The 72,089-nt window shown below is 37.9% G+C and overlaps 3 protein-coding genes and 1 non-coding gene across 4 annotated transcripts; 1 reads left to right on the top strand and 3 right to left on the bottom strand.

Moving 5' to 3' along the window:
* Positions 1 to 10,009: 10,009 nt before the first annotated feature.
* LOC140165681 (uncharacterized) lies at positions 10,010 to 16,374 on the bottom strand. Its single transcript, XM_072188986.1, has 2 exons — positions 16,259 to 16,374; positions 10,010 to 12,079 (listed from the first exon to the last, which is right to left on the bottom strand). Exon 2 carries the CDS (start codon positions 12,068 to 12,070, stop codon positions 10,271 to 10,273), a length of 1,800 nt encoding a protein of 599 aa, XP_072045087.1. The 5' UTR covers positions 12,071 to 12,079; positions 16,259 to 16,374; the 3' UTR covers positions 10,010 to 10,270.
* A 26,124-nt stretch (positions 16,375 to 42,498) lies between these two features.
* On the top strand, positions 42,499 to 42,572 carry Trnat-ggu (transfer RNA threonine (anticodon GGU)). Its single transcript has one exon. It is a non-coding gene; the product is annotated as a tRNA-Thr (tRNA).
* A 668-nt stretch (positions 42,573 to 43,240) lies between these two features.
* Positions 43,241 to 55,793, bottom strand: LOC140165489 (uncharacterized). The gene is made up of 3 exons (XM_072188780.1): positions 55,624 to 55,793; positions 43,690 to 45,250; positions 43,241 to 43,321 (listed from the first exon to the last, which is right to left on the bottom strand). The coding sequence occupies exons 2-3, from the start codon at positions 45,184 to 45,186 to the stop codon at positions 43,241 to 43,243; spliced, it is 1,578 nt and encodes a 525-aa protein (XP_072044881.1). The 5' UTR covers positions 45,187 to 45,250; positions 55,624 to 55,793.
* A 1,926-nt stretch (positions 55,794 to 57,719) lies between these two features.
* Positions 57,720 to 61,014, bottom strand: LOC140165488 (uncharacterized). Its single transcript, XM_072188779.1, has 2 exons — positions 60,910 to 61,014; positions 57,720 to 58,815 (listed from the first exon to the last, which is right to left on the bottom strand). Exon 2 carries the CDS (start codon positions 58,767 to 58,769, stop codon positions 57,720 to 57,722), a length of 1,050 nt encoding a protein of 349 aa, XP_072044880.1. The 5' UTR covers positions 58,770 to 58,815; positions 60,910 to 61,014.
* Positions 61,015 to 72,089: the final 11,075 nt, after the last annotated feature.

Genomic DNA, 72,089 nt, shown 5'->3' with positions numbered 1-72,089 from the left:
TAAAAGACATTATGGAGGTAATATTGATATTTGAAGACCAAAGCAAGGAGCCAACTTAATGCTCATTTTGTGAGAGCTGATCATAGTGAGTTAAAGCTTTCTGGTTCTGAACTAGGCCTGGCATTTTCGGGTAATTTTGTACCCGGGTACCCGCTGCATTAAAAAAAAAAAAAAAATCATGTAGTGTCCCTGGACCTACACCTAAATGCCAGGATCATTCATGGTTGACCTAAAAAAAAAAAAAAAAAAAAAAATTTCAAGATATTTTGTATTTTTAATATGAAAATCGATACTTTGTATTCATGTCATACTCTATTAATGATTTCAAAATGCATTCAAATTCAATGCATTTTGAAATCATTAATAGACTATGACATGAATACAAATTAACTTTGATCATCCCAATTGATAAGGACGAGGACTATGAATAAGGATGAGGGAGGGGCCATCTCATCATGACCTCAAAAGGAAACAGTCAAAAGTAACGAGTTGCCAGTCTGATGAAACCACTATAGAGGCCCTGCATGCTTTTATCGATTGGCTCCAAACATAGGATATGAACCGGTTTCCTTCCCCGTAATCATGACGCAGTGCAGTCCATTCAATCAAATGTTGTCATCGACCTATTTGATCGTAGTACATTTGCTCTATGTGTGAGACGAACTGTCGTATGTAGATGCAATCATGCTTTTGTTGAATGCATTTGAGTAGTCTGCCATATTTACAGGATGATATATCATATGCACAACCTATAGTCTACATCTACGAATCATCGGCACTAGCTTTGAAGTTCAGCGTGTTCTGTATTATATTAGCGTTACTTGATGCGTGTACATACTTTTACGTGCGTGATCAATGTGCCGCATATGTACATGCAAGAAACTACGCTAAGCCAACGCAGCACATGCTGAACTTCAAAGCTAATGTCGGTGACTTGAGACGAGGTAGATATACAGACTATTAAGCTACTTGCGGTTCGCCATTATGCACTATGTGCGGGGAGAGCCTCGAACTGGCAGCATACATGAAAGGAAGAATTATGTAACCTTACACAGAACGTTATGACTAGTTCAATTCCCATTCATGTATGCTGCCAGTTCGAGGCTCTCCCGCACATAGTGCATAATGGCGGAACCGTGCAAGTAGCGAATAGGCTGTATCTACCTCGAGTCACCGGCACAATTGCTTTGAAGTTCAGCGTGTTCTGTGTTAGCTTAGCGTTATACTTGGTGCGTGTACATACTTTCGCGCGCGGCCAACATGCGGCTTATGTACACGCAAGAAACCACGCTACGCCAATGCAGCACCCGGGTGCAGCACACGCTGAATTTCAAAGCTAGTGCCGGTGACTTGAGGTAAATACAGACTATCTAGTGTAGTGGTGAAACATCACTAAAAATGTGAGTAATCAACAACATTTTTACTGGAATTGTTAAAGAACCATGTCAAATATAGTTCAATCCAAATGAACTTGTTCAAAGAAATGGTCATAAACTGTTTTTATATGTAAAACACACACACAGTATTAAAATCATAATGTTGGAAACAGTCTATTTTATATTGTATATTTTTACTTTTATTAAGTATGTTGTAAACTTTTTCTAATATATTACATAATACAATAATTTTAGCACCATATTGTACATTATTTTAAACAGTGCATACAAAACAAAAGATAACAGATTTTGGAAACAAAATTCAAAATTAACTGAATGTATATAATCATGATGAAATATATATACACGATCTGGTCCATGGGGGCCAAAGGAGGCATTTTCTTATGTATTTCATTGTTTTTTTACTCCACCTCAGTTTCAAATTTGCCGCCTTTTTTTAGCCCCCATGGACCAGATTGTGTCACATATTTGTATACAAAGAGTTGGATAATTTAATAATTTAAGGAGAATCATGATTCTCTGTATCACCCTGTATATACCATTACATTAGCCACGGAGGAAAAAAATGGGGAGTATTCAAGTCCTTGCCGACAGCAATATTAAATTTACGATTGTGTTGATCCTTGAACTCCATCAGTGCCTCATGCCAAATGTTACCCTGAAAACGTCAAATTCCTTATCCCAGTCTGCTAAAGTGCTATAGTGTTGTGCACAAGAAGCGATACGTTTCAAATATATTCCAGGCAAAAACATGAATACCTTAATTTTCCTCCTGAATAAAGATGCAGGGAGTACAGATTCTCCTATACTATGAATAGGCTTGCCATAGGCAAGAATTAAATTGGTTTTATTACTGCGCACATGAAGTCCCAAATTACGCCCACAAAAGCGAGCGTCAGTCACACAATATGCAGTTCATGCAAAATGCAGTTCATGTTGGTACTGTGCCCAGCTGTGTGTATGCCATTCCACCAATGTTAAGAGTCCTGCCTAGAAGCTGATCATAGTATATAATTATGTCTGTGATTACAAGCTGATTATGTTATATAATTATGCCTGTGAAAACATCTGAACAAATTTTCATTGTCTCGTTAATTTCAAAAATTTCAAAATTTGATACTCATTTTATACATGAAGTATTTCTTTGAAGTTATGAAGACTTACAATAAATTACAGGTTTAAAATATTTTGTATGGACTACTTATGTTAGAAAATAAAATACATGTATTTATATTCTAAAAACTACAATGAATAAAACTACATTAGTATTGTAAAAAACATGCAAATTTTCTTGTATTTTTTTAAAAGTGTATATACGCCCCATTCACCTATAGATGACTAGATGAGTTGACTTGTGACGTTATTGCCAGGCAGTTTGTTGGCAATGACCATTGTTCCTTGCCCGGCAGTATGTGAGCGCACAATGTTCTTTTCGGAACCCATGCTTTTAAATCCCCCATCACAATAAGGTTTAGTGGAACATAAATAAACATCTCAAAAAATGTAACTAACCCCCCTTAAATAATGACCATTATTAAAAAACGGGAATTGAATTACAAATCTGTAAAATGCGTTGGAAGCAGAATTTATTTCCGCACATTTTGACACCTCATTTGTAGCAATTGACTAAATATTGACGTCACATCGTACATTTAAATCAATGTAACCCAAGATTTGAAAGTTGCAGTAAATTAATACGTATTGATTTTGTGTTCAGTTTTATAATGGAATCAAATCTGTGTAATGATATCCGAGTGTTTTTGTATTGTATGCAAGTGCAACTTTCAAATCTGGACAGCCTCACTACATTAAATTGACCTGTGTTTTATTGGCTATCATATCAAATGAGGTGTCAAAATGTGCAGAAATAAATTCTGCTTCCAACGCATTTTACAGATTTTTGTAATACAATAGTCCCTTTTTGAATAATGGTCATTTTTTAAGTGGGTTAGTTACTTTTTTTGAGATGTTAATATGACCACTTAAACAAACGGGCACTTTCTTTTTCGATGCATTTTACTGGCCATACATAGTTACATACATCTACAATGAACATATTTGTGACCTACTACCATGAGCGTAAGTTGCATTAGTTTAAAGACATCCTGGCTGCTGCGTTGATGTTATTTGTTTCACCCGTACCTGTTCAAGCCAATAGTATGTCTGTATGTACTTTGTGAATGGGGGAATTCAAACAATGGGTCATTCGCTATAATGACATACTACACAGTGGCTTGTACAGGTAAAACTTGTATAGCCTACTTACTAAAAACAATATACCAGAGTGATAACAAAAATTACACACAGGATTACTTCAATACTCTACTCTAAAGTCTAAACACATGTCAGTAACCAAGCAGTTGTCCAACTGACACAACAGTAAAATGTACTGACACGGAACATCTTGCAGGACCACATTCACATGCGAATAATTGGAACCCAGCAAAAGAAATCTGTTGGGCTGTGAATGTGGTCCAGGAAGGTGTTCTATGTCAGTGCATTTTGCTGTTGTGTCAGTTGGACAACTGCTTGGTTACTGACATGTGTTTAGAGTAGAGTATTGAAGTTATCCTGTGTGTAATTTTTGTTCATTTTTATAAACAGGATTTTAAGATACGACCTTGTGAAAATTATAAGTTTCTTTTTGAGGCCAGTTTACATATGTAATGAGAGTGGCACATAACTTTCTAGCCATATCTCTTGGACATTTTTCTTTGCCTACTATATGCACATTGTATATTTTGTACAATGACTCGCAATATTCACAGCATTCTACATCTCGTCAATTAAAAAATTGTAATACCTGGGTTACTACAAAAACCAGCTGCCGGATACCCGATAGCCACAAAATCCAATTCAAAGAGGCCAGAATTCAATTTAAAACAAAGCTGTTGTTTAACTTGCTTACATTAAATATTTTGCTGGTATATATTTTCAATAAATATCATTGCTACATACACTGTACACACATGGAGATCAATAAAAAATAAGTACAAATTTTGCACCCCACTTTGACTTGATCACTGGTGATACACCAGTCTGTAAATTACAAAATGTACATTTAGGGAAGTACATGTATATTTGTATAATATTTAACCCAATGCTAATTTTCAAAGATATCATACCTCATTTCATGAAGTACTACTCGTTATCCTACCCTTTCTACATAAACGGTCAATACAAACACTTCCAACTACAATCGGAGGTCACAGGTTCAAGCATCTCAATATTCCACCAACAGATTGCCCTTTGAAACTCTTACACTTCCCATCATGTCTTTACTCATGTAGACAAATCACTCCACTTCTATTGACTGATTTTTCTTTATGGGTTAGCAACAACGTGTATAATAAGAGTTTGAAATTCACATTCACTTCTATAAAGAAATCTGATACAGCACGAATAAACAACTTTTACATGTAGTCAAAACTTACAGTGTACATTTGCAGCCACTCATCTACATGTATGGCTAAAAAAATAATTTACAATCTGGTGGAATTTACAAGGTGGGCTAATTGATGGCATTTCATCTTTCATAAACATTTCAAACTTAAGGTTATACGAGGTATTGTTGGTCGAAGCGGCCAAAAAAAAAAAGATTTTCATTATCTGAACCAATATATTATTGAAAAATAACACTTTGGTGTTTTGCAAAAGTTCATTCTACAAATCATATACTTTGAAAACCTGCTTAATTTATTGTTGGCTTTATGTACGTTTTACAAAAGTGTTGTTGTTTCAGCCCTCTTTACAACATAACTCAAGAACCATAGGACCTACAAAAGTATATCTGTGATATTTGAATTCTTCTACGCTCGCTATGAATTGAGCAATGCAATTTTTTGCTAAAGTTAACTACTATTAGCAAGATGCTGTGAACTACATTTTTTTGTTGCTGCTTCGAACTTCGACCAACAATACATCGTATTACCTTAAGTTAACTCAATTTCTTTGTTGACTTGGTTAATTGATGGAGGATAGGTGAACTTCAACATTAAGAACTTCATTTGAATAAACAGTACATGATCATTATTTCAAAGGATAAAATATGGGTGGGGCTAAAATACTGATCAAATCAATCAAAAGACACTGGAAATACATGTACCAACTAATCGGGACTGAGTTGGCCATATCCGGTATCGCGGAGCAAAATGCTACATGTACTCAATTTTGATTACTTTGCTACACAATTTTGGAAATGTGTAGCAATTTTATATGCTGTGTTCATTCAAATCCAGTTTTTACAATAGGTTTACATGCACTGTGCGATACATATCCCCAGGATTTACACATTCCCGTGAAAGAATCCTCAACCCAGGAAGGAAGGAGCAAGGATTCTTTTTGACACGATCTGGTCCATGGAGGCAAAGGCTGCAAATTTGACATTTATGTGCACGTTCCTGACCCAAATTCCTGTGTACTCAAATTATAGGAGAGGAATTGCATGGAATTGTGGACCTGTATACATATTTTATTGCATGGGTATTCTTAGATAGTCAGGTACCTATTGTATAACCCTAGGAAAGGGAGTGAGAGGGAGGGCAGAAATATGCCCCAAATAAGCTGATATTTCATGCTTGTTTTGGTCACCCTGTATGAGGTTGCACTGCCTCGACCTCAACAAATTAAAATACATTTGAGTCAAAATTAACAAAAATAATGAGGATACATTTTGTCAAAGACATGAATACATAATTATATAACTAGTACATCAAGCATAATTAAAAATAATACAATAATACAGAAGCACCAATATTTTACGGCAATATTTTGTCTTTTTGAGTTGGATTTTAATGATAATATTAAAGTTACCTATCACATGTACAGCCTGACTTCAATGGCAAAGTGGCACTGATGAAGATGGTCAAACATATTGCCACTAATTCTACTCTCTACTTAGACTACAATGGGCTTTTCTATTTGTGTACCACACCCGTTGGAAGATTTTGGAATTCCAACCAAAGTCCAGATCCATCCATTTTCATCCATAAAAACTTGACAACGGCACAGGGAATTTTGTCAGGGGAGGGAAGTCCAAGTTGAAGGGTGGGATCAAACATGTACATGTATAATATTATATTGCACAAAATTTATGTAGGCTCTCCAAATGTTGTAAAAAGGTGTAACTTACAAATGTTACAAAGTGCCAGTGTTTGAGATCTGCATAATCACAATGGCAAATGTTGAAGCTTGGACAGGTTTACCAATTTGTGGCTATGGATATTCCAGAGAAATAAAAACAAATTTGATTGTTTGCACTCAAAAATATGACACATCTTGGGGGGTAACCAAAATATGTTGAGTACAAGCAGAATTTATGATTTAGTTGTCCTTGGGACAACCTCCATGTTTTCCTTATTTTGGACACTGGTTGGAAGAATTATTATTCTAAGAAAGAAAGTTTCTCACAAAGGACTTGAACAAAGCATCAATTCTCTTACACAGCTATCAAATATACATACATTTTGTACAAATTGAGAACCAGAAAGCCTGACCTCAGTCACCTCACAATGATTTTCATTACTGTAGTGATTTTAAAGATTTTCTGGTTCTCAACCCTTGATATGTAGGTCCCATCAGCAATAGGTCCCATCAGCAATTTTGCCTTCCCAAATACTACCACTCTGCCACCCATGACATCATACAAATCACAGAGTGAAGCTGTTTTATTCCATTCATAAAGTTTGTTTCGGCTTTTATTAGGCAGAAATTATTCGGCTTTTGTTACTGCGCGCGTCAATAAAGTCCCAACTCACGCTCGCGTAAATTTACATAAGCGTGCGCTGGTCACGCATTACGCAACACACAACTAGCGTAAGCATCGCGTCCAACCACGTACATGCCATTCTATATCAATACACGGTGTTATGAGTCTTATTTTTTCCGCCTTATACATGTATGTACATGTAAACCGAACAAACTTTAGTAGCGGGTCACCTTAGGAAGATGTTGCAGGTGGTGAAACACAAGATTACCAAAAAAATATAATTAGCACACAATTTTGCAATCAAATCTACCTGTTCCTCCATTTGTCATCCTTTTTTCTTTTTTTTCAAGTGACTGGCAATTATTTAAGTACCTTACATCATTCAACGAGCACATATAAAGCAGCAATGGTTATTTCACAATGACTTTGAACTGGATCAAGTACAATGTTTTCCCCCATCACTGGCAAAAGACAAGAGGGGTACTTGATATTGAGGGATTGGTGCAAGAAGACCCTATCTGCAATAGCTGCCTTATAGATATTTGCCAATGTCTGCATTCTATGCAGTGTACACTTCTAAAGATATAACACATGGCAGCTATTGCAGAAAGGGCCTTCTTGTCCTTAACCCTTCATATAAATCTGCTACCACAAAATAAGCGTAAAGCCGTTGTGAATGTTGGTGTTCTTTGTTTCACATACCTGTTCAAGCCAATAGTATACGTCTGCATGTCCTTTGTGAATGGCCTGCAGGGATGCCATTTTTGAGGAGCTCAATTGAGCCGGAGCTCCTACAGCTCCCCATAACAGTATTTCAGGAGCTCAATTTATTGAGCTCCTCACTTCTTTAAAATCCTATGGTTTTAAATATTGATATTATAATTAAGCTCCTTGTCAAGCTCCTCAGTACACATAGGAGAGTGACTAAACTGAGCTCCTGCTATTTTCAGAAATGAAGGCCTGAAACCTCCAAAATGGGTTGAAAACAAAAAGTGCAGAAATGTGAAGTACCAAAAAGTAGGAAATCAGGCATCCCTGGAATAGGGGCACAATGGGCCATCACAAAAGGGCATACTACCCTGGTCCTGATTTGTACAGTTGTGCGGCAAATACAGAACTCAGTCAGCCAGGATGTCTGGAAACTAACAACAACTTGCGACTTTAACCCCATGAGAACTACCTGCCAATTGGCCAAAAAGAAGTTTTATTAATTATATACTGGCCCAATCAGCAACATCACACAAAAAAATTGGGATGAATTATTTGCATAGCTCCATTCTGATTAGTGATTAAAGTGAAAATATCATGTAATTGACCAATCAGAGGCAATGTTAGATCGGCAGGTAGTACTCAGGGGTTAAGCTCATTTCGTGGTAACACTAACAGGTCAGTCACATATATATCTAATCTGGTATTTGTCAAATGGTCAAGAAGCATACTGATATGACCTAGATTGTACTCATTACTTTATGACTACAAATGTACATGCAACATAAAATGGAGTGATTGCAGAATAGAGTGCAACTCTACTAGTCTTATACAAGACGCCCTACCCAACCCTAAACCTTAAACTCCGTAAATGAGGACTGGACTCAAGTCTAGCCTGAGGCAGAGCAGGGGGCATAAAAAACGACCACGCTCGATCCCAAACATTCAGTGTTGTTTTTCATCAAACAATAACAAAAATGTGATGCATGATTCTAGAAACGTGGTATCCCTACCTTTTTTCTGTACCAAAATCGTCAAGCAGATGTGTATTAATGTTGTTTATGCCCGCCTCTCGACCAATCACATGCTTCATTAGATAACACAAATGTAATAACTATAGATAATAAATACACAAATATTGCTTGTTTTACTTGTGAATGGTAGCTTAGAATCCATATAGCATACAAAATAATGAAGGCATGATCTTAATCTCCCACACAAGGGGTGTAGATTTCCAATGAAGTCACCCATTCAGGTTACTTAATTTGAAATTCACAAACAATCCCTGTGAACCCTAACAGTACACTATATACCAAACATCAAAAAATACACAAAGAGACTTCAAGCCCAAGTATCCCATACTAGTATCTGATTGCACAATGATCATGCAAGGACACATTACACGAAGGAATAGGTGGCTGTGCTCTATCAAATCTTCAGATCTATTCGTCTTCTTTGAAGTTCTTTCCCCTTTTCCAAAAACCACCTGGGGCATTAGGGTTAATTATATATATAATGACATGTCTATCTTCTATAGACATGATAGAGGGTGTACGGATTTCACCTGGAATAGCCCAAAGCTTCCTCCACAGACAATGTTGCAGAATATGTCTGTACTAAACAGCACCAGGCCAGATTGGGGATAAAACTTTTTAAAACCGACTAGTGACTGCTACAGGTACTGGAGTCCATTTCACTAAACTTTACAAAGCTTTTTAAGTCTCAAAATCGTTTGTAACTTACGACGAGTCGCAAGTTCCATTTCACTAAACTTACTTACAAATGGTACCCTTTGTAAGTACATGTAATAGGGATTTACTACAGGGACCCTTCATAATGTTACATCTTGTATTGGGTATTCGTAACTTTACGAACGTTTACTTGAGTTACGAAGGGTTAAAAATATAGTGAAATGGACCCCTGTACATGTAGGTCCATGTACACAGGACCAACAGCTAAATTAAAAGCCTATATATATACAAAGGACTGACGAGCATTATGAATTTTCTTACATGTAGCTATAGCCAAAATATTTAATTCTCGATCATGAGAGCCAATGATTGACCAATCACACGGTTGTTGCTAGGCAAGGTCAAGGTTCGGTCATGCAGGCCGCGCGATCGTGTTATTCTATGAAAAGTACGCTGACACAGAAGGTACATCCTCTCATGATCGAGAAATTGTTATTTTGGCTATAACTAACTGTGCACACTTCAGTACTTTTTCCAATTTTCCATGATATTCTCTGGTCACTACATTTGATGAAGATGTTGAAGGAAACTGACAGCTCTAATCCAATCAGACTGTGATCTGTCTGGCTGATGAGGAGGAGGTGGTGCAGGTTGTTGGTGAGGATGATGAGGTCTGAATGGAGCTACTGGACCTGTCATCTTGGAGTGGTCATAAAGTCTCTCCCGTGGTAGTTCTTCTATTGGTGGGTTGTTCATTAGCATTGGGTTTAGGTTCTGTGGGTGATGAGGATTTGGCATAATCTGTGGCATATGGACCTTGGGATTAGACGATGATGAAGATGATGATGGTGCTTCAATGGAAGAACTTTCTTTGCACGGTGGAAAGCAGCGCTGATATTGATGTCTCTTTCATGTTCTTTGTAACTTTGCTGCGAGTGGAAAACTGAAGAACTATCTTTGGCTTGGTGGGTAGCTACTGGCTGGGCATTAACATGAATGTCTTTATCTTGTTCTTTGTAACTTTGTTGAGAGTGGAAAACCAAAGAACTATCTTTGGCTTGGTGAGAAGCAACTGACTGAGCATTCATATCTATGTCTTTTTCATGTTCTTTGTAACTTTGCTGAGAGTGGAAAACCAAAGAACTATCTTTGGCATGGTGGGTATCTTCTGGCTGAGCACTAACAAGAATATCTTTTTCAAGTTCTTTGAAAACTTGTTGAGAATGGAACCCCACAGAACCTTCTTTGGTTTTGTGAATAGCTATTGGCTGAGCATTGATATGGATGTCTTTTTCATGATCTTTGCAGCTTTGTTGGGAGTGGAACACAATATCACAGTAGTGACATTTATGTTTCTTCTCACCTGTGTGAATGCGGATGTGTTTACGAAGATTGTCGCGTCGACTCGAACGATAATCGCAAATTTCGCACGCGAAAGGTTTGTCTCCAGTATGAATTCGTTGATGCTTTAGAAGATCGGCTTTGAAGAAGGATGAATAACCGCATGACTCGCACATGAAGTGATTATCTTTGCTTGTACTATGCATATTTCGCTCATGGATGGTTTTATTCCGTGGATTATTAAATGATCGATCACAGAAATCACATTTAAATGGTCTTGCTTGCGTGTGGGTGTTCTCGTGAAAACTCAGCGACTCTCTACTGATAGCCATATACTCGCACTTTGAGCATTTAAATTTGCGTATTTTTGGTGCCGGTCTACGGTAATAGGATTTATGCCCTTCATGGCGTCTTATGTGTTTTGTCAGGTATCGTTTACATGCAAAGGACGCTTTGCAATCAGGCCATTTGCAGCAGTATGGCTTCTCTTGCTTGTGTAATATCAAATGTCTGTCGAGAGATAAGAAGTTGCCCGCACGCTGCGCGCAAATGGGACAAACGTACGGCAAGTCTATGTTAAGTTCTCCTTCCATGTGAGTGCCGATATGTTTGACAAACTTCTGAATATGGCAAAACACCATCTTGCATTCCTTACATGTAAGAGATCTTGTTTTGGGGGCATCTTTATCCACCATTGCCAGTACTCGTTCATCTAAAGCCCGTCGCTTAGCAAATTCTGCGTCTGTAAGAACCTTTTCTTGACGAGCTTTCTTTTTCTTTTTCCCTTTACCTTTCTGTTTTTTGTTAAAAGCTGAGCCCTCTACTTTGATAGCTTTCACCACAATTGGCTTTTTATCATCAGTGCTGGCGTCAGAGTCTTCCGATACGTTGACACATTCAAAAGGGATATCAATGCTATCATCGTCAGCCCCAGAATCCAAATCTTCAAAATGGACAGGTTTGATGGTCCCAGTTTTTAATCGGGTTCTTGTCTTTTCTACTTTTACTTGTATGTCACCTGTAGACTTCTCTTGTTTGCATTTCTTTCTCCTTGCTTTGATTGGCTCCTTTTTGATACTAATACCTTTACGATCAAGTTCAGTCTGACAAAGTCCACAGTGATGTGCTCTCGGCTTGGTTTTAACTGTGATGAGCTTCTCCAACTGACCTTTGACCTCCCTCACACGGAGCGCACCACATGGATCACAGAAGTTGAGAACTCCCATTGTGTGAGTCTGTGTAGGAAAAGAATATGATTGAAGTTTGTTTTCATATTTTTAAAAGCACTTATTTCGTTCAGGTGGTCGATTGGAATATCTAGAATGTACATATTTGACTTCTGGGACCCTAAAAAAGGTGGTGCTGTCACATTTTGCTAAATCATTTTGTCTACTTATTCCTATATTTTTGCTAAAATTCATCATGAACAAATGGTTTTGGTCTTATTTTGAAGATAAATTATTAATCTAATGAATTAATAACAAATACAATTAAACAAATGTATTAATTAATTACAACAGCTTACTTAAGTTAATTAGTCAGGGGTGGTGCCGGAAGTTGAGGAGCCGGAAGCGGAGGAGCTCTGCGTAATTCCAATGGGAAGTTGATGTTCATTAATAAAATTTATGCACTTTGTTGCCTAGTAGAAGTAAAAATGCATTTTGCATAATGTTAATCTTATTTTTTAACTTTCTATTTAACTATAATTGCCTAGTTAATCTTAATGAACTTAGTAATTAAGGATTTAACAAGCTTTTAATTAATGCAGTGGAATGTGGGTCATACAATACAATGGGCTGTAATTTTGCATGCATGCATATGAAATAAATTTCAATATTGTTTTATCTTTGAAATATGAAATAAATCTTCTAAAATGAGATTATTACAGTCAAAGGATTTAATCTGATGACTTATTGATCTCTGGTTATTGTTAAATAGTTTATTGATGTAGGCTAATTGTACATGTATTGTACATGTACCTTTGTTACTAATTATTCACTGAATATTGATTTTTGGAACACCCTATATAGGAATTGGATATTTAAATTGGATATTATAGCAAGTCTGTAAACTATTTTGAATATATCTTCCAAATTTAATGGCACTTAGGGAAATTTTACATAAATTAAAAAAATTAATTTACAACTTTTTTTCACACCCTGTATAACACAATGGGCTTAACAAATATAGTACAAACTATACATTTAATGAAAGGACTAACTGTGTACATTCCAAATATCAAGTTCATTTTCCAATTTAATATACTATGTAGAAATATTGGGCGGTAAAGAAATTTAATTTTTTCGGTATTTTTCAATGGAATCACCCTGTATATTTTTTGGTACACCCTGTATATCCATTCAAACTTTACAGATTTGCAATCATGACAATATATGCTTTCTAAAAATGTATACTTTTACTAGTTTGGGTGAAAACTTTTTGAAATATAATCAAAAATAAAAAAAAAGGAGTTGATTTTTGACAAATTGCAAGATGTGACACAATTGGGTCCCACCTCAAAAAACATGACCATATGTATATATATATACATTCATAATTTTTAACATGAAATAAAAAATTGTAACAACAAATTTCCTTAAATGTTCGCTGAAAACAGCTTTTGTATGTACCGTACTTTTATTTGGAATTTTAAACCATACATTGTAGCTTTTCAAATGAAACGCAAATCAAATTAAATTTCTTGCACATGTTATTTTGAACAACTATTGGAGTAAAAGGTGAGCATGTGTGTGTAATTATAATAAGCTCTTTAAATGAAAAAACAAACAAAAAGTTTGATTCCAGTTGCTGTGATTGGTGGAAATATGTAAGGTGAAACAAATACAACCAATAAAGGAGACACTTTTTATACGCTCTCATTAATTTGAGGTCACATCTATATGGGATGGTCGGGTTGTAAACATTGAAATCATTTGTGATCGTACAATAAATTGACAGTGAAGAAAACTTATATTTTCTATAATTTATATTCTTGGATTATTAAGGGGTACTACACCCCTGCCCAATTTTGTGCCTATTTTTCTCAAACATTATAACGCATTGGGGACAAGATATGTATATTATACTTTATAGGGGCAAGGACTACAACTACTGCACTTGAAATTTTATTTCAGCACAGACAACAGTTGTGGGGTTACAGTCAAAACTGAGGGAAAACCAATATTTGATCAATAACTACCGTAAGGCCCTTCGCACTTGATTATTAGTTTCCTGTTGAAGATTTTGAAAAAGGGACGAGGTGACTTTTAATTATTAATTACAGCCCTCGAATTAAGGATCTGAAGGGGCACAGCAACTTTTTTAGGGCAAGTTGATAATTGCCTTGGATTGTCACTGAAAAGACAAGGCAGCACAGCAGTTTGTAATATTTCAAGAGGGCATCATGGCAACTGTTGAAAATTTGAGAAGGGCACCAAGGCAATTTCTCAAAAGTGAAGAAAACACACACAAACAGTCTGATAGATGATTTTATAATGAAGAGGCAGGGCTGGGGCACCGACGGCAACTTCATTAGAGGGCACGGCAAGTGACTGCCTTGGGTAAAGACATATTTTGATGGCATTGCGGCAGTGGGGTTGGGCACCCACGGCAAAATGCCATGGGTGCCGTGGGTTAATTCGAGGGCTGATTAATTATCTTTTATTTTCTTTATTTACTTTGAACTATTACAAGCAACTGTTGACTCCTTTTGACTAGAGCTGGCATTTAATTATTTCACAACAATATTTGATTTTATAAATAAGTGAAGGTGGGGCTGTACTCTTTGTTTATTCATCATTATTGTTGATATTATTAAAGTCAGAAAATGGCAAGTAGAAGTAGTTGAAAGTTATTTTTAAAGGAGAAAATTAGAAATAAAAATAAAATAATTATTTTGAGATTTTCATTTTTGGACGCGGGCGGTAAACAGGAAACTAATAATCAAGTGCGAAGGGCCTCAGTACAGTAGTTGTAGTCCTTGCCCCTATAATATACAGTCAACCCAGGACTAGGCAATCGGGGGCCTTATCTTACAACCAAACTCGACCAGGACCTACGCACCGCACCCGACGTCAAGACCTTCAAGACCAAGCTAGAAACTATCAACATCAAGATGCTGACTTCAAAGGCCCACTTCAATATTTAACGCGACTTTGCACATGACCCCCCAATGTGTCGACAACCAGAGATGGTGATTGTATGCGTGGCCTTAACAGATACAGTCTACAGACACATATCTTATTTGTCACCAATGTGCTTTAATTTTTGAGAAAAATGCAAAAAAAATAGGCACAAAATTGGCCAGGGGTGTTGTACCACCTTAATGAGATAATCACATTTTCGTTGCAGTAAAGAATGGTAAAATATGTACACAAAGTGCGATCAGACTTGAAAGCTTGCGCGAACAAATTTCGGTTCTCCCAAGTTTTAGGTATGCTAGGTGAATTCAAATTTGCCATCAAACTGCATCATTTTATATATCAAATGAAAGCCCTTGAGGCTTGAGTAAACAAAGCCAAAACTGAAAACCTTTTTTTCATAGCACTTTCCGTAGCAAAGTTACATCTTGTCAAAGATTGACTTTCATCAAAAAGATTCAGCTAGCAAAATTCCCCAAAGCGGCATTTCGGGGTGTTTCTAGATTTTCACATTATTTTGTTTATTGTGTTTCTCATTATGATAGCAGCTTTTTTTAATGGAACTGCTATCAAAATCCCTCTAAAATTCCATGTGCGATTGTCTTATCACCATAAAAAATCATATATTTGGGTCAAGTGAAGTACCCCGTATAGAAAACATATTTATGTAGGTTTCCTTCTTGCCAGTTGTTTTAAATTTCTATGTAAATATGCATTGACATTGTCGGCGAATTTGGCTGACTAGCAATGTGTTAACTAAGGTTTGCCTGGCATACCTACAAGTTTGTAATCCAGCACGAACCTTTACGCGAAACGGTTCTCTACATCATAAATATGCAGCATCGAATGCATAACTATCGTACATGTAGCTCGTTCACGTAGCTGTTCCGTTGTCCCACTGGCCTACTACACCATAGGTAAACATAGATTAAGATTGCATGGCATTGGCGATCGGAGTGTTATCATCAGAGCACCTCGGACATTGTACGTGCAAATTCAAAGATAGAGTTCTCAAGTTAATTAGGAAGTGGTCCTTTATCAAGCTCAGCGGACCTCTTGCCTCCCATACAACATTTTTTCAAAATATCAAGAGCTATCTCATCAAGATCCACTGAACAAAAATTACTAGGCTTTTCATGCTAGTTTTATAGTGTTGAGAGCTTATTAAAAATTTAATCGAAGTCGGAAAAGTCCCTTTTTAGACTTTATTATTTCTGCTTTTGTATAAATCAAATACACCAATTAGCTCATAATAAGTAACATTTACACACTTACCTCCTGTATAACAGCTTTAAATTCTCTCTATTTTGCCGTTTTATTGTTCAATTTATCAATTTTTGACAGCGAAATCCCAACATTCCAAAGATTAATTTACCACTAAATGGTCGACGGGCTGTCTGTACGAGGTCACGACCTGTCACGACTCTGTGGACTTTTACATTTCTATACGAAGGGGGAAATTATAAAGCCGAGCCAAGGGAGAAAGAGGGGCTAGGGGAAAATACCAAAACGAAAAAGAACGGGAAAAGGGACAAGGGCGCCCCGATTTAAATTTCAGGAAGGGGAAATTAAATATTTTTAAATATTTAAAAATGGGAAATAATACATATGCCATATACATGTTCATGTAATAGTATTAGGCCTATAAGGGAACGTTCGTAAATACTTTGGTAGGGGGCTGGAAAATTTTGATTTCGGTATGTCAAAACTTTTTGACCCCCCTCTGTCTGTATGTTAAACTTTTAGAACCCCCCCTCTTTATGGACTGAAAACTTTTTGACCCCCCCTTTGTATACACCCAAACTTTTACCCCCCACACACATAATGAAGGTATACTAGTAGGCCTACTTAAAATACTCCGCTCTTGTTTCCACTATAGGTAATGCTTTATTTTGGATTAAACTTATACAGTTTCAACCTTGTTACAAATTCAAGCAAACTGATCCGCAATAAATTTATCATTTATCAGTGTCTCTTACAGGCCTTATGTCTATAATAGGCCTAAATAGTCAGGACATCATAAAATATTAATAAATTGCTTAAATAATGTCTCAAAAGTTATTGCACGGATGTATCAGGGGTGTATCCAGCTTTCTTGTTGTGGGGGGGGCAAATAAAATTTTGGGGCACAGACGAAAAACAATTGCAGTTGCTTTACATACATAGGCCTATATACCGGAGCTTTAAGGGGCTGTGCAATAATTATGAGCCCTGGGGGAGGGTAAAATTGGGGGGGGGGCAAGAAATTTTGGCGAGACGAAAGGGGGGGCAAGCAATTTTGGCAAGCCGAGAGGGGCGGCAAGCGATTTTTGGCACGCATTCACGGGGCGCCTTTTTAATAAAATGCTTTAAAAAGGCTTAGGAAAACGGTACGGAAACGCTTAAATATGCAAATTTTCCTGCTTGCTGCGCTCGCAACATACATCTAGACCATTTAAAGTTTGGAATTTGGGATTTCAAAGATTTGGCGTGTTCAAGGGGGGCAAAGAATTTTTGGCGGGCCGAGAGGGGGGGCAAGCAATATTTGGCGGGCCAAGAGGGGGGGGGCAAGCGATTTTTGGCGAGCCGTTCGGAAATTTTACCCCCCCGGGGGGGCTGATAATTATTGCACAGCCCCTAAAAATGCTTAACTGGATGTGCGCGCAAAATTTTTGTATTTTACTCTATTTATGCCTATGATCGAGATGAAAAGGGCACAAATTTTGTATTTAACTTTTTAGACCCCCCTTTATGGGTGTCAAAACTTTCTTGACCCCCCCCCCTTTTACCATGTCAAAAACTTTTTGACCCCCCCCTTTTTGGAAGGTCAAAACTTTTTTGACCCCCCTACAAATTTTCCAGCCCCCCACCAAGGTATTTATGAACGTTCCCTAAGGCGTAGGCCTCCATGATCCGGGGGGGGGGGGGGCACATCAAAAGGTATGTTGACGTTGGCGTACTCACGCCGCGGTCTTAAGCTTCGGCACCCGGTAAAATGGGGACTTTTGGAGCTGCGAACAGTCATAATTGACTTTCTGGTTGAATATCGCCTGAAAAAAGAAACAGAACAAGGCGGTTCTCGAACCACGAGTCTCGCCTGCTTTCGCAACCGCCTGCTTTTGTGATTACTTTTGGTAGAGGTAAATGAATTTGGCGGTTATCGGCTAGGCACGATTATCTGGCTGATGGTGACTGTGCCCACCAAGTTTCATACCCATGAAACAGTTTTTACTAATTTGACCCCTGGTGACCCTGAAATGACCTTCCAAAACTTTGGCTCTAAATGTTGACTGTATCCAATAAGTTTCATACCCACACGACAGTTTTTACTAATTTGACCTCAGATGACCCCTGGTGGCCTCGAAATGATCTTCCAAAAATTTGGCTTTAAATGTTGACTGTACCCACCAAGTTTCATGTCCATCGACAGTTTTACTAATTTGACCTCAGATGACCCCTGGTGACCTCGAAATGACCTTCCAAAAATTTGGCTTTAAATGTTGACTGTACCCACCAAGTTTCATGCACATCCGATAGTTTTTACTAATTTGACCTCAGATGACCCCTGGTGACCCTGAAATGACCTTCCAAAAATTTGGCTTTAAATGTTGACTGTACCCACCAAGTTTCATGCCCATCCGACAGTTTTTACTAATTTGACCTCAGATGACCCCTGGTGACCTTGAAATGACCTGCAAAAAATTTGGCTTGAAATGTTGACTGTACCTACCAAGTTTCATGCCCATACGACAGGTTTTACTAATTTGACCTCAGATGACCTCTAGAGGTCCTCAGTGACCTTGACCCACTAACCAATACAAACTGGTTTTGTCTCGGGTCAAGATGCACCCACCCACCAAGTTTGAGAAACGTGCGACTCCTAGTCTCCGAGAAAATAGGCGAAAACCAAAACTTTAATCAAATTTGTCACACACGCACACACACACCCCCACGCACCCACATACATACGGAAAAGTGATTATATAGTCTCCTGCCTTATCAGGCGAGACAAAAATGAGTACGGTAATTTTGGAGTCTTTTAGAGCTGAATCGAAATGATCAAAATCAGGGCTTCGGAGCTCTATATATTTTGGTCAAATATAGGGCGGGGGGCAGTGGCGTAACTAGGGGGTGGGGGTGCTAGGGGGAACGTGCCAAATCGGCCTCACAAAAATACACCATTCCCACACCCCCACGTCTAAGATATTCTGGGGGGGGGGGGGGGGCGGTACCAACCCTAGTTACACCGTCATCAAGTTGTGTTGAGTCGGCCCTAGGTCAGGTAGAGCAAATATTTTGTTGTGATGTATTTTATTGTCCTTTTGGATATAAGCCTATTCTAATTTATGTTCACAAAAAGTGGAAAAAGTTTTCTTGAATTGGAGGGGGGTGTAGGCTTATTTTGCCCTCGTTATTTTTTATAAACTCAGTGTTTTTAAAGTTCAACTTAAAAGTTTAACTTTTGTAACGTTTTTCACAAAATAATTTGCTTTTTTCCAAATTGTAGACCTAGGCATATAGTGTATATTTTGCTGTTATTTTTGCATGATGGATAAATAAAAATTGATTGAAAAATTATGATTGAACATGTTGAATTCGAGTTACGAAAATGAGGCTTACGGTAGACAGAATTGTTTCTAGAGAGGAGGTGGCGCGACAATTCCATAAAGTGGATCTTTTCCCTACATCAGTGGTCCTTTTCCCTACATAAAATTCGCTTAAATGCAAAAAGTGGTTTTAAACTCACTTTATTTAACTAATTTGAACAGCAAAAAAGAACGCTTTAACATAAAGTAAGTGGTCCCAGCCCAAGTTTCAATCTTTGACCTTTTTGCTAATACCTTCGCAGGTATATAGGTCAAAATATTATTTTCTGAATCCTTGTGACTTGAGGAAGATTTTGGTCGATAGCAATAGACTGCAAATGAGGGCAATGATTTAATTTTGAAGTCCAGGGACTGCCTTTTGAGGAGAGCAAGAGCAATCGCTCTCTACTGCTCTCCTTAAATCTGATAAAGGAGAGTGATTTTAGCTTGCCTTAGTTGATCATATTCTCTCCTTATATTCTATAAATGCTCTAAACAGCTCTCCTTGGGGGCTCGAAGAGCTATTTAATGCTCTCCTGCAAATTCCAAAAGACAGTCCCGGAATGTCTACTTTTTATGCAAGCACTGCATCGCACCCTCTCATATTAGTGTCCGAGTAAACAAGTTTGATTAAACACAACATTGGCAACACACAATCACACATGTAGTAGACGGAAGGCACTTTTGAACCGTTTTGTTATCTTTTTAACACATCTTACACAAAATTGACTATAAAACAGCACTTTCTTTGATGTAGAACTTTACAAAAGTCCACTTTATTGTTCACGAAAATGCAATTCTTAAGAAGATGCTCTTTATCAGCCCAGCAAACACAAAACGTTTACAGAAAATGTTAAAATGTCCGTTTATATAAAAAGGCTATAAAACGTTTTATAACATTCAAAAACATAATTTGTAAAATATGTAATTTAAACCATATTGTAATGTTTGCTGAGGTCACCCTCAAGTTTTGTCAACATTCTTTCTTTTTTTTTGGGGGTATAGAGAATTTAAGGGGGGAAAAATAAAAAAGTGATAATTTTCATAATTTTGGTTTTTAGGGGGAGGGGTACTGGGAGTAAAGAGTTGGGGGTCCCCCATGGCACCACCACTGATTTTTCATGATTTTACTGTATTCATATATATACCCTGCAAAATCATGTCTTAAACAGGCGTGGACCCAGAAAGGTAATTTGCTGGTGGTGCTGGAAAAGTAGGAAAGGAAATGGCCACGCGGAAATAGCCCCAGGTGGTAATTTTTGTGTGGGGGTGTACAGGGGGAGGGAGAGCCGAGGCCTCGAGGGGTTGCTCCTCAGAATACAAATCTATTTTCATGGAAATGTTACAATATGGCTGTAAGTTGTGACAAAATATATTCATTAAATATTTCCAAATAAGATTTTGACCTTTTAAAAATGTTGTGGTGGTATTTTTCATTTTATGAACTTTATATATTTACCCAAAATGTAGATGTTACAAACCCTCAGGTTTTATAAGAAACGTTAAGGGGTGGGGTATGAACGTTTGGACAGTATTTATTGTGGGACATTAGAGCACATCAGACATATCGAATTGCATTCTGAATACGAAGAATGTCCTGATGATATCAAATAATTTTGATTTTTGAAATTCGCAATGTAATACACATTTTATGGCAAATGATTAAAAATTGATATTTTTGATATTTAACAGTACTCGAAGTAAACTTTATAAATCTGATGATTTATACTTAAAGTGTATGTAGGTGGGATGAAAAGCCGACGATCAATTGAAAATGTTGACATTTCGTATTGAAGATATGGATTTTCACTGTTTGTTTGAAGACACCTGTATAATCAGTGGTACAACATCGATTTGCGAAGTAGAGATAATTGTATTCAATTCTGTCCACATTCACAAAGGGCATACCGCAGCCAATACAAACCCGTTTCTTCAAGCAACAAACATCCACTCAACAGTAGGAACGTCTCAAAACTCCCAACTTAACACTCATTTTGTATGTCCCACATATGCTCCAAAATGATATCAAATTACAATTTTTAAACGCTAGTAGTCATTTGCGATTAGTCACATGAAAAGTGTGGTCTCATTCATCAGGGAATAGAAAACAATTTGTGCTGCAGTCACTATGGACCACAATAGGCTCATCCCAAATGGCATACTCCAATAACCTCAAAATACAATCATAGTGCAAAATTTGACCTCCTTGTTGCCATGTATGAGTTTTTGAAGCCAAATTTTCAAAGGTCATTCAATTAATGTACAAATGTATTGGGGTTAAAGAACTGTGCTCTTGATAGATGAGCATGTTGTAGATCCTAGTGAGTACGCACCCAGATTCCTGTGCTCTTAATACAATATAGCTTTACATTGATCTCATTTTGTTGACATACATTGACTTCTGGACACAAACATGTTTGAGAATAGATTGGTATAGGGAAATGCTCGATTTTTGAGAGGAAAATGTCGAGGGTGCACAAACAGAAGGCCTTAATACAAAAAGTGCCTTTTTGAGAAAAATGAGTAAAATAATATTTTTGCATTGAGATGTGACCAAGTATTATTGTGCTATAGATGCAATAGGAAGTTGAATTCAGTTAAGGCTTATGATTTTAAGAATCTGTGGGTATTACAGATTATTTTGGTACCAAAATCTCAACATGGCCAAAAGTGAGTTAAGGCCTTCTGTTTGTCAACCCTCGATGTGTACGCGTGCGCCTGTTTTTGAAAATTTGCAATTTGCACATTTTTTACCAAAATGCATAATTTTTCTCCCCCAAAAGTTTGAATTATGCAAGTATTCATTATGGATTCTTTGACTTTAGTGAAAACTTCAGGTTTTTGGAAAATTAGTACTTGGGAAAATGGTTATTTTGGGAAAATTTTAAAATTCGCGGTTGGACCTAAAATGCACAATATACCCAAAATGCGCACATTTTGGCGTTTTTTGCGCATTAATACTAGGTGATCTATTTTTTAGGATGCATTTCGATTAATGGTGATCAAGACTTAGTTGACCTTTTTATTAAACATGGCAGCTACATTTTACTCAGCTTAATTTTAAGATCACCTAGTATTAATTGGTATATTCACAGTAAAAAATAAATCTGAATAGCTAAATAACTTGGTTCAAAATTGCTTTTTGACATTGGCAATTTGGTCCACTTTTAGTGACAGAGTTTTTTTTCTAAAAATGTTAACATTTAGTGACAGAAATCATATTTTACCTTGAAAATTAAGCATAGTGATTTTGATTTCATTAAAATGTATGTATTTTCTTTATTAGAAAAGAGTAAACCTATTCAGTATCGAAGTTACGTAATGTTGCTATGTCAACGAGATCACGCGCTTGAGTAATGAACCACGATCGAAACAATCACCACACAAAGTATGGCACTCGAAGGCATACCAAAATAGCGTGATCCGGTAACCAAGAGAATTACGTAACCACTTCGATGGTGAATTAGTATGCCTGCCCTATTAGTCCAGTCAATCTAAACAAATTAGTGGTGTCACTCACCACTAATTCAGTAATTGCAACAGAATTTTTTTCACTTTTATACATTTTAGAGATGTCCCCTGAACAACATCATACCAAAAATATACTAAAATATACTTGGTGGAAAGGTAGTTTTTGGTGGGAAAAGGTCATACAGGGGTCAAATTTCAAAATTGCTTTAATCTTTTTAAAACTTGCTATACCAAAGCATTCTTCTAGTCTTAAGGATCTACCAAAAAAACGTTGACAACGAAAAGAAAGCAGCAAGTTTAAAAAGCCCCACCTCGGCTCACTTTTTGAAACTTGGTCCCATTTGTAAAACGTACTGATTTCCTGGGACTGATTTAAACTTTATCATAATATTATCAACATTTCCAGATGTGTTATGTATCTTTAATGTGCCGATGCGATATTAATTTGTAAGATCAGAAAGGTTATCATAATCTTGCTCTTGCATGGTAAGCCAACATCCTATAGGGCCTATATGTTTTGTTTTATAATATTAAGTGATTAATGATTGAATTAAATGAATAACAAGTAGGCATATAGTGCCAGTCATGCTATTATTAAAACGTTATAACTTGTTGGAAACGCTGTATTTTGTTTTAAAAAATAAAATAAAAACGCCGATTTTGCTGTTGATGTTCAAAATGGGACCAAGTTTCAAAAAGTGAGCCGAGGTGGGGCTTTTTAAACTTGCTGCTTTCTTTACGTTGTCAACGTTTTTTTGGTAGATTTTCTTTCTTTTTATGAATGAAGCCGAGTAGCTCCAAGCTTGAAAAGTCATCCGGTTACGAAGTACTCCATAAGACGAATAAAGCGAAAAATAGAAGTTTGAATAATATTATCCTTGATTTATGACAATAAAAAATACGAGTATTATGTAGCTAGACCTATAACTAAAATGTACGTGGTTCTTTGTAGCCCTGGGGCAATCTAGTTGGATATTCAAATTTCGCCGTTTGTGGTTCTTTGTAGCCCTGCAGGCAATCTAGTTGGATATCTCTATTGAGCGGCGGTTGTTGGCGGTCTTTCGCGGTTCGTGGTGTTTCTTTATTCATCAAGCCCTGTCCTCTATCGGGGCTAATTTATTGTTTAAGCTTGTTGGATATCCATATTTCGCGGTGTGTGGTTCTTTGTAGCCCTGCGGGGCAATCTAGTTGGAAATCCGAATTTCGCCGTTTGTGGTTCTTTGTAGCCCTGCAGGCAATATAGTTGGATATCTCTATTGAGCGGCGGTTTTTGGAGGTCTTTCGCGGTTCGTGGTTATAATTTTCCTTATCCTTCAAGCCTATCGAGGGCTAATTTATAGTTAAAACTTGTTGGACATCCATATTTCGCGGTGTGTGGTTATTTAAAGCCCTGCGGGGCAATCTAGTTGGATATCCCGATTTCGCGGTGTGTGATTCTTTATAGCCCTGCGGGGCAATCTAGTTGGATATTTCTATTGAGCGGCAGATGTTGGCGGTTTTTCGCGGTTTGTGGTTTTAATTTGTAGGATATCCATATTTCAAGATTTGTGGTTCCTGAGTCCTGCGGGGTAATCTAGCTGGATATCCAAATATTGCGGTTTGTGGTTCTTTGTAGCCCTGCGGGGCAATCTAGTTGGATATCCCTATTGAGCGGCGGTTGTCGGCGGTATTTTGAGATTTGTGGTTTGAATTTTCCCTTTAATTTCGGGCCGCCCCCTCCTCTACATCCCGAGGATGCTTTTCAATAATTTAAATTATACGGTGTCAAAATTACTATTACTTGGTATGATAATTGATCTTACCATGTTGACTTATATTGTTTGTTAAGGCAACTTTCGCGGTTCGTGGTTATAATTTCCCTTATCCTTCAAGCCTTGCCATCTCTCGAGGGCTAATTTATAGTTAAAACTTGTTGGACATCCATATTTCGCGGCGTGTGGTTCTTTATAGCCCTGCGGGGCTATCTAGTTGGATATCCAAATTTCGCGGTTTGTGGTTCTTTATAGCCCTGTGGGGCAATCTAGTTGGATATCCAAATTTCGCGGTTTGTGGTTCTTTGTAGCCCTGCAGGGCAATATAGTTGGATATTTCTATCGAGCGGCAGTTGTTCGCGGTGTGTGGTTCTTTAAAGCCCTACGGGGCAATCTAGTTGGATATCCAAATTTCGCGGTTTGTGGTTCTTTATAGCCCCGTGGGGCAATCTAGTTGGATATCCAAATTTCGCGGTTTGTGGTTCTTTGTAGTCCTGCGGGGCAATAGAGTTGGATATTTCTATTGAGCGGCAGTTGTTGGCGGTTTTTCGTAGGATATCCATATTTCAAGATTTGTGGTTCCTGTGTCCTGCGGGGCAATCTAGCTGGATATCCAAAGTTCGCGGTTTGTGGTTCTTTGTATCCCTGCGGATATCCCTATTGAGCGGCGGTTGACGGCGGTCTTTTGAAATTTAATTTTCCCTTTAATTTCGGGCCGCCTCCTGCTCTACATCCCGAGGATGCTTTTCAATAATACGGTGTCCAAAATTACTATTCCTTGGTATGATAATTTATCTTACCATGTTGACTTATATTGTTTGTAAAGTCAACTTGACGTGACAAAATATCCTGCTATGTAGACATTAATTTGTCGCTAAATTGACTTGGCATAATAATTTATTTCGCGAAGACGACATCCATTTTTGGTATGTCGACTTAGCATGATTATTTATCTTGCCATGTTGACTTGTTTGTTCAGTTGTCTTGGCGAGATATTTTATATCGTCATGTTGACATAATGCTGATAATAAGTCGACATGGCAAGAAAATTATCTTGTCAAGTTGTGTCACATAGACGCTTCCATACTATATATGCTCGATAAATGTTATTTGGATATTTTTTTCCTGCTGGCCTTCCATACTAGCGGAACAATTTTCCACACCTGCAGAGTGTTTGTAATCAACCCACCGGGACGGTATGACAATTGTCATGTTCTACGATAGCTGAAGATGGTAAAGAGTCGGGCCTCTCATCGATTCAACAACCAATACATATCACAATCATTTTTTATTTGTCCTATCATCATGCGAATTTCCCCGTGGTAGGACAAAATATATTTAAATGAGAATACCAATGAGTAACGTCATATTGCATACCCTATATACCAAATCTATTTCATGTGTTATTCAGATTTGTTTTGATCCTTGATGGTGTTGTATCACACTGTTGCGTTTTTATATAGGCCCTTAACACAATAAACAATTTCCCCGAGAATCAAACAACTTGTGCTTTAATAAAAAAAATAATATCACAATAGCACTGGATGTTTAAAATTATGTTATCCTTGATTCATGACAATAAATTGTTTAATAAAACATTGAAAAAAAATCAGTTGGTCACCGGGTTTCGAACTCGGGATAGCGTATCTGGAGTCAAGCGCCCTAACCATTAGGCCACGGGCCTCTGCTGTAAAATACTGTGTCGAAATAAAGCATTTATTATATAAATGGATGCGTCGTCCGATAAGAACAAAAGAATTGTGAAAAACCTGATTTTTTGGCGAATGGGGCTCAGAATTTGTATGTAGGGTATCTCAGAAACTGCTATGGTATATTTGGAAGTGAATCTGAAAAAGTAGTGTGAAGGTGATAACCAGGTAGACCTGTAGCAGTGTCCAAAATTCTGGATCAGTATGATTTGCCACTAATTTTCGCTATGAAATACCGCGTGAAATGGAAGCAAAAATATTTGTTTATTACGAACAATGATTTACTGTAGGATTGGTGGCCCTTTTTGAATTAATGAGTTGTCAAGATATTACACCTGGGACTGTAAATAACATTTAGCATGGTTTTAGATACATTTTGTACCCAGCGAAAAATAACATCGAACAATAGAAGTCAAGTGTTTTAATGTTAGGTGTAAATATAGTCTCGCGGGAGCATCTGTTATATTAGTCTTCTTTATCAGTCTTTTTTTTTAAAAACTTGCTGGTCACGGCTACCGCGTGACTCTAATTCAGAAAAAGTATAGTTTGTCATATCTGTGATGTACCATTCTCAAGTTATAAGCAAAAAGGTCAAAGGGCTCCACATGGGTCAACTTCGAAAAAATGCTCCGCTCTCCTTTAAAATGGTCTCAATGTGTTCGTCCTTTAAAAACACTCCAAAATAAGAATAGTTTGCCATATCTTGGATGTTTCGTTACCCAGGTCCTCAATATAATCCAACTGTTGTTTGTTTGGTGACATGTCACTACAATCCAACTGTTCTTCTTTTCTTGAAACATCGCTACAATCCAACTGTTGTTTATTTGACACCTTAATACAATCCAACTACATTTCCACGAAGTGTATTTTAGTATAATTTTTGTATACTTTTAGTACTGTTCAGGGGACATCTCTAACATTCACAGCAGTGAAAAATAATCTGTTGCAAATATTGGCGAGTCAAAACCCACTTTGACTGGACTATATCACGATACCCGGCCCCCCAACTCAACACAAAAGTTGACAACCATGAGAGTAACCAAATTGCGCAGGAAAGGGGTTATTTTTTACCAGTAGCAAGGACCTTGAAATTGGCAAAAAAAGGGGTATTTAATTTGCACTGTCCGTGAAATTTGACAGTGAAATTAGCAAAATAGGGGTATTTAATTTGCACTGTCCACGAAATTTGGATCAAAGGGGTACTTGAGAAAATCCAGAAATTTTATGTCAATATTTAGTGTCATTGATAAGGGGTGTTTGAAATTCCAATCACTGAAAGCGGGTGTTTGAAATTCTAGTCATTGAAAACCACAAAAAAGGGGTTGTTTTTTGGCCATATATTGTCCTCGATTATGCATGAAAAAGGGGTCAAATTTGATGAAAAATCATTGCAAAAGGGGATTTTTGAAAAATTTGGTAACTCTCATGGTTGTCAACTTTTGTGTTGAGTTGGGGGGGGGGGCGGTCACGATAATGAAAATCTAGTTGGGTACAATAGGTATAAAGTTTGTAATTGGTACTATTATATATAAGTAGGCCTTTATGGTATGCTATTTTTAGTCCATTTAATGAAATGAAATGTGTGTGTATGCTCAAGACATACTACTGGCAAACAGAATGCCCCATCACCATGATCACAAAGGACATATTACTGGCATGTACAGGTGCGCGTCAAACAAAGAAATTCATCAGCCAAGGGTCTTGAAACTACTAACTTGTGACTTGACGCTCAGTTCATGGGGGCAGGTCACATTTGAACTTGGATCAATATGTAGTGTACATGTACAAGGGGGGATTTTTTTTGACCGGGAACATATTGGTTGCAGACTAAGATTTCTTATGGGTTTTACAAATCTTTAGTGAATTAAATTAAATGTCACCTAAAGCATTTTTCCCAGAGTGTATTTCACAAAATTTTCCAACCCCATCCCCCCCAATGTCAAAAAGAAATCTACGCCACTGAGTATGATCATCTCTGTGAGCAGGTGTATTTCTGTCAGTAGTTTGTGAAACCTCACTTGTGCTTGGTTTGCTTTCGTCTTGACTTACAGAATACTTCTGACTTACGTCTGATACATCATTTTGATGTGTAGTCCCTATTTCAAGTTGTTGTGCTTGATTTATTTTTGTCAAGTGGGATTTCTCATGGGTTTTACAGGTCTTATGAGATTGGAACGTCAGATCACAGCTGGAACATTTGTAAGCTTTCTCTCCCCCAGAGTGTATTTTAAGATGTTTTTTCAGATTGTCACGTCGATTGCATCTATAGGCGCACTGATCGCATGCAAACGGTTTAACTCCAGTATGGATTCTTTGATGTTTGATCAGATCCTGTCTATAGTAGGAGCAATAGCCACAAAGCTCACAAACATAACGCTTCTCTTGGTTATGCGTATTACCTTCATGTCTCACTTTACTAGATGGGTCATTGAAACATTTATGGCAAAAACTACACTTGAATGGTTTTGCATTGGTATGTGTGTTATGATGAATCGACAGGAATTCTTTGCTGGTTGTGTTATGATCACACATGGAGCACTGATATTTCTTGTGTTTTTTGTTGACTTCCTTGTGGCCTTGGTGACGTCGGATATGTTTATCAAGATACCGCTGACAACCAAATTTAGCTCTGCAATTGTCCCACTCACAAATATATCTTTTATCTTCTTCTTGCATATGTGTTACCATGTGTCTATCCAAAGATGTAAAATTGGGGAATCGACTGGTGCATACTGGACACACATATGGCTTTGCAATCGAAAGCTCTTCCCCTGTGTGACAACTAATGTGATTGATAAAATCTCCCATTTTGGTAAATGCTTGTTTACATTGTTTACAAACTACATGTATATTTTTTGTTGGCGGCTGCTCCATGTCTATCATAGGAAGTAATTTGGGATCCAAGGCTCTCCTTAGCATAATCTGACGTTCACTCAATTCCGGCTCCACATCGCATTCGCCAGCTTTCTTTTTCCAAGGCGACTTCCAAGTTTTTTGAACGTTTTTCTTTTCACTCCTGATGAAGCATTTTTTCTTTTTTTCAAAGACTTAACACCCGAGTTATTACACTTTTTTTCATCTGCGCTAGTATTCTCTATGATTGAATCAAAAGGAATATCAACACTATCATTCTCATCTTCAGAATCTAGTCCCTGGATTGGTTCAAGTTTGATTGTACCGGTGGATAACCTTGTCCGTCTCTCTACACTTTTAAAACTTTTATCAGAAACATCACTACAATCCAACTGTTGTTCATTTGTTGACACCTCAATATAATCCAACTGTTGTTTGTTTGGTGACATGTCACTACAATCCAACTGTTCTTCTTCTTTTCTTGAAACATCGCTACAATCCAACTGTTGTTTATTTGTTGACACCTCAATACAATCCACCTGTTGTTCTTCTTTTCTGGAAACGTCACAACAATCCAACTGTTGTTCATTTGTTGAAACATCACTAGCATCAACCTGTTGTTGTTCGTTCTTAATATGTTCATCATTACCAGTGTGTTCATAAAGCTCAACAGTCATATCATTGATTGAAACAATAGATTTATCCGGGTTTATATTCTTAGCCACAGAAAGACTATCAGTAGCTAACAATTTCAAACAAATACCACATTGTTGAGATGAAATAACTTTGGTTTGTATAAGTTTCTCTAATTCTTCTTTCACATCTCTTATCTTCCGATTACCACAATGCTCACAAAAATTAAGGATGCCCATTGTTCTAAGTCCATGCAGCATACACTAAATCTTTGTCTTCTTCGATAATCTGTAAAAATAGAAAACATAATACATGTAATTAGAGAACATATTGTCTACAATTGATCCGGATAGTCTGGACTGTAGCCCAATCCAGATAGTCCGGATGTTGCCCGAAACATCACATGTGGTCCTAGCTAGTTGTTCCTTTCTCACCATTGGTCCATGTGAATGCGGTAACATTTCAAAGCTAGGGCACCCTGAACTCATGTCGCAGTGATGACGTCACACTCACAGCCTCTACATATAGGTTGAAAACACGACGACGATAACGGTCACAAGTACTCATTTTACATCCTCAAATGTGCTCAAAATTACCCAACATGAACCAAATGTCTCATCTTCATGTGAGAAATGGTAGGAACTTAAGGAAGTGTTATTTATGTGAAAAAGTGGTATTTTGTGTGTACCCTACTAGTCTACCCTAGATATCTCAGAGACTTGTGTGCGGAGAATTCAGTGGAAATTGTAGTGACGGAGGTGCAAAAATGTTCAAAATAAGTAACAAAATCAGTGATTAATTCTGCATTTTTAGATTAAATTGATTGGTAAAAAAAAAAGAAGAAATTTGAAGCCACTTAGAACTAGAAATTCAATGTTCCATTTAAAAAGGTCATTTTTTTCACCCAATGACCCCATATTTTTTACATATTTTGCTCTCACTGAATGCCCCTTTACTGTGAAAGTGCCTGCCCTTTTATCCATTCCATATTAAATCTGGGGTCATACAGTACAGTAGTGTACATTGTATACATGTACATGCTCCCGCTGTCACAACTTCACACACAAATTTTGGGCAATTTGATGACATATAGTAGGGGGTAGGGGGGCAATTGCCTGACTTACCCCTACTGAAAACTCTCTGTCCAAGATCATAACTACCAACATAGACGAGCCAGCACTGGTTGTGGAGACTCGGCCGTCTATACACACTTGGACAGTTCTAAACATTCCTTTGACAACAAGGATGTTATATCTTGGACAGAGAAAGCAGATGGTACGAGAGAGGAGTCAAAGAAGCAATTTATGTGAAACGGGAGGAGCCTTCACTGAACAGGGGAGGCGACCTACGTCACAACTTGGCCGGGGCCTACAGTTCAGCGATTAGGAAGATCCCTCTCATGTTGAACTCGAAGGTGACCTGTGCAACAACATCCGCTTCACAGGTGAATGAACTTTTACCGCCAGAAGATCAGTCGGGCTGATGATGTGTTCAGGATAGAACGTGAAAATTTCCCACTCAAAAAGTCCAGTTGCCTAGATTGTAGTTCAAAATAATTTATTATTTACTACCTGGATGAATGATAATCTTCACAAATATATGAACTAGAAACATGCATGATTGACCCCTTATTGAAATATTGTTTCTATTAAAATAAATTGGATTCTCTTTCAAATGAAAGAACGGAGTACCTTTAGAATACCCTACCACATCGACGGCGCCGCGAAGCTGCACCTTTTTTGTAAAACTACACCGACGTCGGCGCGAATTACTTATTAATGGGATAGATTTAAATTAAGTTAGAGGTAATGAGTCAGATTTTTAATAAAGTATGTCGGCGTTTGACTTAATGAAGTTTGCATTCATCAAGGTAATAAGTGTTAGTACGATTAAATTATCGCATCAAAAGATAATGTTAATAAGCATGATATAATTATAATTAGTGTGACGTAAGAGGCCGATTGTAATTGGTTATGAATGATTATATAATTCTAATTATTATGATGGATTAGAGGGCGATGGTAGTTAATTAATAGATATGACATAATAAAGAGTGTGAGGGATAAGAGAATGAGCAGCGTTTATTTCATGGAGTAAATACGTTAAGTATCATATATTGAATAATGATGTGATGGTGAATGAAGGTATCGTTGTTGCTGTGCTACAGCGACGCCGCAAAGGTATCGCTGTTGCTGTGCTACAGCGACGGCGCGAAGCTAGACCTTTTATGAGGGGCCTACACCGACAGCGGTAAGACCTATTTCCTTAAGGCTACACCGACGGTGCAAAAGTGCACCTTATGTAGGCCAAATTGTTAAAGTTGTCATATTAGCAAATGAGTGTGGTGGAGGAAGGTATCGTTGTTGCCGTGCTACAGCGACGGTATAAAGCTGGACCTTTTACAGGGCTACACCGACGGCGCGAAGGGATCGCTGTTGCCGTGTTACAGCGACGGTGCGAAGCTATACCTTTTTAATGGGCTACACCGACGGCGCGAAGGTGTCGTTGTTGCCGTGCTACAGCGACGGGCGCAAAGCTAGACTTTTTGAGGGGCTAAACAGACTGCGCAAAAGGTATACCTATTTCCGTGCGGTACCACCGACGGCACTGAGGTATACCTTATTTGGTCATGTCACCAAATGAATGTAGGGGAGGTAGGTATCGCTGTTGCCGTGCTACAGCGCCGGCTTCTATACCTTTTACGGGCTACACCGCGACACGAAGGTATCGCTGTTGGCGTGCTACAGCGACGGCGCGAAGCTATACCTTTTTACGGGCCTACACCGACAGCGGTAAGACCTATTTCCTTAAGGCTACACCGACGGTGCAAAAGTGCACCTTATGTAGGCCAAATTGTTAAAGTTGTCATATTAGCAAATGAGTGTGGTGGAGGAAGGTATCGTTGTTGCCGTGCTACAGCGACGGCGCAAAGCTGGACCTTTTTACAGGGCTACACCGACGGCGCGAAGGTATCGCTGTTGCCGTGTTACAGCGACGGCGCGAAGCTATACCTTTTTAATGGGCTACACCGACGGCGCGAAGGTGTCGTTGTTGCCGTGCTACAGCGACGGCGCAAAGCTAGACTTTTTTGAGGGGCTAAACAGACTGCGCAAAGGTATACCTATTTCCGTACTGTAACACCGACGGCACTGAGGTATACCTTATTTGATCATGTCACCAAATGAATGTAGGGGAGGTAGGTATCGCTGTAGCCGTGCTACAGCGACGGCCTTTTTACTGGGCTACACCGACGGCGGGAAGGTATCGCTGTTGCCGTGCTACAGTGACGGCGCGAAGCTATATCTTTTTACTGGGCTACACCGACGGCACGAAGGTGTCGTTGTTGCCATGCTACAGCGACGGCGCGAAGCTAGACTTTTTTGAGGGGCTAAACCTTTTATGAGGCCTACACCGACAGCGGTAAGACCTATTTCCTTAAGGCTACACCGACGGTGCAAAAGTGCACCTTATGTAGGCCAAATTGTTAAAGTTGTCATATTAGCAAATGAGTGTGGTGGAGGAAGGTATCGCTGTTGCCGTGTTACAGCGACGGCGCGAAGCTATACCTTTTTAATGGGCTACACCGACGGCGCGAAGGTGTCGTTGTTGCCGTGCTACAGCGACGGCGCAAAAAGCTAGACTTTTTGAGGGGCTAAACAGACTGCGCAAAGGTATACCTATTTCCGCACGGTAACACCGGCGGCACTGAGGTATACCTTATTTTGTCATGTTACCAAATGAATGTAGGGGAGGTAGGTATCGCTGTTGCCGTGCTACAGCGACGGGCGTAACTATACCTTTTACGGGCTACACCGACGGCACGAAGGTATCGCTGTTGGCGTGCTACAGCGACGGCGCGAAGCCACACCTTTTTACTGGGCTACACCGACGGCGTGAAGGTATCGCTGTTGCCGTGCTACAGCGACGCCGTGAAGCTATACCTTTTTAATGGGCTACACCGACGGCGCGAAGGTGTCGTTGTTGCCGTGCTACAGCGACGGCGCAAAGCTAGACTTTTTTGAGGGGCTAAACAGACTGCGCAAAGGTATACCTATTTCCGTGCGGTAACACCGGACGGCACTGAGGTAAACCTTATTTGGTCATGTCACCAAATGAATGTAGGGGAGGTAGGTATCGCTGTTGCCGTGCTACAGCGACGGCGCGAAGTTATACCTTTTACAGAGCTACACCGACGGCACGAAGGTATCGCTGTTGGCGTGCTACAGCGACGGCGCGAGCGATACCTGTTTACTGGGCTACACCGACGGCGGGAAGGTATCGCTGTTGCCGTGCTACAGCGACGCGCGAAGCTATATCTTTTACTGGGCTACACCGACGGTAGCGAAGGTGTCGTTGTTGCCATGCTACAGCGACGGCGCGAAGCTAGACTTTTTTGAGGGGCTAAACCGATGGCGCCAATGTATTCCTATTTCCGTACGGTAACACCGACGGCACTGATGTATTCCTTATTTGGTCATGTTACCAAATTAATGTAGGGGAGGAAGGTATCGCTGTTGCCGTGCGACGGCGCCGAGCCATACCTTTTTACTGGGCTACACCGACGGCGTGAAGCTACCGTTGTTGCTGTGCTACAACGACGGCGCAAAGCTGACAAGAGCAAATATTAAATTGTCATTGGTAAGCGCATAATACACAGAACTTAGTTTGCACCTGGTTGTCACTGGTTGGGGCATTTTATGAACGACGCATACACTGGTTTATGTGATTTCATAATTTCCAGATATTATAAATAAAAACAGGACCGTGACCACTGAAAAGTTAATTAAGAAGAAAATGGTCATTCATCGCTCATACAGTCCCGACTAATTAGGTGAAAAAATAAGCATCATAAGACATTTCTTTTACAAGTTCAACAAAACATTGTGAATGAAACAGAAATCTTCCATCTTTATTCAGATTTGTATTGAACATAAGAACGCGGTCAATGTAAAGTACAGCTTGTGAGACTGTGAGTTGTAGGGGCGTTTTATGAACGACGTATAATCAGGATAATTTTTTATCATTTATACTTGGCAAGGTCTTTTAAAAAGAAAACATTTGGTACAAAAATCATGGAAATCGGTAGTAGGGTTGTTGAGAAATTGTAGTTCAAAGTTCACACGGCGATGTCGCTGTAGCCCTGCAACAACGGTAACCTTCCTCGTGTGCATCAGAAAATTTACTTATTATAATTAATGACTGAGTATTGTTACAAGTTAATGTTTTTATTTAATATTCTTAAGTTAATTAATAATTATTTACCTCTAAGATAATTAATGAATGGAAACCGATCATTATGCATTATGGGAAGCAAAGCAATAATTATGAATATTAATTAAATTCAAAATTTACTAATGTGCCTCTTTTTCATTATATAGTATGTGGCATTATTAATTAAATTAGTATAATGTTATTTTGAATCTCTCTCGTCCGTTTATTTAATTTGCTGAATTAAGTGATTTATTTATTGCACTGAGTTAATCCATATATCATTTAATGTAATCCTATCATCGAGTTTCGCGCCGTCGGTGTAGCAGGGCTAAAACTAGGGTAGCTTCGGCGACGACCAAATGTGGTAGGGTATAGTAAAGTTTAGCCGAAAGAACTTTCAGCTAAAAAATTTTCCAATTAAAAAAAGGTTAATGTTTTGAACCAATGACCCCACTTTTTTACATTTTGATCTCACCGAATACCAAAAATCATGCTCTCACCCAATGGCCCCATATTTTTTACATTTTCAATGTAATTTTGCTCTCACTGAATGCCCCTTTTAATAACTTTAGTAACTGTGAAAGTGCCATGCAGTCCTAGATGAAGTGCTCCCCCTTCGGGTCATTATCGTTGTGTACAACCCCAGTGATGCCAACGCCGCGCCTTAGGCGCACAATTGGGCTACTTGGCGATCACTTGCCGCTACTCAAAAAAGCATGCCGCTACTTGTCTAAAATTGGGCTACTTTTGCCAGTCTCAGGTCAGCGGCACTAATTTGATGTATTTTCCTTTCAATTTAGCCGATTTATAAAGGTTTTGAGTCTTTGAAGCTACAAATTGAAATTACAATGGGTTTTGTGACCATTTATTGATCGGTCAGTGACTTCCCAGTAAGTACCGGAAGTTTCAAAGTCAAGTGCTTTTCCGCCCAATTGGGTGTTTTGTGTTCTAAATTTGGGTAAATCCGCCCAAATATCCGGTATTGGGCGTTTTTTTGGAAGCTTAAAAAATTGGGCTACTTGAGAATCCTTTACCGCGGCCTGGCGAGTCAATGCGCCGCGCCTTGACGCTGAAAAGTTTTGGCAACACTGTACAACCCTGCAATTAAATCGGGGTTGTCAACTCTCATGCATTGCATTCAGGATTGCATTTAGGCGTGAGTCTCGTGAACTAGCTGTTGGCATTGCCGGCATTGGTTTTGCATTGTCAATTGAATTGATGATTGCAGCATGTTGTCACGCCAAACAATGCTGCCCTGCTCGATTAAATATACCAGCTTAAAACAAATAACTCGTAAACACTCACCTCCTTTATAACATCTTTGGAATATATATCTTGAATTTTTATCAATCAATTTGTCTAGTCATAGTCTTCACAACTAAATACCGAATACCGAATCACTAACCTCAAATCTTGCATGTTATGAATATTTACCACTAATGACCGACGGGCTGTCTATACGAGTTCATGACTCTGCGGAATCCTACATTTCCACAGAAAGGGGTGCCTAACACATAAGTAACCGAGGGGACAGGCAACTTACAGGTAACTGTGCTTTAACCAGGCGCTACGGGGTTGTGCCGCTCTATAAGGGGTGGTGCAATAATTATGTGTACCCCGGGGTGAATAATAGGGGGGGCAAAGATTTTTGGCAGGCCAAAAGGGGGGGCAAGCATTTTTGGCAGGTCAAAAGGGAGGTCAAGCGATTTTTGGCAGGTCGAAAGGGGGGGGCAAGCAATTTTTGGCACAGATATTTTGGCCACCGTTTCTATATTACGCCCTAAAAAGGCATAGGAAAACGTTAGGAACACGTTCAAATATGCAAAATTTCCTGCTCGCTGCGCTCGCACTATATGATAAGACAATTTAAGGTTTTAAATTCGGGTTCCCCAAAATCTTGCATGTGTAAGGGGGGGGGGCAAAGATTTTTTGGCACATAAAAAGGGGGGGCAAAGGTTTTTTTTTACTTTGTAAGGGGGGGAAAAGTTTTTTGGCACGGCCAGAGGGGGGGGGCAAGCGATTTTTGGCAGACCATTTTGAGAATGCACCCCCCCCCCCCCCGGGTACACATAATTATTGCACCACCCCTAAATGGGTCGCTTTTTGCAAGAATTCCCAAGACGTGGTTCCCGATTTGAGAAAAAAACACCCGGAGCGATTGCCGAATAGGGTGCAACTCTACTAGTCTTATTACAAGACTGCCCTACCCCAACCCTAAACTCCGTAAACGAGGACTGGACTAATAAGTCTAGCAAGTTGCACCCTATTCGGTAACGAAAAACCCTAAACATTGGTCCCGAAATGAGATAATTGGTTAAAACTGTCAAATCAGCCGTTTTCAGGTAAAACAAAATCCATAGGTCCTGATCCCGGGGTGGGTGGGGGACCCAACTTTAGAAGTGACGGGTATGTGTCTACCGGCGTCGCGAAGTTAGCCACGGTACAAAACGTAGACTGCGCTGCATTCCTTTTTTTTTTTTTTTGATAAACAATTCATACGCTTCCATGCATGAAACCATTTAAAATCTATGACGAAACACATCACATCTCCAGTGACTGCCCTGCCCAGACTGCGCTGCATTCCTTTTTTTTTTTTTTGATAAACAATTCATACGCTTCCATGCATGAAACCATTTAAAATCTATGACGAAACACATCACATCTCCAGTGACTGCCCTGCCCAGACTGCGCTGCATTCCTTTTTTTTTTTTTTTTGATAAACAATTCATACGCTTCCATGCATGAAACCATTTAAAATCTATGACGAAACACATCACATCTCCAGTGACTGCCCTGCCCAGAGAAAAAAGGACTGCGGTAGTTGGATATGACCTGTGTGACCCACCATATCTTAACACATAGACTCAACCTCTTTCATCCCGAATCTGAGACGAATGTTAATGAAGTAAAAATCAACGTGGGTGGTAAATCTTAACCAATAACAGATAGGCAAGCATACATGTTTATGCATTAGCCCAGCCCACTGTGTTCACTGAACCCAACCCACGTGGGGTAGCTCTATCTGTGTCATTCAGATTTCCTTTGACAGCTTAACCATCGCGTATACGTGCGCGATGTCAAGCGTATAGACCACTTGGCATGTGACGTCATTGCCCGGCAGTATGCGCGCGAATTATGGCAATTTCCATTGTTCTTTACCCTGCAGTGTGCGTACGCATCGTAGTTTGCTAAGGGCACGTGCATTTTAAATCGCCCGCCACATTTCATATAGTTCAAGAAAGCCATTGAACAGTGTAGCGGCTCGTTCAAGCAAATCGATAGACGAGTCCCTCGCCTTTGTTGATAAACAGTGATGTCAAGTGGTCTATACATGGACCTTGTGCAAATAAATACGCGGTGGACGGCTATTCAAACGGCTTAATTTGTAAAAACCACAGGATATGTGCATAAACAGCCAAGACTGCATTTTAATGAGGTAACATCATACCCACTATAGAGTGCATAGTTCATTTTATATTCGAAATACAGTAGACTAGTTTTCTCATGGATATCTGAGCTGTTGAATCAGGACAGGAATGATGAGTTTTCCCATGGTCAGGTCAGATAGATTAATTTAGGGAATGATAAATTAAACTGGTCTACTACAGTAGACTATACAAAACGTTGTTTAAAAAATAAAATAAAAAAGGGGGGGGGGGTGTCGTACAAACAATATGATAAAGAGGGTCATTGGTATATTTTTTTTTTTTAAGGGGGTCATTGGGTTGATATTTTGGAAAAAAATGAGCAAAATTCTACTTCTTGTTCCAAATTTCCGAATTAAGAGAATTTGAAACTTTTTGCATTATTTTGTGGCACTTTGACAATACATTTTTAGAAAAAAGGGGGTCATTGGGTAGCTGCACCTAAAAAAAAGTGGGGTGATCATTGGGTAGCCGCCGCAGAACGGGTATGACTTTTATAAAAGGGATCATTTGGTATATCAGCGACTTAAAAAATGCACATATAGGTACCGTCACTTCCAAAGACAATGCTACGTATAAAAAATGTCTTACGCTGCCCCCCCCCCCCCCATATTTGAGAATTGGTCAAAAACTTAAATCAGCCATTTTTTACGGCAAAACAATGTTTGTAATTCAATTAGCTTCCCCCGCCCCTCCCCCGGGAAAAATTTTAACGTAGTCTGTTCAGGTGCCAATACGAATTTGTTAAACATATACTTTTGCCAGTTTATTGCATGCATGCAGTACATAGGACCGTCTCTCGGTAGGCCTACTTGACCATTGGCTTAGAAAGATTTTCAACATTGAGGGGGCTGAAAATTGAAATCTTTTTGGTGAGCCACCCTGGGGGTGCCCCTCCGAGTCAGTAAATTTATCAAAATATAAGTCACAAACCAACATTTTATCACTATTTTTTAACTTCACCTAGGATTATTGGGGGGGGGGGCTGAAAAGTAGTCCAGCCACCGGATCCACCTTATTGAGGGGGCTGATCCCCCCGGTTCCTAAGCCTATGTTGATATCGTCATAATATGCCCTAAAAGATTTTTAAGGCTACAATTACCCTATTATTTCATCAAAATCTGAAGAGTTTTTTGCAAACATAATTTTAAACTTTTTTGGCCAAAAAACGTCTGATTTTACCAAAATAAAAAAAAAGTCTTCATTGGGATTTTGGATCAGCGTGCTTTTATTTCTTGAGTGATTTCAACAAAATAAGGTCAAGATGCAGCTATTGGCTGCTGGACAGGGGTAAACGTAACGGGTACCTTAATTGTTTTGCTGCCTGTATACTCATTTACCAAGTATTGGCATAATATTATATATTAAACAATAATAATGATACGTGGTACACTTCAATTATCATATTGCAATTTTATTTTACATAATTTGTTAATATCAGAATTAACAGTTAGTCAACAAAATGCAAGATCAAATTACATGGTTGAAAACATAGGTTATATTTAAAACTATACAGTTTTGGGGGTAATATTCCAGCACACACGAAACGTTTTTGAAAACATTCGTAAAAGCTCAGAAACGGATAATTATATATAAATAAATGTTTGGATAATATTAAAAGGTACAGGGTGTCCCCCCCCCCCAAAAAAAAATTGTTAGCTTTAATAAACCAAAACAATTATTTCAATCGGCTCACAATTTTTGAAGATATGCCCTTTAGAGTTAAGGCACCTTATGTGGGGTTTAGATGCCTTTTCTGGGGTTTATGTTCCTTATTTAGGATTAAGGCGCCTTATTTGGGGTTTAGACTGCTTTATCTGGGGTCTACGTCGCTTATCTGGGGTTACGGCGCATTATCTGGGGTTTATATGCCTTATCTGGGTTTAGACTGCGATATGCTAAGGTTAAGGCATCTTAGCCACAAGTAAGGTACCTAAACCCAGGATAAGGCCGTCTAAACCACAGGTAAGGCGCCTTATCCCTTGATAAGGGATGTAAACCCAAGATAAGGTAGTTTAAACCCCATATAAGGGACATGAACCCCAGATAAGGCGGAAATGACACACTTATGCTTCTGCTCTCATTCAAAAATCACATTTATGGCGTCGGCGGCCACCATCTTGGATTTCTGGGTAAATATGAGTTCGTAATGTCAAAGTTGAAATCCTTGTGGTCGACTTATCCAAAAAAGTGTCTTTGTACACGATTTAAGGTCCTCTTGTTCAAAGCTAAATTTTTCGATCGTCAAACCTTACTAGCCAGAGAGTGGTCACCAAAGTGAACTTTTTCCCCTAACTACTATTAACAAAATCTATTGCCCATAAACCCACCGGAAAAACCCATTCCATAAATAAAGTTATTTTATAAAGTTATCATTGAGGAATTTTTGATATTCATGCATGGTATGTGTACTCCTTTTCAATCTTTGAAGTAGCCAAACCTTATCTGTGGACAGAGTGAAAAACGGGTACATTTCTTTGAAAGAGCATATCTTCAAAAGTTGTGAGCCGATTGATATAATTGTTTTGGTTTAATAAAGCTAACGACTCAAGGTTTCATTACATAAATAGGAGAAAAAGAGGGCGCAATGAGGGGCGTCTTTTTTTTTGGACACCCAGTATAAGAATGTTTTATAACATTCAAAAACATTAATTGGAAAACTTGCTACAAAACATTTATGTTGACAAAATATTTTACATACATATAATTTGCAAAAACTATTTAAAACATCACTTGACAAGGAAAGAGAGATGCAGTATTTTTCCTTCAAAATCTTTAAAAACCTTATAACCAACAGAAGCAATGGATGCATAGCCTGATGTTGTAACAGTGACACCATTTACATATGATTGAAATATAAATAATACTAAATTAAGCAAAAGACATTATAATGTACATGAATGTGTAATTTTATAATACATGTACATTATATAAAGGAAAGAAAAAAGGCTTGTAGAAATTACAAGATTTGTACCTAAAATAGTAGGTTAAAATGTTCTCCAAAATTGGCAAATTTGCCATAATTTTGAAGTGAAATAATCGAAAAATCTTTTGGTGTTTTTTTTTTTTGTCAAATGAGATTTCTGGGGGATTATTTGAATCACAGCCAAAAATCAGTACCCAATCCAAAGTCAAATACCCCCAGCCAAAAAAGTTTAGCTTTTTGTGAATATCCTAAAAGTCATGGAACCAGCACCAATAGCTGCATCCTTTTATAGCTCGAATTTAAGACCATAAAAAAAAAACGCAAGGAAGATGCAAATTCAAAAGTTGCTATTTGCTCCATTACATGCCCTAATGATTTGTACATCTAAGCATTCTCAAACAAGAGGACTAGTACTTCCAGTGTTTAGCATGTTAAACTACTAGCGCATGTACGTACTTTCATTGAATACAATGTAGAACACAAAAATGCAACTTTGGATTTTGTTTCTTCATTAGACGGAGAAATAAAGTTTAATCTATGTGGTAAATTAAATATGAGCAAGGTTTTTTAAGTCAAGTCAACACATATCATCTAAATGACAGAGGAAAAAAATTGAACTGAAGGCCTATAGATATTGAACTGGAAGGCCTATAGATAATAACATCACTGCTCTTCCATCTGACTTATTAGCTCAGTTGGTAGAGCATGGTCCGGTGATCTAAGGTCCCAGGTTCAAATCCTGGATAGTCAGTGAATTTTTCACTGGCTGTCATTTATGTATGTGTTGACTTGACTTAAAAAACCTTGCTCATATTTAATTTACCACATAGATTAAACTTTATTTCTCCGTCTCGAATATAATTCGGAATGATTTCCAAACCTCTTTCTTAAAGCTTCTTGGATGAGAAGATGATAGAGGCGGGTATTGAACTGAAGGCCTATAGATAATAACATCACTGCTCTTCTCCATCTGACTTATTAGCTCAGTTGGTAGAGCATCGGTCCGGTGATCCGAAGGTCCCAGGTTCAAATCCTGGATAGTCAGTGAATTTTTTCACTGGCTGTCATTTATGTATGTGTTGACTTGACTTAAAAAACCTTGCTCATATTTAATTTACCACATAGATTAAACTTTATTTCTCCGTCTCGAATATAATTCGGAATGATTTCCAAACCTCTTTCTTAAAGCTTCTTGGATGAGAAGATGATAGAGGGCAGGTATTGAACTGAAGGCCTATAGATAATAACATCACTGCTCTTCTCCATCTGACTTATTAGCTCAGTTGGTAGAGCACCGGTCCGGTGATCCGAAGGTCCCAGGTTCAAATCCTGGATAGTCAGTGAATTTTTTCACTGGCTGTCATTTATGTATGTGTTGACTTGACTTAAAAAACCTTGCTCATATTTCTTCATTAGGTTTATGATCAGATCACCGTTTCTTTAATTCTAAACCAATTTCAACAAATAAGGTCTTAAATCAGATACAGGTACATGTATTAGCTGCTTGTTTTAATTTTGACATATTTGTTTTTGTTTAGGATACTACAGGGATGAACATAACTGGTTACTGGTACCTTAATTAAATTGCTTACTCAGTGTATGTATGCTCATTATTCAACTCGTACAGGTATTATGGTTTTTAAAACTGAAAGAAGTCAAAATTACATAAACTCTGGAATTTTGAATTTTGGGAAAATATAAAGAGAGCAAAACTTATGTTTGAGGCAGATGTTGGAGAAAGTTGACAGCTCTTACCCAATCTTCAGACTGAGTCTGATTTTGTGTTAAACCAGGCTGGATTTGATTAACAATTACTGGGAAACTTGGATAAGAACTAGTATGATCATCTCTGTGAGCAGGAGTAGTTTGTGAAACCCCACTTGTGCTTGGTTTGCATATTTCATCAGTCTACCTTCAAAATGGCAATTTTTTTTCCCTGCTTCGCGCACATTTGTACCATAAACTTATTCTGTCGCCAAAAGGTGCCGGATTCACTATATTTCACAAAATTTTTCAACCCCATCCCCCCCAATGTCAAAAAGAAATCTACGCCACTGAGTATGATCATCTCTGTGAGCAGGTGTATTTCTGTCAGTAGTTTGTGAAACCTCACTTGTGCTTGGTTTGCTTTCGCCTTGACTTACAGAACACTTCTGACTTACGTCTGCTACATCATTTTGATGTGTAGATCCCATTTCAAGTTGTTGTGCTTGATTTATTTGTGACAGGTGTGATTTCTCATGGGTTCTACAGGTCTTATGAGATTGGAACGTCAGATCACAGCTGGAGCATTTGTAAGCTTTTCTCTCCCCAGAGTGTATTTTAAGATGTTTTCTTAGATTGTCACGACGATTGCATCTATACTCGCACTGATCACATGGAAATGGTTTATCTCCACTGTGGATCATTTGATGTTTCATGAAATCCTGTTTAAAGAATGATGAGAATCCACAAAGTTCACACGTGTAACGCTTTTCTTTGTTGTGCTTATTACGTTCATGATTACGTTTGCTTGTCGGATTATTAAAACGGTCATCACAAACACTACACTTAAACGGCCTTGCATTGGTATGCGTGTTTTCATGCATTAACAAGGCAGCTTTGGATTTCCTTTTATGGTTACACATTGAACACTGATATTTCCTGGTGTCGTACCTTTTATTGTCTCCTTTATGTCGTCGGATGTGTTTATCAAGATATAGCTGACAACCAAATTTAGCACCGCAATTGTCCCATTGACAAATATAAGTTTTCTCAAGTGTGTCATGTGTTGCCATGTGTCTATCTAACCGTGAAAGATTTAGCAGAAAACAGGAACATTTTGGGCACACATATGGCTTTGGAATTGAAAGTTCTTCTCCTGTGTGACACCGAATGTGACTGATAAAATCTTGCACTCGGATGAATGCCATTTTACATTCCTTGCAAACTATTGCCTTTGTTGGCGGCCCATCCATATCGATCATAGGAAGTAACTTGGGATGTAAGGCTCTCCTTAGCATAAGCTGATGGTCACTGAGTTCAGGTTTCACATTCGATTTGCCAACACTCTTTTTCCCAGGTGACTTACACGTTTTTTGAACTTTCTCCTTTTTCACTCCTGATGAAGTCTTTTTTCTTTTTTTTGATGACTTAACACCTAAGTTATAACGCTTGGTTTCATCTGCGCTAGAATTCTCTCTGACTGAGTCAAAAGGTATATCAACACTATCATTCTCATCTTCAGAATCTAGTCCCTGGATTGGTTCAAGTTTGATTGTACCGGTGGATAACCTTGTCCGTCTCTCTACACTTTTAAAACTTTTATTAGAAACATCACTACAATCCAACTGTTGCTTGTCTTTTGTTGAAACATCACTACAATCTAACTGTCGTTCTTTTGTTGAAACATCACCAGCATCCAACTGTTGTTGTTTGTTCTTATCTTCATCATTATGAGCATGTTCATTATTATCAACAGTTGTATCTTTGTTTGAAACAATAGATTTCTCCAGGCTTATATCCTTAGCTACAGAAGGTCTATCAGGAGCTAACAGTTTCAAACATAAACCACATTGATGAGATGAAATAACTTTGGTTTGAAGAAGTTTCTCTAATTCTTCTTTGACATCTCTTACCTTCCGATCACCACAATGCTCACAAAAATTAAGGATGCCCATATTGTTCTAAATACATGCAGCATACACAAAATCTTTTGTCTTTTTAATCCCGGGCTTTGATCACCTGTAAATATAGAAAACAAAATACATGTATTATTACTATTAGAAAACATATTGTCTACAATCAGGATAGTCCCGACTGATGATGTCATATGATGAGAACGCTACCCGGGGTACTAAAGTTTGTTCGGCTTATACATGTATAAGGCGATAATTATTCGGCTTTTGTTACCGCGAGCATCAATCAAGTCCCAACTCACGCTAGCGTAAATTCACATAAGCGTGCGCCAGTCACGCATTACGCAACACACAACTAGCGTAAGCATTGCGCCCAACTGCGTGCATGCCATTCTATATACACGGTGTTACGAGTCTTATTTTTTCCGCCTTATATAAACCGAACAAACTTAAGCTGTGAGAATATTCAACTTATGTTGTAAGTTGCAGCATGATTGCTGGTATATATATGTAAAATGTTGTTAATACGCTCCTGTTTTGCAGTTGAGCACTTTCTGACTATCTCCGATAGACAGACCGACTCTGAATAGACTTTGGCTGTGTTGACACCATGGAATTTTGCCTCTTTTTGAAAATCATAGGGGGCAATTGCCCCCCCCTGTGGCGCCGCCCTGACGACTACCTATTCTGGAAGGTCTGTTCTTTGAATTTTTTATACATGTATGTATATAAAGGTTGTGCGTGAAATTATTGATTGGCTTCAAACAAAGGATTTCAACCGGTGTCCTTCACCTCAGGGGTAGCGCTAGGTTGCTTTTTGGGGTCCTGGACCCACCAAAATAGAGTTCGGACCCCCTGTTTTTAATTTTTCTGCAAGTTCAGGGTCCCTGCTGACCCCCAGTTTGTCAATTTATCGCTATTGCAGACATACTATTTATGCTGCATTTGTGCAACTCTGACTCGCCAAACTCTACTCCAGACCCCCTACTTTTTTATTTTCTGCAAGTTCGGGGGTCCCTGCCGACACTGGAGTGTTTATGTTTAGTTCTAGCGCTACCCCTGCTTCACCGTAATCATGGATGGCGCAGTGCAGTTCATTCAATCAAATGTTGTCAACAACCTATTTGATCGTAGGGCATTTGTTACTTGTACAATGTATGTATATACATGTTTGCGAGACAAACTGTTGCGGTAGATTGCAATCATGCTTTTTTTTAATGCATTTGAGCAGTCCGCCATATTTACGGTATGATACGTCATATGCACAACCTCTATATGGCCACAATACTATATGGACATGATTTAAATCAAACAACCCTGATAGCAAGTGTTTGTTCTTAAAATTGTGTACCATACTAACAATGCACACTGAGCAAGGCCCAATACTTGTGCTGAAAGCCAAGTTGGTCACTTATCGCTCACTGTTCAAAATGTGACATCTATACCAATTACAGTCCCTGAAATGGTCTACTTTTTAGCCAATCTCAATTCCGAAACATTTAGTGATAGTTAAAAATGCGATCCCCAACCCTTTGGTTATAATCTCAGTATCACGTCTAGGTCGTAAATCTCACGCATAAAGCTTTCAAATGAGTAAAATCCAAAATCTCAAACATTATATGGTTGACAGTGTTCGATTTACCTGGATTAGCGTAGCAAAATGCGGAAACAGGACGGTTCGCACCCTTTCAATTTCGGACCCGTGCACTTTCGCCCCCTTTCAATTTCGCACCCGTGCACTTTCGCCCCTTTTTAAACCGCGGGTAATGTGCTGCTGTTGATTGATGATGCACGATCGATCGCTTCAACTCCCGGCGGTACAGTGGGGTGTTGTATGTGTATAGTATTGGTTGACTTTTGAGTGTTGATTGTCTGTGTTTGCAGTACCGGTACTGGATCCAGCGTGTACAAAAGCAAATAGTATGTTGATGGACTCTCCGGTTCGATTGAATTTAATAGGCCTATATTATTACGATATATTAAATGTGCTTCGACTAAAGATTGGTATTCATTATGTTTTTGATTTGTTATTTTGTTTTACTTAGGCCTATTTTATTTTATTTCATTTCTATTTTATTTTATTTTAAGCCTATTAATTATTTTTATTATATTATTATTATTATTATTATTATTATTATTATTATATTAATTATTATTATATTATTGTTATTAGAATTATGTTACCTTATTAGTACTTTATAATAGGCTATATAATTTAGTATTCAATTATTTATGGCCTATAAAGTATAAAATTTATAGGGCCTAATATTGATATGGCCAAAAATATGATGGCTTATAATTTATAATTTTATCCCATCTTTATGTTGCCGAATTGATCTTCTTTGACATGACACTAATGGAAAAACAAATTAGCAAATTTCTCAAAGACAAATGCGCACAAGCAAAACAAATGCCTGCAGCAGCTTTGCGATAATGCTGTGCCGACTTTCACCACCTTTCTTCACCGCGAGTATTAGCTGCCACTAGTACGCGAAAGCGCCGGGCGTGACATGGGTTCAATCAATGCAATGGTAGCCTACGGTGACTAGGCAGTAGCACGCATATATTCGTCCCAGAACACACCCGTACCGGATCGATTGCTTGACAAGTCTCCGGGCCACGCGGCCGCGTGATTGTATAAAATGTGACTCCTTCAACCCATTATGTAATGAATGACTTACGCGAAAGCGCCGGGTATGGTGTGGGTCCAATCAATGGTAGGGTACCGTAAACAGACACGCAAAAGTGCCATATGCCTCTTGACGTACGATCGTAAAATATTATTAATCAGGAAAGTTTTCTGTTCGTTTTAATGAGAAATGTAAATAATGAACCAAATGTTTTAACTTTTATGTCTTTTAATGAATGATGTATTTTGTCTGTGTTCTTAATTAATTTAATATATATTTCTACAAGTGTTACGTAAATTGTATAAAACAAAGAAATGTTAATACTTTTAATGAATTTTAATATATTTGATGTATGATTTTTTGATGTTTATGCATTTTTATGTTTTTAAAAAATTCTTACATATATAGGGCTTATGTATAATTCTACAAATTGTTATGTATATTGTTTTTATGACACAGAGCCCCTGTAATAGCAGATTTATCTGAAAGGTAGACCTGTATAAATATGGTTTTAATAAATAACATAAAGTAAATAAACAAATTTGTGGAAAAAATGCTATCCAATTCTGCATTGTAAATGATTGACATTTATGTGTTCATGATTCATTTTGTTTAATGGCCTGTCAATCACGGACTCATTATGACGATGCTTTATTAACACCACGGCACATCTTATATCTTAATCTGCTAAATATGCCGACAATTTTAAGGCGGGATGTTTGAACTCGAAGATGTCAATAATGTAATATAGCATCTATTCTTAGATAATAAAGATCGTGTAATGGAGATGAATTTCTTTCTTTCTTTTTCTTTTTTTTTTTCCTTTTATAGTGCCTTTTTTCTTCTTTTTTTTTTTAATCAAGAAAGCGTCTTTTGAACCCTGTTTTGTTTTTTGGATGTTGCTGCACATAATAAACAGTTTTAAACAATCAATTTATTTCTATCAATTAGATTTGTTCAGTTCATCTTAATTTCTTTGGATTTCGTTTTTTTTTTTTTTTTCTTTCTTTATTTCCTTTCTTTCTTTTTTTTTTTCATGATCAGGCTATAGGGGTCCGACGCATAAATGACATCTATCTTAAAGGAGTATTTCGTGATCCTAGTATCATCTTTTTATGACATTTTTTAGTAGACATGGTAGATATGCTTGAAAAAATCTTATTCCCAAAATTTCAGTTGATTCCGATTTTGCATTATGCGAGTTATGCATGACTATGTGTATTACACTGCTCCATAGGCCACTGTTGTAATTTCGTTCTGGTACACCAGAACGTAATTCAAAATTGACGATATTTTTGCTAGACGAATTAAATCTGCAAGAATTATTTTTTGGACATAAACATTATGTAGCCAGAGGTTTCCAGTGGTATAAAAATCTCAATTTTTTTGAGAAAAGTGAGGGATAATAATAATAATAATAATAATAATAATAATAATAATAACTTTATTTATACACGGTAAAACATGTTCAATACAATATTGATCTTCCACATGTCCGTGTGGATATTAAAACATTACTAAAATATAAAATATAAAAGTTTGTTAAAAGATAATTATAATGCAAAAAAATGTACATAGACTAATACAATATTTCACTAAGAGACACAAATTTATAATAAATGAATATGATAAAAATAATCTGCATTAATCCTCATATCATTGTTATTCTTCTTATTATTATTATTATCATATTATTATCATTATAAATATTATATTATTAAATAAACTTTGTTTATATTATTAACATTGTTATTATTATTATTATTATCATATTATTATTATTATTATCATCATATTATATTATTAAATTAACTTTGTTTATATGTTTTGTGTTACTCCCCCATTGGATGTTGTGTCATACTTTCATTGTTTTTAATTTTATCCATTGCTTGTTGACACTTGTATCCTTTTGGATCCATCCTTTGGTCGTCAGTTGGAACACATTTTCACTGTTTTTATACATATTATAATTAATAATTAAATATAAATTTATTATTATTATTACTATTTATTATTATTACTATTTTTATCATTGAATTCTAATTATTTCATTATTTTGGGTAAGCCTGCTGCTAAAATATCTGGCCTGTAATATATACTGAGAAAAAAAATATCGTTCCTCTATTTTGTTATAAAATATCCTTTCTTTCCGTCCTTCCCGGGTTTATCATGACTTAATAAGTGCATGCCCGACGGCCCCAGCACTATAAATATACCGGTACTCACGCCGCACCGCCGGAGTTCAAGTAATCGATCGTGCATCAATCAACAGCAGCACAATACCCAGCGGTATAAAAAGGGGCGAAAGTGCACGGGTGCGAAATAGAAAGGGGCGAAAGTGCAGGTCCGAAATTGAAAGGGTGCGAACCGTCCAGCATTCGCAAAATGCTACTCAAAAGTTTGTGTAATTGCTACTCAAATCTGAAAGCGAGTAGCATTTTTTGCTACACAAAAAAATATACGAAAATTGATCACTGGCCACTGACCTGAACTGAAAATGGAACATTCAGGGTAGTTTACAGTGTTTGATTTACCTGGATTAGCATTGCAAAATGCTACTCACAATTTTGGAATTGCTACTCAAATCTGAAAGTGAGTAGCATTTTTTGCTACACAAAAAAATATGCGAAAATCGATCACTGAATTGGTTGACCTAAAAAAAAATAATTTCAAGATGTTTTGTATTTTTAATATGAAAATTGATAATTTGTATTCAAATTCAATGCATTTTGATATCATTAATAGAGTATGTCATGAAAACAAAGTATCAATTTTCATATTAAAAACACAAAACACCGTGCAAAATTCATTTTTTTAGGTCAACCATGAATGATCCTAGCATTTAGGTGTAGGTCCAGGGCAGGCCCGTGCACGCAGGATTTTTTTTTTGGGGGGTGCTGATTTTGAAAAAGTGGACTTTTTTCCAAGGGGGGGCCATTTTGTGAAAAGTGGACTTTCTTCCCAAAATTTGGACCTTTTTGACCAAAAAGCGTAAAAACGTCATTCTTTTTTATTTCGCTACGCTGCATAAATTATAATTTTGGGACTTTTTGTACACTTTTGCCAATTTGGTGGGTGCGACCGCACCCCCCCTGCGTACGCGCCTGGTCCAGGGACACTACAAAACCAAAAAAATTAAAAAAAATTAAAAAAAAAAAATTACTTTGAAATTCGAGTATATAGTCCCACCCCCCAATTTTGAAAAATGTTCACCCAAAAACTTACTTGCGTCAGTACGGTAGTTAAATCTCATGCATAAAGCTTTCAAATGAGTAAAATCTCACACATTATAAAAATTTGATGTTGTCCCTACTACCCCCTACACTCTTTAGATTCTTGAGCGCGGCCGTGGCTCAAATATTAATGGGTCAAAATTAACTTTGTTGTAGTAAAAACTGCTTGTGTTATTCCTCAAAACAACATGTAACCAAAATTTAAAAAATTGATATCCTAGACCAGACAGGGTCTAATTCTGCATAAAACCGGGCAACGTTATTTCTATAGATCTGCTGCGCATTCAAATTGCATTGTATTGCATCGTAATTTCATTTGTGTCTATGCTAATTATGTTTACACAACATGAACTCACATGTTTTCAAGCAAATTCGCCGATAATAGGTGATCAAAAGTGATCGGAATGTTACAAAAGTACAGATCGCATTCAGCTTACTTCATATGAGATGATCTTTGGAAAAATACGGCATAATTTGTCTTGGTGTTTGCGGAATGCCATGCAGTAAAATATTAATACGTTGCGGCAATTCATGATTGACAATTAACACTCGGCGTGTCCTTCGTATCCTCCACTGTCAATTTCTTATCCACTCACTAATCCTCACAAAAGCTTTGTGTTGATTGTACGTAATGTGTGGAGGCAAATTGCAATAAGTACAATGAAATAATGAGTAGGGCGGGCTCGAGGCGGGTTTCTTCTTCGTCTTACGTAACAGTATTGTTCTCCAAAAAACCCGGAAGCTTGTCGTTTGGAGCTCTAGCTGAAATACAGCAAGATAATGTAAGATAGTAAATGTAAACCTGTATTTTAGCTAGAGTATCTCGAGCTATCCTAGACTAGTAAATTCTGACCTGTAAAATCGAATATTTTGTTTGATAAACGTCAACAAAAGGTAATTTTCTCACAAGCAGAACGAACATGTCAAAATGGCGACTCTAATGCTGGTTTCATACTTTCATGTCGCTTGCCGCTGATCGGCATGACGCATGAGCAGTGCAGCTAAACGGACATAAACAAGGCTTACGATTGGCTGATACGTCATCACATGTGTTTAAAATTAGTCTCAGGTCAGCCGCCAGACTGATCACAGCACAGGTTTGTTAGGATCGACGAGCGTCAGGCCGACACATTCTCGTTGTGTAGGAGACTATCATCGTAACGCCCACGTTGGAGGGAACCCAGTTGGATCCATTGGAGTACGGAAGAAATATTCATTAACAGGACTGAAGCAATGTGGCAATTTCTAGGTTTGTACCTAGTCCTGCCAGCAAGACTTCAGTCTTTATCTAGGTATCCTAGGTGAATTCAAATTTGCCATCAAACTGCATCATTTTATATATCAAATTAAAGCCCTTGATTAAACAAAGCCAAAACTGAAAACCTTTTTTTCATAGCACTTTCCGTAGCAAAGTTACATCTTGTCAAAGATTGACTTTCATCAAAAAGATTCAGCTAGCAAAATTCCCCAAAAGCGGCATTTCGGGGTGTTTCTAGATCTTAGTCTCATTATGATAGCAGCTTTTTTAATGGAACTGCTATCCAAATCCCTCTAAAATTCCATGTGCGAGTGACTTATCACCATAAAAAATCATATATTTGGGTCAAGTGAAGTATAGAAAACATATTTATACATGTATGTTTCCTTATTCAGCCAGTTGTTTTAAATTTCTATGTAAATATGCATTGACATTGTCGGCGAATTTGGCTGACTAGCAAATTTATGCGTTAACTAAGGTTTGCCTGGGTTACCTACTTTATCATAAACATAATGACATCTACTGACCTAGGTATGACGAGTTACAGTTAATGCATATTTACATAGAAATTTAAAACAACTGGCCGAAGAAGGAAACCTACATAAATTGTTTTCTATACTTCACTTGACCCAAATATATGATTTTTTTATTGATAAGACAAACTGGAATTTTAGAGGATTTTGATAAGTTCCATTAAAAAATTGCTATCATATGAGACAAATGAAACACCCCCGAAATGCTGTTTTTGGGAATTTTTAATGATCTTTTGATGAAAGTCAATCTTTGACAAGAAATTTAGGAAAATGAAAAAAAGGCTTTCAGTTTTGGCTTTGTTTACTCAAGGGCTTTAATTTGATATATAAAATGATGCATTTTGATGGCAAATTTGAATTCATCTAGGATACCTACAGTTACTGGAACTAGGTTTGTACCGGGCATTCTTCTACACGGAGACTCACTACAAATTTGTCCAAAAATGGCAAAAGCAAGGTATAGGTAGGTATGCTAGGTGAATTCAAATTTGCCATCAAACTGCATCATTTTATATATCAAATTAAAGCCCTGGAGTAAACAAAGCCAAAACTGAAAACCTTTTTTTCATAGCACTTTCCGTAGCAAAGTTACATTGTCGACAAAGATTGACTTTCATCAAACAATGTCAAAAAAATTCAGCTGGCAAAATTCCCCAAAATGGCATTTCGGGGGTATTTCTAGATCTTAGTCTCATGATGATAGCAGATTTTTTTTAATGGAACTGCTATCAAAATCCCTCTAAAATTCCATGTGCGAGTGACTTAGGCCAAATAAAAAAATAAACATGTTTCACGTCCCCTCCCGCTTCCTTTTTTGAGGTTTCCTCAAATATATTTTTATTTTTGAAATTCAGTTATAACTTTTCAAAAAATATGTCTAGGAAGTTGGGATGCATTCTATAGACTTAATACAAGAAACACTTTAGGAAGGTTTTGTGATCATTAAGGGGGTGTAACTCTCAGAACAACAAATAAAAAAGGGCCTCCTCCTTTTTTTCGAGGCATTATTGTATACGCTAAAACAGCTCTAAGTATGGGTATTTACACCAATTTTGCGATAAAAATAGAAAATAAAAGCCCCTCTTCCTCCTTTTTTTTTCGAAAATGCGGACGTGAAACATGTTTTATTTTTTACTTGGCCTTATCACCATAAAAAATCATATATTTGGGTCAAGTGAAGTATAGAAAACATATTTATGTAGGTTTCTTTCTTCGGCCAGTTGTTTTAAATTTCTATGTAAAAATGCATTGACATTGTCGGCGAATTTGGCTGACTAGCAAATGTGTTTGCCCAGTGCCTGGCTAGACTCGCTGAGTCTCATGGACGCCGTTCCTATGTCCATCATGCCTAGTCACGATTATCGCACTTTCAGTTTCCCACGCGTTTGAACGGGAATTGGATTGCGTACTTTTTCGATGTCTAGTGAGCAAATTTTTTCAATATTTTGAGAAAATGATGTCAAATTTTCTATTCTGTATTGTTTGGTAATAATGTCTTTTGCCAATAGTATGTTTAAAGTTGTAATTTTGTGTTTTTGATCGCAAAGATCGGATATTTTCGTTCGATTCGAATTCTGAACCCTTCGCAAGGGTGCCGATTTCGCAGAACTTTGACGATAATTTTGCCTTTTGGACACTAAAATGCATTCGATCCTTAATTTTGTTTCAACCGAGTCTTAAATTAGCAAGCACAATAAGGTTGGTACCACTTTTATATACATTGATAAAATTTTAAAGATTTTTTTTCAAGTTTCTAACTTGGCGCAAATCGTTAAGTGTGTATTTCCCATTGACATCCAAAATGGGAAATACGAGTCTGATGGACATAGGAACGGCGTCCATGAGACTCATCGAGTCTAATCATGCCTGGCATTAGTCACTAACTATAGAAGCCATTTTCCGAGGGGCGGAAAGACACAAAATATGTGTCGTATGACCTATGACCCTGATAAACAACACGAATTACTCCATGTGGAAGTTGTTGAGATTGCTTGTGAGTTTTGTTAATGAAATTCCTATTTTGTAACAACATGTAACACACCAAAACATAAAGATCGACTATCTAATGACTTCATAGTCTACAATGATCCTAAATTTACCATTATCTGCGGAATCCTTTCTGTTCAAACACGAATTTGTAGTTTCATATTTTTGCCGTGATCGCAGTGTTCGGCGAAGCTGCCAAATAATTCAACACTGATGGTCATGTGATGACCTTCTTCAATCCGGGTCTCTGTGGACCCTACCACTTCTTAATAGGTATGCTACAACTTAGAAATGAATGAGGTGATGGGATCGCCCGGGGATCGCCCTACGCCGTCTGGGTAATTTGTCAATCAAGTCAATTACCTCCCCTATAGCCGAGTGGAATTAGTAATATCATGAATATGCTAATTCTGACCTGTTGTGACCTCCCCCTCCTTCCCATATTGCATTGCGCGATAAACATGGACGACTGCGAGTGAAAAATTCGGCGTGCTCACCGATTTCATGCCTAAAATGTGTAATAAATAATCATCTGATTTCAATATGGAATCAACAAGAAGAAACCGTAATCACCTCATATACGACTAGAGACAATTTTAGTACAATAGTAAGTGTGCGTAATTGCTAACGAAGATTAATTAAAAACCGGTAACCAACACGTTAAGGATGCACCTCCGTGTACATTACATAACCACTCAGTCTCTCCCTGATAGTCATATAACGACCAAATGATAAATGACGACTATCATGGAAGACTGAGTTCCGCAGTCTAGCCTGGCATACTATATAGGTGAGCAAAGGTTGGGGATCGCATTTTTGGATGACACGTTAACACTTACCTCGTTTATAACATCTTTGGAATATATGTATCTTGACGTTTTACCAATCAATTTGTCTGTTTAGTCTTCACAACTATGCATGAATGATGAATCCCATCATGAATATTGCAATCCAAAAGTGCAGAATTTGCAAATCCCAATGACCACTAAATGACCGACGGGCTGTCTGTACGAGGTCATGGCTCTGTGGAATCGTACATTTCCACAAAAAGGGGTGCGTAACACTATGTGATCGAGGGGGAAAAGTGGAGGCGCGTTGGGGGAGGGTGGAGGTAGAGGTGTCACAGACGTTCAAAAGGTTGGTGAGTTATTGGTGTGAAATCGGGTTAAAGCCAAAGGCTAAAATAATAAATTAGTAATAATTTTCATGAAAGATTTCTGTAACCCGACGTGACCCTTAAAAAATGACCAAAAATTTTCCTGGGAAAATTGAGTTTGCTTTTCTATGGGGTTGACCCATAAAAGGGGGGGCCCTGACATTTTTGAGATCTCGAAAGGGGGGGGGGGGGCAAATTTTCGCGATGAATTTTTTTGCATCAGGCCCCCCCAACAAGTGTTTGTGAACGGTCCCTTAGGGGGATCCAAAAAAATTCAGTCATTAATGGGGGGGTCCAAAAATTTTTGTTTTGGGTTTACAGTCCGGGATAACATGAACGACGAGGTATGCACATTCCACATTTTTTTCGCATAAATTATATTAAGTAGGGCCTATTCAATTGTGTTCTCTCAAGCTTTATTAATAATCATGATGAACGTATTCCGTTGAACTCAAAATTATACTGATGTTTGTTCATTTGTAAAATGGTCATAAAGTGTTCAGTGGCGTAGCCAGGATTTTGGAACCGCAGGAGCACAACTTGTAAATGTACCGACGGAAATATATTTTGCTGACGGAAGTTGTGATTTGTTGACCCAAAATTTTTTTTGCATGGTTTGAAAAAGTGAAGAGCAAAAAAAAAAAAAAAAAAAAGGATTGTAGGTGGACTAAGGCGGTACCATCATAAAAACACAAAACTTTTATGTAAAATTCAATTTAATTTTACGACTAAAAATATCATATGTGAAAATCTATCAATTGCACAGAAGTTAAGTTAATACAAACCAGGGCCTTGTTGAAAGGCTAGTTTACATCCAACTTTTACACATAAAAATTGTGAAATGGTGAATACATAGATCCAACATACAGTACATTCATTTTACATGTAGTACTTAGTGCAAAGGTGGGAATGGGGATATGCGGCAGACTCAGAGATGAGATGAATCTTCATACTTTTTGGTAAAACTTCAAGAAGCAGTCGCTTTTCAGAAAACTGGTTTAGAGATGGGGTGTTTTTTTCAAAAATTGGCAAATTTGCCAAGTAAAAATAAAACCATTATAAAATCTTAAACCAATATACAGACACAGTAAACAATACAAGGCAAAATGAGAGAATTGTAAAGATTAATAATAATATCATGGTATTTTATATAACTAGGTCAAAATTGCAAAAACTACATAAATCTAAATTTGGGGAAAAATATAAAGAGAGCAAACTTATGTTTGAGGGAGATGTTGGAGAAAGTTGACAAATACCCAATCTTCAGATTGAGTCTGATTTTGCGTTAGACCAGACTGGATTTGATTAGCAATTGGCAATCTTGGATGAGCACTAGTATGATCATCTCTGTGAGCAGGTGTATTTCTGTCAGTAGTTTGTGAAACCCCACTTGTGCTTGGTTTGCTTTCGCCTCGACTTACAGAACACTTCTGACTTTGGTCTGCTACATCATTTTGATGTGTAGTCCCCATTTCAAGTTGTTGTGCTTGATTTATTTTTGACAAGTGGGATTTCTCATGGGTTTTACAAGTCTTAAGGGAATGGAACTTCAGATCACAGCTGGGGCATTTGTAAGCTTTCTCTCCCCCGGAGTGTATTCTAAGATGTTTCTTCAGATTATCACGACGATTGCATCTATACTCGCACTGATCGCATGCAAATGGTTTGTCTCCACTGTGGATCATTTGATGTTTGATGAAATCCTGTTTAAAGTATGATGAGAACCCACAAAGTTCACATATGTAACGCTTTTCTTTGTTGTGCTTATTACGCTCATGATTACGTTTGCTGGCGGATCATTGAACGTCGGTCACAAACACTACACTTAAATGGCCTTGCATTGGTATGCGTGTTTTGATGAAATAACAGGTCGCCTTTGGATACTGCTTTATGGTCACACATTGAACACTGATATTTCTTGGTGTGTTCGTACCTTTTTTTTTGTCCTTTATGAATGTGTCGGATGTGTTTATCAAGATATAGTTGACAACCAAATTTAGCGTTGCAATTATCCCACTGACAAATATATGATTTCTCAAGTGTATGTCTTGCCATGTGCCTCTGTAAGCGTGAAAGATTTAACAGAAAACAGGAACATTTTGGGCACACATATGGCTTTGGAATTGAAAGTTCTTCTCCTGTGTGACACTGAATGTGACTGATAAAATCTTGCACTCGTATGAATGCCATTTTACATTCCTTGCAAACTATTGCCTTTGTTGGCGGCCCATCCATATCAATCACAGGAAGTAACTTGGGATGTAAGGCTCTCCTTAGCATAAGCTGATGGTCAGTAAGTTCAGGCTCCACACTGGATTTGCGAACACTCTTTTTCCCAGGTGACTTACACGTTTTTTGAACTTTATCCTTTTTCACTCCTGATGAAGTCTTTTTTCTTTTTTTTGAAGACTTAACATGCTTTGTTTCATCTGTGCTAGTATTCTCTATGATTGAATCAAATGGTATATCAACACTATCATTCTCATCTTCAGAATCTAGTCCTTGGATTGGTTCAAGTTTGATTGTACCGGTGGATAACCTTGTCCGTCTCTCTACACTTTTAAAACTTTTATCAGAAATGTCACTACAATTCAACTGTTGTTGTTCGTTGTTAGCATATTTATCATCATCAGCATGTTCAGTACTATCAACAGATTTCTCAAGGCTTATATCCTTAGCTACAGAAAGACTATCAGTAGCTAACAATTTCAAACAAATGCCACATTGATCAGATGAAATAACTTTGGTTTGTAGAAGTTTCTCCAATTCTTTTCTGACGTCTCTTACCTTCCGAACACCACAATGCTCACAAAAATTGAGGATGCCCATTGTTCTAAATACATGCAGCGTACACTAAATCTTTGTCTTTGATAATCTGTAAAAATAGAAAAAAAATAGATGTACATGTAAGTAGTGAACACATGAAAAGACTAAAAATAAACTGAATATTGAATCAAGTTCTTCTTTGATGCTTACAAAAAAGTTAACATTTGGCCATGTGTCATGAGATGGGGGGATCCTTGGTGTTTCATTGGTTTAGGTTCTTGAGTTATAAAAAGAATCAACTTTTGGGGCACCACAGGGGTCAAAACCTAAAATTGCTCAGATTTTCATAAAAATGGTCTCAAATTGTGCATCCTGTAAAAGGCCATGCACCTTATAGTGGGATCCCATAGCGTTACATCAAGAAAAATCTAATAATTTCGCCAATTTTTACATATGTTAGTTTAGATTTGAAATTACAAGTACTCTAGGTCGGTAAACATGAGTTAGATTTAATCTTTCCCTAGAGAAGTCCTTTTCAGAGGGCTGAGCTTTCGGAACTCTAACGAGTACCATCTTCAGAGCAAAGCTGTCTCTGAAGATGGCACTCGCTAGAGCTCCGAAAGCTCAGCGCTCTGAAAAGGACTTCTCCAGTAGGAAAAGATTAAATCTTACTCATATGTTAGTTTCACTTTAACATATAAACAGCACAATAGCCTGATGCCTACAAAAAAGTTAACATGGCCATATGTAGAAATGCATGTTTGAAACTAAGTTAGAGGAATAAATGCTTTCAAATAAGCCCAAATTTAAGACAATAGGACTGTTAATTGTTTTGTAGCAGCTTGCTAATCCCAAAAAAGTTTGTTCAGATGTAACATTTTTTCAAAATCAGGGGTCCCAGACACCGGACCAAAAATCAAAAAAAAAAATCAAATTAAGAATGGTTTGCAGTGCACCATCCAGGATGTCTTGTTCCCTAGGTAACAGGGTGTGACGGGTAAGGGTGTCTCACGTTTAAACGTTTCACGTGTAACCGCCCGTTAAATGCACTATCCGTTTAGAAAAATCGCTAACCGTTTAAACGTAAAAGAAAAAAAGTCTAACCCACCCCCAAACCTTACTACATGTATACAAGCCTACCCTAGCCTTTAACCTATAACCCAAAACCCTTGCCCTTACGACCAAAAGGGAATTAGGGGAGAAATTGATTTCACTTGAAAATCGGACCTATATTTCATGTTTTTAAATAATGTTTTAATTACCGGGGTACTTTATTACCGGTACCTGATTATCTCACCTGCGTGCCTGAATCACGGTATGATTATATGTTTATCGCCTACAAAGCTTGTTCTTTTGCTAAATTTCGCTTGATTTAACTAGTCTAATTCAAAGAAATATACCAATAAATGAATACTTGTTAAGCTTCAACAATTACTTTCATGATATTGGGTGATCGGTGCATTACATCGGCGGATAAAGGAAAAATCGGCCGATGCAGATCACTACCGATAAGCTAATAATCGGCCCGATTCGGAAGCTACCAATCTGATCGGTCAGTCTCTACAATATTACCTACTGTAGAATAGTACATATCCATCAGAGATGTCATCAAACATTTGGGTGGATTTTACTCCAATAGTAATAGTACCGGGTATACTGTTTTTACCCAGAAAAACACAATTTTTGGAATAAAAAAAATTTTTATCCTCAAATGAAACATATCTATTTAAATGACTAAAATAAATCCTAGACCTAGTCCATTCTAGTTAGTTAACTGGCAATAAAAGTTTAAAATACTTCACTCGCTCTGTTTAGTAATTGTACATTTGGATTGATCATGACATAACATAGTAACAAGCATCACAAAGATGTGTTCATTCAATTGAAATTTCTAATATAAGTGCCCCCCCCCCCCCATGAACTTAAAATCTGAGACTAAAAAGTAAAGTACATGAATAAATAGGCCTACACAGCTCAGTCTACAGTCAGCAATACACACACTGTACTGCTGAATGTATAGTACAATACATGTATAATCAATCATACACATGCACATGATTACAGATTATCAGATATACAGTACCGTTGATGCGTTGCGTACAGAGAGAGTACCTATTATAATTTTATTTTCTACCTACAAAATTAGGTATTTCAGTTCTCAGTTAAAATTATGTCAACAAAAACATATTATTGGCCTCCTCACCAGAATACAAAAGTATTTATCATGCTTATGGCATACAGAAAGAGCAAAAAGTTTACCCAAACAATCGCAGTCACTGCAAAATTCTTCAATCTCGGTCGATGAACTTTGGCCTTGTATAGACAGCCCGTAGCATCAATTATGCTGTCATGTTCCTATATTTATTTTATAATTTTTATATTAAATACTTACTTACACTAGTATAAATCCTCTACAGGTTTTAAGGAAGCAGGTATTAATATACATCAATTTGTTAAAAAACGCAACTTGGTGAATGTTTAAGAAATTAAGCTGGGTGAAATTTATTGTCATCAATTTAATGTTAGAAACACTTCTTCTGGTATTGTTGTTATTTTTGGCAAATGGCAATTCGTTGTTTTGATCCCAGGCTCAATTCTCTGTTCATACCCCTGGTTCATACGATTCACTACTAAATATCCCCGTAGACCCCCTCGTGGAAGCTGCATGCTGTACTGTCACATGTGATTTTGATGGGATTGACGATGTTCGAAACAGGTAATAATTTATACTATAGCAAAAATAATAGTTTCTCGATCATGAGAGCTCCAGTCAGATGATGAGCGAAGCCTGCGACTGCTTCTAGATGAATCTGGATGATTATAAAACGTGACAAGATCTTGTAGATATGCCGGAGCAGTACCTGATATGCAGTTGTATATGTGCAACATGATTTTGAAATTAATTCTTTCTTTCACGGGAGCCAATGGAGGGTATTCAACAAATCGGCAGAGCACCTGTCTAAATCCACATGCGAAGATCAGCCTGGCTGCCTTATTTTGGAGACGCTGCAGCCGTTTTAGGTCCATTTCACGGGCACCATACATGAGGGAGTTGGCATAGTCTATGCGAGACAAGACAAGTGCTCTGACGGCATGATGACACGCATCCTGACTGAGAAAAGCGTCGTATCCGCCATAAGTTACGGATGTGAAAGTTGAGAGTTTTACAAAGATTGCTAATATGGGAAGACATATTAAGAGCTCCATCAAAAACAACACCAAAGTTCTTAACATTGGCAGATGGTTTGATTGAGTGGTTACCCAAGCTCAGCTCAATGACGGGAAGCTTATTGAGAGCTCTATTGGTAGCAATGATGAAAAATTCCGTTTTGTCCTGATTGAGCTGCAGCTTGTTATTAACCATCCAAGAGTTAATATCAGAAATACAAGCAGACATGTTATTGAGCACACGCTCACGGTCACCACTGACTTTGGGTTCAAAGGCAGCATAAAGCTGTATATCGTCAGCATAACAATGAAAGCGTATGTGGTAACGACGAATGATTTCACCTACGGGAACGGTATACATGATGAAACACTGAGGCTCAATGATGGAACCCTGGGGTAATGAGTAAGTGAGCGTATGCTCACTAGACATGTCGTTGTTAATTACCACTCTGGCGTTACGTTGATTAAAATATGACCTATACCAGGAATGGACTGTGCCATCGATATTGAAATCTGATTTGAGTCTATTCAACAGGATATGGTGATCCACCGTATCAAAGGCTGCTGACATGTCAAGCAGCACCAGGAAGACAACTTTACCATGGTCCACGTACTGGAGGATGTCGTTTTTACCTTTAACAGGGCGGTTTCAGTACTGTGTGACCTCTTATAGGAGGATTGGTTCACTTCACCCAGGTTGTAGTTGTCAACATGTGTGACTACCTGACATGACGCAGCCTTTTCAATAACCTTACACATGAATTTCATGTTGGCCACTGGCCTATAGTTCTTTAGGATATTGTTGTCAAGATTTGATTTCTTGATCACTGGAGTGATAATAGACTCTTTGAGTGCATTTGGAAAAATACCAGATATTAACGAACTGTTGACAATTTTTGTGAAAATCGGCAACAAGATCGGAAGATTATCCTTTACAAGCCACGTCGGCAGAGTATCTAAGTTACATGTTTTACTAGGAAACCTTTTTATGATCTTCTCAATATCTGTCTCAGATAGCGGAATGAATGTGTTTAAGCAACATTTAATGTTAGCATCAAGATTACAGGGTTCTATAGAGTCAGAATTCGCAATACTATCATCAGTAGAACTAGGAGAAACATTAACATTGGCCCTGATCTTCTCAACTTTTTCGATAAAAAAGGAGAGAAACTTGTTGGCAAGAGCTTGATCAGGACAATCAAAAACAGGTAGTATTTTTTGAGATTTGTTAAGCAACCCATTAATTGTAGCATACATATCTTTAACATTTGATTCAGCGAACTTATTGGAGAAATACTCAATTTTAGAGTCAGTGATAAGTTTAATGACTTGATTCTTTTGAGCGACAAATTCTTCATTATCTTCCTCAGATTGACTCTTTCGCCACTTTCGTTCCAGTCGTCTTCTGATGCGCCGAGCTAGATGGATGTCTTCGTTGTACCACGGTAGTCTGTGTCTTATAATACGCTCCCTGGTGGTAATAGGGCAGACTTCATCAAGCACAGACTTTGTTAAGGACTCATACGCATCAGTAAGGACATTTGGATCCTCACAGTCAAGAGGAACTCAGACATGCGCTTTTGCAAAAGTTCGGTAAACTGCTCAGGTTTCATTTTACCAAATTGGCGTGAGCGAATAACCGATTTTACAGGTGGAGGTTTTGCATGGTTGATGGAACAAGTAATAATGCGATGATCTGAGTAAAATGGTGGAAGAACAGCATGTCTCTGGATGGTATTATCATTTTCATTAGTGATTAACAAATCAAGGGTGTGTCCCTTTTTGTGAGTTACTTCAGTGATTAATTGACGAAAACCATTGCTGGACAGAATATCATTGAATTTTCGTGTCTCTGGTTTATGCGGTTCATCAACGTGAATATTGTAATCGCCCACAAGGACAACTTCAGTAGGTATAACAGACAATTCCTCAAGGAAAACTTCAAAATCTTCCAGGAATTCAGATCTCTTTAGTCCGTTTACTTTTGATGGTGGGGGATGATAGACCACAACAAACTGAACAGAGTTTTTAAGAGTAGCGATACAATACTCAAAGTTAACTGTAGTGACACTAGAAGGTGTAATACTAAGTTCAATGTTCTCCTTATATACAGTACCGATCCCTCCTCCACCATCCCTTTTGGGTCTAGGAAGGCTAAGGAACTTATAGCCAGGAGGGGTACATTGTCCAAGTATCACCGTCTCATCAGGGGCAAGCTTAGTCTCAACAAGGAACATGATGTCAACATCATAGTCTATGATATGGTCAACCAGAATTACGTCTTTATTGCCAATTGAATTCGCATTCCAGCAGTGAACTGTGAGGGAATTGTTACCTTTAATAGGGGGTGAGGATATGGCAGAGTTATTGTGAGAATGAAATTGCTGGTTACTCGAGTATTCATTATTGATACTAGAAGGCAGTGATTTTTCTTAATCATGTGAGATCCGGCTCTCACGGCCTCTCTGACTGACGATCAATACCAAGAGATTTGATTGTGTTGAAAGTATCCTCATTGAGATGTAACTTCTTGTCACGTAAAGCCAATAGATCGGAACGAGTATGCCTTTCAGCGCTGTGATCAATGTTTTGATCAGAAGTTGAATTACTGATCGCTGTTGAATTACTGATCAATGAGCCATGGTAAATCATCCGATTGTTATTGATAGGTAACAGATCAAGATGGGAATGGACGGAATTGCCCGTGTTGTACCAACTGCTGTTATATGTACTCACAGTCGGAGAATTCAGTTCAAAATTCCCGCTTTGCTGCAATCCATCCGAGTCTGGAAATGTCGCATTCTGAAGGAGTATATATTCCAAAGCACGATGCAACAAAATTATCCACAAAACAAGACACAATCCGGTTAAAAACCGGACATACAGTGGGAGCAACATAGTGACGAGGCAGCTGCTAAATCCGCGCCATGCAAAACATGCTAAATCTGCACCATTTTTTACCACGATGATCCATTTTACACAAAGGCGATTTTAGTATATGAAATCTAACTTTCACTGCATGCTGACTTCTGTATCAAGGATAAAGTACCAGCACTTTTTAGACTGCGTCGTCAAGTTTCTGGTGTCCAAATTTCAAATTTGTGTATTTCCCTATGGGGATTACACAGTTAAGCCATTGACTATGAGCTACTGTGGACACAACTTTTTGGATTGAATGTCGCCCTCTATAATAAGCAATGTGGACATGTCTAGCCTAAACTAAAGACTGAAGTCGTGCTTAATTGCAGGACTAGTGTCATCCCGTGGCGTGGGGGGGGGGGCTCAAGAGTTTCGGCTATTTTATGGGATTTTGTAGTAAATTTGTCAATCGATTGGGGGGGGGGGATATGCCCCCGCTACACCACTGGTACAATCATGATGGGCAGTGCAATATTAATTATAATATGAGCCCTGGTGGGAGGGTAAAATGGGGGGGGGGGGCAAGAAATGTTTGGCAAGCCGGGGGGAAGCAATTTTTGACAAGCCAAGGACACCTGGACACCCCTCTGGCTAATGCCTTGTTGGCACACGTTCATGGGGCACCTTTTAACAACAGTTATTGACCATTTAAGGTTTACAAAGAATGTGCAAAGGGGGACAAAGATTTTTTTTGCAGCCGGGGGGGGGGGGGGGCAAACAATTTTTGGTGGGCCGAGAGCGGGGGGGGGGGGGAGAGCAATTTTGAGTTGAGTTGTTTGCAAATTTTACCCCCCTCCAATAATTATTGCACATCAGCCCCTGATGTCAGTTGTTGTGTATACCTAGTTAAGGGGGTACTACACCCATGTGGTAAATTTGTGACTATTTTTGTATTTTTCTCAAAAAATAATTACACACTGGTAAGTGGTAACAAAAGTTATGTATATTATTGGGGCAAGATATCCAATTACTACACTGAAATTTCAGTGACTCAAGACAAGCGGTTCAGTATATATGATAGGAAACGAGGTACATCCTAGCGGTACCTTATTTCTGATCATAAATAACAAACCGCCTATCTTGGGTCACTGAAATTCCAGTGTAGTAATTGGATTCCTTGCCCCTATAATATACATAACTTTTGTTACCACTGTGTTATTAGTTTTTGAGAAAAATGCAAAAATAGACACTAAATTTATCGAGGGGTGTAGTACCCCTAAACCTTCCTTCATTATAATATTTGACATTATGAGGCTCATGTACCCATGTAAGGCTAATGAAAGTCGATTCCTAGTTTCCCGTTACCCTACTCCGCTCAAAACCAATTGCTGGCCAAATATTTCATTATTTTGAATAAAATGTTGATTTCTAACAAACTTTAACATACCAATAAATAATTGTGGTTATAAATATATCATAAATCTCTTTCTGTTGATTTTCAGGGATTATCTTTGCAGTAGGAGCATGGTATATGGTTAATAATGAATTAATAATGAATACCTACTCACTTCTCTGTCCCGCACTTTTTGATCTGCTCTGATCTCATCCCGTAAAAAATAGGCCTATTGTGAAACTTTTGATAATAGTTGTACAATCACCTTTATGGTTGTAACTTGTAAACTACATCTGTAAACTAGAAACTGTGATTTATCACAAGGGTAGTTATTGGTTTACACCTGTAACAGATGCAATAATGAAATGGTATGGAATAATGAAAAATGAAATGGTTACCTACACAGTCATGAAAAATTGTGTAACGGGAAACAAGGAATTGACTTTCATTGGCCTAAAGGTACACTGCACAATTAGTGCTGGGTGTACCAACTCAGAACCATAAACTGTTATATTTGTTTTAAATTCCTTTTTAAAAACATTTTAGGCCCAGGGGCAGAGGGCCGCAAATGTTAAAACAAAGGGCCAAGTGGGCCTATAATATTTGACCTTTGGAACTCATGTACCCATGAATAGTTATTGAGAAACGACTGGCCCTTGACATTTGGGCCTCCGGGAACTCTTGATCTTGGATATCTGGGCCAAAATTGGCAAATTCCATATCTAAGGAGAAAGACCTTTAGGCTTAAGTGCATTACGCTCCACATAGTATCAGTTTGTGAATGAGGACATCGTGTAAGTTCCTTGTACTAGGGTCCTTTGTAGTTTTAGAGCCAGCTTTGATGATATGCTTGTATCTAACATTGGGGGCCCTTGACTGTATTTTACAGTTGTGTAAGTTCATACGTGCAGGTAGTAAACAAGAAGTAAAAAGATTAAAACTTTCAACTGCACTCACCAAAACTTGTATTTTGAGAATGTGTATTGCTCTAGGTACCAATTCGTAGTCCTGATTCTATAGAAATTGTATTCCCAAATATTACATTTGGGCCCCTGGGGCTCTTGACCGTTGACCTCTTGCTGTGGCCAAAATGGGCAAAATTTAATGAAACTTTTCAAGAATCCTTTTTAAAAACATTTTATGCCCTGGGGTAGAGGGCCACAAATGTTAAAACAAAGGGCCAAGTGGGCCTATAATAGTTGACCTTTGAAACTCATGTACCCATGAATAGTCATTGAGAAATGCGGGCATAAATAGAATGTCCTCTTGCATGCACAGGCATATAACCTTTTCAGTACTATTCTACTATCGCACATTTGAACTTTGGAGAAAACAATTAAAAGCAAAAAAAACAAAAAAAAAACAGGGGGCCCTTTGGCCAAAATAACAGGGGGGCTGACTTGCTGACAGCTTAAATCCGCCACTGCCCTACATGAATGTATGATGAGTTAGCAGTTTGAGCAACCTCAGACTAGAAATTTAGTAGAAATCGATGAAGCATGATACTATCAATAAAAAGAAATTGGCAATTCATAAGTATAAACACAGCCAATGACGACAGGTGATCGTATCCAAAATGTTGTCCAAATTGAACAACTTAACCGCTGGTCAAAAATAATGCCAAGATACTTAAAATGCCCGTGGAATACCCGCAAGGGGCTGGTCATTGATATTAAGTAAGAGGACCAGAGGATGCAAGTTTGTGTGCAGATCCAAACTGCATTGTTTTGATTTTAGTAACATTCAATGTTAACCTATGTTGGTGAAGCCATTTAGCAACACTTTGGATATCAGAATTGAGAACACTATAATATTTATATCATCAATGTTTCTACTAGCAAAGAAAATGGCAGTGTCATCGGCATAAAGGTTAATTTTGCAATTCTTTATAACCTAAGGTAGATTGTTGAAGAGGCCCCAGGATTGATCCTTGGGGTACCCCAAAAGTCACAGTTCAGAAAGTGAATTTCCCACTTTGTAGCCTGTTTTCTTTCACCCAAGTATGAGTAGAATCAGCGTAATTCCAGTCCACAAACACCAACACTCTGAAGTCTCAAAAGCAAGATCTTAGCTGGGTTAAAACTGTGGTGTTCTATCACATGCTCTGGCTTAAATCACAGCGAATTTGGCTGAACCAAATTTGGTCTGTTTCAACAATACAAATTTATGTATGCCAATAAAATCAGGTTTGAAAAACATTGACAACACCCAGATCGTATATGGCTTTAATCTTGGTCTGGAATCATTCATCGGCATGGCCACTGGGGCATGATCATTTTGCAGTGAGATCTTGCTGTTGTGAGATTTCATTCTCTTGTAGAACATCTAGAATTGAGCAAAACATTAGTAGATACATGTAGTGTATTCCTTTGTTTAAAAACTAATACTGGTCAAAACCACCGATGTGTAAAATTAACCTACATGTAATGCTGTTTTGGGCTTAGTTTCTAAAATTCAGTCTATTTTATCGGTCTACGTTTGAGGTAAACTGGCCAAAAAGTGGTCAAAAATTTGTGTCTAATAATCCCTCATTGTTAACTGCCAAACCAATTTTAGACATTTTGCTGAGTTATAGACACTTTGTGATTTCAGTGCAGCGGCAGCGCACCCTACCCTACTTTGTCTCCGTGTTCAATTTCAAAGTTCAATGTGTACCGTATGTTACTTGAACTTGTTGTGAAAATCTTGATCAAAGTCAGTATGTGTCACACTGTTACCATTAAAACCCCATGAGAACTACCTGCCGATTGGCCAAAATGAATATAGTGTACAATTTTGAACCAATCAAGGAGGGTATTAACCCTAACACCAGTAAAAACCACAAAATACCACGATGAAAAATTCTGCGCATGCATGCATCCCAGGGTCTGCGATGACGCAATCACCCTAAGTGTGATATACTCACGGAATTGCTGGCCGGACAGCTACCGGTCCGCGATTGTGTGGTTGGCATGCGGGGGGTCAAATGTTCGAATCCCAGGGGTGCCCAGTCAAAAATTCTTCTTCTTCTTGAAAAATTCGGATCTTCTTTGACTTCCGATATCAAAAAGCATGGGTCAGTGTTAGGGTTAATTTAAAATAAGATCATCTTCAAATGCAAGTTTGACCTTAAATAGTTTAAAACCTAGTCCTATTAAATTGGCACTTGAAATGAGCATTTCAAGTTATCAACAAATCAGAAATGCTGTTAGATGACCAGTAGTGTCCAGAGGGTTAAATTGCTCTGTTAGCAGCAGTTTGTTTGCTTTGATTTAATATGTAGTTTTAATTTGTTTTGTTTTTGATACAGGATTCCTGAGGTACCGGTATTGAATGGCAAGAAAATAAAACGTACATCCATTGAATGATTGAAAAATAATGCTCAAGTTGAAGTTGCATATTAAGTATATCAAAGCTTTAAAGAGCAAAACGATGCAGCTGAACTTCTGTCAAACGTGTGGTTACAAACAAGTGCGGGACGTACAACATGAGCTGAGCAAATTGTTTGCCAACATTGCAACCTACAAACCAGACCTATGTGGCATATGCTTGGGTATTGCAGTAAACAAAGAACAGAAGAAACAAAAACGAAAAACGTGTGAGAAAATTGTTGTGAAAGAAGAAATTGTATCTGAAGATGATGATGGTAAAGAACAAAGTATATCTGGTGATGAAACTGATGAGTATAAAGTTGAGTCCAATTCATCTCAGAGTGATGATGATAATGAGGAGGATGATGCTAAACAGACAATGGTCATCAAATCTGAAGGACTTAAGTATGATTTTAAATCCATCACCGCAGATTTAGATCCAAAAGTGATTGATTTGGTGGAAGAATCTGACAATCCCAAACAGTGCTTGAAATGCAAATTCTGCAATAAACAGTTTACATATGTCAACTCATTGTTACGTCATATAACTACGCATACTGGAAGTAATGCCGTAGAGAAGCCATTCAAATGTAATCTTTGTGAAGCTGCTTTTGACCGTCGCTATAATTTGAAAATTCACGGAAGAAAACATTCTGAACACAGACCATTTAAGTGTAATTTCCCACCATGTACTGCAACTTTTAAAGATAAACATACATTGGCTGGGCATGAAGAAACACACACAGGTGCTGAGAAAGCTTGACACAAATGTGAATTTTGCAGTAAAGTTTTCAAAAAACGCTATGTTCTGGAAACGCATTTACGTGTACATACTGGTGACAAACCTTATATGTGTAAATTTTGTGGATTTTGCTGCACACAAAAACAGAATTTGGTTATTCATGAGAGACAGCATACCAAAGAGAAGCCTTTTCGATGTAAATTTTGTAATAAAGGATTCTATCAGGGGGTGCAACTACAGCAACATGAAATGGACCACACTGGAGCTCGTCCATATGTGTGTGAAATCTGTGGTTACACCTGTAAAGCAAAATCATATCTTAAGCAGCATATGAGTATTCATCGTTCAGAGAGACCCTTCAAGTGTAGTAAATGTGACTATACATCCAAGCGTAGAGAGAACATACGATCTCACGAAAGGGTCCACACCACGGAGAAACCATTTAAGTGTTCCCAATGCAGCAAATTGTTCAAACACAAAGATTCATTAACAAAACATGAAAGAAGGCACTCATCAAGAGACACCGATGGTTATTCTCGGGTACAAAGAAAAAGGAAACCGATAAAAGACCCTGGTATCAAACCCCCACAGCTCCAATTGAGCAATGCACCAAAGGATCCACCGGTGATTGTTGGAGGAGGTTCGTCTGTGGAGAGATTTCCTCATCAGGAGAATCGGATGTTGATACCTCCTGCTCCTCTTCACCAGGGATACCCAGCTTCTGGCTATAACTCATCAATGGGGATATTGACTCACCATATTGTAACTCACCCTCAGGTATCATCTCATAGCAGTGCTCATGAATATGAACCGGTTGATGTCGTTTTCAATATGCTGTAGTTAATGGTCCAAAAGACCAAAGGATGCATTTTTGAAAGTTGAGTTACTGTAATTATTACTATTATAATACAAACATTAGGCTCTCATACTGAAAACACTAACACTTGGTTCTAAAGTTGTGATGTCTATTTTATTTCTTATTTGTTTGATGTTTTTTTACTCCTTATTTTTGCCTTTATCTCAATCTCAAATTTGCCGCCTTTGGCCTCCACGGACCAGCTATATAGTAAAACAAACTAAGTTTTGTCAACGGGCTATTCCTGTTGAAATCCATATATACATCCCCATAAAAGACATGACATTACAGGGAGTCCCGCATGCGTAATTTCTTTCTGCAACCATAATGGGCCGCAATGCGATAACACATAGTACATACATGTAATTATAGGCCTATGAGGCTAGATATAACACGAGTTTATCACCATTATTATTTCCTCTTACTTAATAAAATCAAAAGAAATCGATAGAATTAAAATTCTACAACGGTTTACCTGGGGTTCGAACCCACAATCTATGTATCCATAGTCTAATGCCTATGATTCGTTGTACCAGAAAGGTGTTTGTTTATGATACTTATTGATTACGGAATAAAGTGCATACACACTAGTATATTAGTACTAATAAATACGAATATAATCCTAATCCTAACCCTAATCCCTAACCCTTACCCTAACACTAACCCTAAACCCTAAACCCTAACCCTAACCCTAACCCTAACCCTAACCCTAAACCTAACCATAAGACCCTAACCCTGACAATAATGAACCTTGCCTCGGACTATGCGGTTAGTGATATATTGCGGCCCATTATGGTTGCAGAAAGAAATTAAGCGTCCCGCATGGAGTGTGGATTACAAATTGAGTCATTCTGGTAACCTCATTTGAAATCTACACTCCCTGTGTGGGAGATTAAGGACATGTCTTCCATAGGGGGTGTACGGATTTCAACTGGAATAGCCGACTTCAAATGACAGGAAAGGTTGTAACTAAACATTTAATTGGAGAAACAAAATTCATGCTTTTTGGGAATAA

This window comes from Amphiura filiformis, chromosome 12 (genome assembly GCF_039555335.1).
Source record: "Amphiura filiformis chromosome 12, Afil_fr2py, whole genome shotgun sequence".
In the NCBI taxonomy this organism is placed as follows: domain Eukaryota; kingdom Metazoa; phylum Echinodermata; class Ophiuroidea; order Amphilepidida; family Amphiuridae; genus Amphiura; species Amphiura filiformis.
This window is presented reverse-complemented; position numbering and strand designations above follow the sequence as displayed.

What these genes read in the sequence shown, in the direction of transcription:
- LOC140165488 (XM_072188779.1), bottom strand. Translation starts at nt 58,769, where the DNA reads ATGGGCATCCTCAATTTTTGTGAGCATTGTGGTGTTCGGAAGGTAAGA.
- LOC140165489 (XM_072188780.1), bottom strand. Translation starts at nt 45,186, where the DNA reads ATGGGCATCCTTAATTTTTGTGAGCATTGTGGTGATCGGAAGGTAAGA. An exon ending in ATCAAAATGATGTAGCAGAC is followed by an intron (nt 43,322 to 43,689) that starts GTAAGTCAGAAG and finishes AATCAAATCCAG; the next exon opens with CCTGGTTTAACACAAAATCA.
- LOC140165681 (XM_072188986.1), bottom strand. Translation starts at nt 12,070, where the DNA reads ATGGGAGTTCTCAACTTCTGTGATCCATGTGGTGCGCTCCGTGTGAGG.